General features: G+C 34.8%; 1 protein-coding gene across 1 annotated transcript; it reads left to right on the top strand.

The window, feature by feature from the left end:
• Window positions 1–28,764: 28,764 nt before the first annotated feature.
• Window positions 28,765–29,704, top strand: LOC131054150 (uncharacterized). The gene has a single exon (XM_057988614.2). It carries the CDS (start codon window positions 28,853–28,855, stop codon window positions 29,510–29,512), a length of 660 nt encoding a protein of 219 aa, XP_057844597.2. The 5' UTR covers window positions 28,765–28,852; the 3' UTR covers window positions 29,513–29,704.
• Window positions 29,705–72,089: the final 42,385 nt, after the last annotated feature.

Consider the following 72,089-nt stretch of genomic DNA (forward strand, 5'->3'; position numbering starts at 1 on the left):
TCTCTATCCTTTCCCTGACTTCATTTGAGGCATAAATGGAGAAAAATCCAAATTCAAAATATTTGTATTTCAATTCAAACCAAACCAGTCTATTATAGGGAAAATGTCCCCACTTGATGACAAATTTGCTCCATTTATTACTCAAAAGGATGGCAGTCCCTCCCATCCTTTTACTATGATTGGTAGTGTAATACTTAACATTTCTCCATATGCATTTCAGGCTGATATCTAACCAATAGTCCATAACTTTGAGCTCTTGAAGCAGTAAGATGTCAATACCTTGGTTCATATTAAAAAATCTCTTAACAACATATTTCCTGTCAGGGGATTCAAGACCCTTAACATTCCAAGAAGTGAGATTTACTTCCATAGAAAATTTTTAGGGGGCAGTATCCATAGGCGACCTAAAGTTGTTATAACATTTAGGTAGGGATTTCTTACTAGCCATCCCATTTCCTAGGTCTCCCTATTTTCCTTTTGAATTCAAAGCTTTGTTTTGAACCGAGCAGAGGGGTACTCTTCTTAGCCTTTTTCTTAGGAGTTCTGAAGGCTTTTTTCCTACTTGCCTCACATTAACCAAATTGCTTCATGACCTTGTCTACAATGCCTTCTTCAGGCATCCCATCGAAGGGTACAATGGCCCAAGCAACAACCTTATCCATCTCATCATTTTGGGAGGATCCAACCTCCACATCCATACTCATACTAAGATCACCGTCAGAGGAATGGGCACTACACTCCAAAGAATGCTCTCGGGTTTTGAAGAGGTTCTGCCCTAGCTTGAAAGGGGGGGTACACTAAGGCTTCTCACGAGTCTTACATTCGTGGTAGGTATTTGAAACAGATTCACATCCACTATCCCTCACCAAACCAGAACAAGGGAGGGGTTTATTGCTGCTATTATTATACTCCTTGTCCTTCTTTCCTATCCCAAGCTCTAACATAATATCATCAGGAGTCGGGGGGTTCTTTCAACTGCATTTCCCCTTTCACTGACAATACTATCGAGGGGATTATTTACTTCTAGATTATCAAGGATCTTATTAGGATCATATTTATTTTCACAATTCCTTGCCTTCTAAACCCTAAGTCGAGTGGCATTCAACTTTTTAAATTTCTCTAGGATCAATTGTTGAGCATTCAAGGTTCTATGTTTAGTCCTTGAGTTGAATACATGAGAACATTCAATATCCCCCTTAGAAATGGTGGAGGGCTAAGGGGTACTCAAGGACCGATTCACCTTCTAGATCTCGTTACAAACAACATCAAGCTTCTCACTCAGAGATTGGGTATCAACAACATCATCTCCACCCAAAGCGATTGCTAAAGGGGAGCCGAAGTCCAATGTAGGAGAAACTAGGTAAGAGCCAGGAGAAACATAATCACTCAAGCTATTAGAAAGTGGAGACAGAGACTACTTGGTCAACTCAAAGTCAGCACGAGTAGAGATTAAAGGTAAGGAACAAGGATTAGGAACATGAGTATCACAAGGAATATCAGGTTTGGGTGCAGGTGGGGGGGGGGGAAGTTAAAATTCCTTTTAATGAGAGGAAAATTTCTTCTAGCATACCCTTCTTTCCTACACAGGAAACAAGAGAAAATTCCCCCAAAAAATTCAATAGGGCAACAAAAACCTCATCAGGAAATTTGAATCTGAGTTCATTCAAGACATCTTTGCCAGGGTTTGATGAAACCAATAACCTTGCATCCATGTGCGACAACAAATCTGTAGTATTATCAAATCTAATGATTCTTCCCAATGATTCAACAACTTAAGGGATAACATTCCAAAGAAAAGGCGAAATGTTTTTTAATGGCAATCCATTTGGGGCACGACAAGGCCAAGATTTCTTCTAGTTTAATTTCGGGGTCCCAACCTAAGGCTCTAAAACAAGTCGATCCAATAGTTCAAAACCTTTTTAACTACCTCTTTTTTACTATTAGGGTTATTAAAGAATATGATAAAAATCTCCTTTTCAATCATTCTGCAAAATAAGAAACCCAACCCTAGTTTTTTTCCCCAAACATTTTGTAACCAATTGTTCATGTAATTTCTAGATGGTAACTTATCTATATTCAAAGTTGCTAAAAAAATTGTACTATCTCTTAATCTAGTTTTTTTTCTGAGGCAATAGCTTCGACCATATGGTCATTAGGCATGATAACCAGAGCATAAATAGGGGAATCCTCACATCTTCTTCCTATGTTTGCATGGTCCTCGACCAGCGCCGTAGTAGCAAGAAACTTCGCAGCTTCCAGAACCACCTGCAGCTGCACCGCCTGTTTGGATGTCTTCTCACCACAACTTTGCCCTCCAGATGTTTCTTTGATGCCATTGTCTGGGGGTTTCAAGCCCATAAAACAAAAATGTCCACTCCCGCATTAAATGCAGGGACAAGACCACTTGCCCCCGAAAGGGTCCGACCATCCTTCACCCGCGTGAAGCAAGAGTTCACACACACAAACCAAGTCTCCGGTGGCAAGTTGTAGACGATCAAACTCCCTTTCTCTATTTAATTTTTTTTTTTTTTTTTTAATAATGCATTGATCTATCCGAATAAAATAATGTAGTGTCCACCCTTGACTTGACTTTTATTTCGTGATTGATAGACTTGTCTAGACTATTTATGATGTTTTGGATTATGATTATACATGTGTTTCAATACTCGTTATGATGCTAGACGTTACTTGGACATATGCTATTTTGATGATTTATATGGATGATGACACTATCATTATTGATCATGTGATTTGATGGATCATATATATGTTGATGGATTCTATATGCTTACTATATGATGGATTATTCATAGATCAAATGGATCATAGATTTGATGTTATTATGATTTCACTAACCCTAGTTCATGATCACATATGATGAGTTGATTATACGACATGTTTGATTATTGTATGACTGTCTTCGTGAGAGGGACGATGTCACATCACTCATTGCAAGCAGGATGTGTCATTGTGATTCCCTATCACTTGCCTGCTATGATATATATATATATATATATATATATATATATGTTGTATTATTACTTTGTGATTGTAGGATTTGCAAGTACCAGACACCGACTCCACCTGGCTTCACAAGTCGGAGCATGTCTTTAAATCCCAATGGCATGTGGTCCGGAGATGACATGAGTTCCCTACACATACTCTAGGTCTAAGTTGTTCACTTTGAGTCATCAGCGTCTTGGCATAATTCGCCATGTCAGATAGTGAGTTGTGGCTTTGTGAGTATGCTAGCCTATTATTGATTTATTTGATGTATTTATGTGTGATTTTGTAGATATTAATGTTTAATTTAATTGATTGGATTATTGGCTTTTGAGTATTTAATTATTTAATTATTAATGTTTATTTATGTTGTTTAAGGTTTATTTAATATTTATTGTTTAATCCTTATTGGAGGTTGATCATTTATTTGATATTTATTTATTTATTTGATTATGTTTATTTATTGCTTATAGTTTAATTATTTTATTTAATGTTTGATATTTTATTTTATTCTTTAATTATTTTATGAGCTTTGAGTTATTTATTTATTTATTAATTTCCCATTTGGATTATTTATTTGTGGCTTATGACTTATTTATATAGTTTAACTTTTATTTATATTGGGATGTAAAAATACCTTGGGGTAAATAATAATATTCCCCACTTGGTTTGTATAAACATGCTTTATATTTATTCTACCTACCCTTTACTCTCATTGGATGAATTTGAAATGGGAGGTAAAATTATACTATATGGTGGGTTGGTAAAATATATTCCAAAAAAGACTATTTTGATTGGTTCTCGTGGAGGCTAGGGTTTTAGAGTTTTATTGCTTTTTTATTCTCGAGCCCGCGTATGTTGCCGAGTTAGACTCTTCAAGCTTCTTCTGCAATTTTCATTTTTGGATTTGGTTTTGGCTTTTGGATTGTTGGAGCTTTGCTGGTTGAATTTTGGATTTGGATTGGAAGCTCTTCTTCAACTTCATTCCATCACTTCTGGTTGTAGGTTGGAGATTCTTGTCCTTTGTATTTTAATTTGTATTGTTTATGTGTATGCTCTGTGTTTGCAAATGACTTCTGGGAGCTTGGGTAGTATTCATATTTCATTTTATATGGTTTGATTGAGATTTCAGAAAATATAAATACATATATCGGAGATGGATTTATTTTCTATGATTGATATAGTTTTTTGGAAACATATTTTATATTTTGGGTGTTGCCATTCACGACTATGTAATGTTTTTCTCTTTGTTAATCTTTCTTGCCTTGGTATTATGTTTGGTTGAGAGCGTACTCATGACTTCCCTTTGGTCTGGGATTATATGTGAATGTAATCTTGGTGTTTTAAACTCTCTTTGAGCTTCCAGAAAGAATTTTGTGTCTGCACCCATGAATATGTGTGTTATTATATCTTTCTTTATAGACAATGATTTTATATTTGGTTTATGCCAACCAATTCATTTTGTTAAGGTGTCTCTATTGAGCTCTTATTCGGGTCTTAAGGTGGAGTTTTCAATTTTATTTTTGTGTCATAAGTTTTTTGAGTCGTGCCTTGTTCTAGGAAAATGCGTTGAAATAGTAAATGCGCTAAAACTCTTTGTATTTGTGCTAAAACCTTCTATAAATGCGATGTCTACTCTTGTAAATGTGTTGTCTTTGACGTATGTGCTACTTCTTAGTATATGCATTTCAGATTTTGATGTATACGTCGTTTGAACTAGTAAATGCGCTGCACTGTGGAACAAAGGCGTTGATCTGCCTAGATTTAGTGTTTGATCAATTTTGCTTAGTTTAATTTGGATTTCTTGATTTGATTTTGGTACCAGAGGCTTGTTAATGGACTATTGATGATTTCCAGATTGGTCTCTGATATGATTTGTTGCATTTCATTGGTTTTTATGCTTATATATCTTCCTATGTTGTTGTGATGTATTGATACTCTCTCTCTCCCATGTTGATGAGTCGTGATTGAAGAGGTGATGTCCTTGTTGTTTTGGACCAGCAAGTGAGTAGGCCTTGATATGGGTTTTACTTTCATGTTGACAACAGATTTGATGGTTTTGTTATGGCCTTTGTACTTGTTGGCCAAGAGGCTCATTTTGTTATACTTGTTGTTGTTGTAGCCATGTGTATATTGTAAGGAATATGTATGGATGTATTTGGTTGCATATGAATGTTATGTTTCAGATTTTCATGTTGATTATGAACCTCTTGTTGTGATTTATTGTTTGGTCCATGTTAGGGGGAGTGGGCTTCCTTGTGATGACCGAGGTCATGAGAGATAGGCTTGCATGAGGTTTCTTGTAAGGATGCATGAAGTCTAGAAGCCAGGGCACATTGAAAGTTTTCCATAATTCTAAACAAGTGATAACATAATAATAAGTTAATGGGTTGGGTAAATAATTTACTAATCAAGATAATGAATAGTTGTGAGCCCCGTGACTTGATCCCAGGGACGATGTTTTAGGATAGGCATGGGAAGACCATTGCGATGGCAAGTCAATATCCCTTGATCTCTCATAGGTTGAGATGGCTCCACATGTCTATCAGGATTATGCCTTGTGCTATAGTATTTGTTGTGTGAGAGGATGACATGTGATGACACTCCACTCCTACATGTGTCTCCTTGTTGATTTGTGGATATGCCTTATTGTTATGTATTTATGACTTGTTGATTTGTAAGCCTCTGGGAGTTTCTTCTTTTGATCTCTTGTGGTTGGTTCGTGCTTGAGAGTCCTTGCTTGTTGTCTCTTTGGTTGTTGAGTGTCAGCCTAGATGTAGAGTGTGTGTTGGGACCTTGTGTCATCTCCTAGCACGAGGGGTGGTTCCTTTGGTTCCACATGGTTAGGTGGTTGGTGTTTTTCAACCATTGGGATGTTCTCTTGGATTCTTCATGTGTGGATATGGATTCTTCTCATTGTAGCAGCTTATGGATGCTTCATGTAGCAGATTTATGTAATGTATGTCTTGGAATCATGTAATGTATTATCTTGTAATAGTAGATGAATCATGTATTAGGAAGGAGCAATGCTCATGATGTATCATTTATGCAACTGTAATTGTATTGTAGTTGGTAACTTAGGAATATGACATGATTTGTGATAATGAGACTATTAGATGTATGCTGATGATCTTGTATAATGAATGTAAATGATTTTCATGTTCTTAGATGTTTTAATGGAATTATAATTGAAATATAATGGATTCATGTTATTATCGTATTAGTTTAGATTCCATGGTTATTATCTAGAAGTAGATTCATATGTGAAAAGGCCTTAAGGAAATGAAATGAATATAATGTAGGAGTTGTGGTTGATTTTGAAATCATGTAGATAAGATGTCATTCATGTGATTGTATTGAAAAGTTAGGAAAGTATGCATAGCACATAGGATGGCAATAAGATTCTTGCATTATGCATTTGGAATTCATGTTAAGAAAAAGATCATGCTAGGAATATGGATGCATGTGTAGCATGGATAAAGTAGTCAAGCAAAAATGATTATGTTTATGCATTAAGTAGTGCATTATCCTTATAGATGAATAATGATCACGTAGATAGGATATGGTTAAGGGTTAAAACACATTTGGATTTGGATAATGAACTTGAGAAAGGGGATTATTTTTGCATTGGAAGAAGTAAATACGTCATGTTAGCTAAATGGTAGAATAGTATGCATATCATATTGAGTAAATAACCTAGTAAGTTACATATCTCTTGTAAGGAAATGAATAATTAATGACGTTAAAGTACCATAGGGAGAAGTTAATGATGTATGTTATTTCGCTTGCTTAATTTAGTTAATGTGTTTAAGAATCATGTTCCTTATGTTTAATTGCTATTAGATATAAATTATAAATGGAGTTATGTGTTGCATTAGTTGATATTTAAAAAAAAAATTATATCTTTTGAGTATGTTAGATGCTTAGTTTCTCTAGGGTATTTTGGCGGGCATTACAAATAAGAAGATGAATAAATAAATAAACTAGCTCTGTGTCATTTATTTAGTTTAAATTAGTAAATACTTTTGTCATAGATAATCTATCTTGTTTTTATTTAAATTTTAAAAATATCTAAAACTATCAAATAACTTGTTTTCATAAGAAAAACAAATAATTTACAATTAACTAATTAATATATTATAAACTTAATTATTTATTTCAAAGCGAACATCCCTTATAATGTCTATGTTTATGTTTATGTTTATGTTTATGTTTATGTTTATGTTTATATGCATGTGTGTGTGCACATGCAAAATAAACAAATAAAATATCTATTACTTTAAAGAGAATAATAATATGTTAAAAAAAATTAATGTGCCTAAGTTTTTGGATGGGTTGTGGTTGTTTCTTTTAGAGTGGTAGTATTTCAAGTGTCTACCTAGACACTTGTAGTGAAGTTTGAGCTCTACAAGTTTGGCTCTTGTATATTTTTATGTTTAAAAAATAAATTATAATTTTAAAAAATAAACAAATAATATTTTAAATATTATCAATATAGTTTGAGAGAGAGAGAGAGAGAGAGAGAGAGAGAGTCGAAACATTGTTAGAAGACTTATGTATTTACTTTAAAAGATATTAAAATTGTTATCTTCATCATCAAATTAAAGTGAACTTCACTTATATATATATATATATATATATATATATATTTTTATATATATATATGATATGATTGACTGGAAACCACTTTAAAAAAAAAAACTACTAATGTGTTTAGATAGAATATAAAAATGAAAAAGTGAAATTTAATATATATTTAAATTATATTAAAAAATATATAAATAAATTATATTATCTATAAGACATGATGATTTACTTTTAAAAGTATTTAAATTATTATTTGTTATCACCAATTATATGCAATGATCAATTTAAGTTTTTATTGTAATAATAGTTATCAATTTAAGTTGATTAAATATCTTTAAAAAAATATTGAACATAAATATTTAAGTTTGGCCCATCATCTCCTTTATTTAAAACACTAAAATATTTATTTAAAGAAAAATGTACAACACATACTAGCTCTTCCAAAAAATAAATTTGAAAGAAAATATTAAATAAAAAATTCTACAAAATAAAAAGAGTTCAATAAAAAATTTAAAATTAATACTAAATATTTTTCTAAAATTACATTATCTTCATCATCATAGTTGATAAAGACAAAATATGAAAGCATATCTTTGGCAGCCATCATTATTATTATTTAAGTGCATTCTAGAAATTGAACATGGTTATCCTTTTCTAGGAATATTAAAACTAGCGTTTGCATAAAATTAAAGTGGGTTTTACCTAATTCATAGTGTATATACCATTAAATTTTCATAACGCTAAAATAAAGAAAGTCCCTAATTCATAGTGTATATATCATTAAATTTTCATAAAGCTCTTGATGTCATGGAACAAACACGTTGTTCGGAAATAATATTTAAATAATATTTATTTTTTGTTTCATGATTCAATATTTGTTGGCGCCACTTTTTTTTTATATTGAACAATGCTTTTGAGATTTGAACTTAAGACCTCTCATGCAGGAGGCTTGCAACTAACCACTGCAGTTAGTGAGCGAGTTAATGGAGCTGATAGTTGGTAGCTTTTATCACTCTATCACTTTTGTACAAACTAACATTCTATTTAATGAACAAACAAGAATTGATATGGAGGTTGAGAAAGAAAGCAAGGAGGTTTCAAATTCGAGATTGAACTACTACTCTTTCTTAATCCACAAATCTATATTCAACCAAAAATACAAATGGAAATCATTTTCCCAACAAATTTAATATGCACAAATAACTTTTCTTCCAAAATAGATATTCTCAATAGAATTAAAACTAACCTTTTTATTTCAAAAAGTGAAGGAGGGTACAATATTAATTTTCTAATTTCTAATTAACCTTTCTTTTCAAAATGCATAAACTTAATTAATTCATCATTTAAAAATAACCATTTAATCGAACCTGCTACAACCATGAATTGAGCAATTCTAATTAATGATTAATCACACAAAAGGGGTCCTATTTAATTTAGTCCCTTAATTGCCAATGCGTAAAAGAACACATTAAGTCTAATTAAATACTTGGCATTAAATAATCATTTTTACCACACGCAAAAAATGCAACCCAAGGCAACCAAACAACACACGATTCGCATACCCAACCAAAGGGGAAACTAACGGACGACTGACGACGTTCACTAGAGCACGACTAGGGAAGGACGAGGGTCTTACGACTACCTAATCCAATTCCTTAGGGCCAATAAGGTCAACTCAAACCTGTGAATCCAGGTGGAGACGAACCTCGTGCCCATGTGGTACTGCACCTGAAATCTCTTGCACAATGAATCACATATGCATACATATATATTGAATGAAAGTGTTAGCCCAAGGTTAATGACCCGAATCAAAAAGAACGACTAATCATACATAATAATTGATGCGAAATCAACCTTTACAGGTACACACAATAATCATAATACCTGACTTTAACATTACAACCTGGTAAATCAACCATTCAAGAGTGCCACTTAAAAAGTCAACCAAGGTCAAACCAATTTAAAAATCTGATTAGGGCAGGGGTACTACAAGGAGCTTAGGGAGGAAATCTATTGGAAACAAAGAGCTCATATTGATTGGCTTCAAGCAGGAGATGAGAATACTACGTTCTTTTTCAATTCAATGAAAGCAAGAAGACATGGCAATTCCATCCCTGTTCTGGTTAATGATAGAGGTGAGCAGTGTTTATCCTTGCAGGAGATTTGTAGGGAATCTATGTAGTATTTCCAATCCCTTTTTAGTGAGGATTCTCAGGGGGAATCGGAAGAGGAAAATCAGGTTCTTGCTTGCGTTCCTTCTCTAGTTACTAGGGAGATGAATGAGCAGCTTATGGGACCTATTTTGTTGGACGAACTTGAGAGGATTGTTTTCCATATGAAGAAGGGGAAAGCTCCTGGACCGGATGGGTTTCTGATTGAGTTCTATCAAGAATTCTGGGATATTATCAAATTGGACTTATTGGAGGTGGTCCAAGAGTCCCTAAGGAATAAGCAGATGCTTCGGGATTTGAATGCAACTTTCACTGCGCTCATCCCCAAGTGTGATGGGGCTGACCGGTTAGGCCAGTTTCGCCCTATATCTCTCTGTAATGTGATTTATAAGATTATTTCTAAGCTGATTGCGGAAAGGTTGAAGAATTGGCTTGGGGGTGTCATTTCTGAGGAGCAAAGTGGGTTTGTAGAGGGTTGTCAAATCTTGGATGGAGTGGTCGTTGCTAATTAATGGAGATCATACTAAGTTGTTTGGTGCGTCCAAGGGTCTTCGTCAGGGAGACCCTCTTTCCCCGTATTTATTCATTCTTCTGGTTGAGGGTCTGGGGAGATTGATTAAGTATAATGTGGGATTGGGTAATATTCATGGTTGGAGTTGGGGTAATGACATACCTCCTCAGTCCCATTTGCAGTTTATGGATGATACGGCCCTGATGGGACTAGCTAGGATTAGAGAAGCTATAAATATACATAAAGTCTTGGATGTCTATCTTGTTGCTTCTGGCCAGTTGATCAATGAGGATACATTTTTCATTCTCTTCTTCAACACACCTAGAACTATTCAGTTGAGGTTTGCTCATATCTTGAGATTCCAGGTCGGTTCTCTTCCCTTGACTTACTTGGGTATTCCTATCTCTGCTGGTAATCCTCCCATGGACTCTTGGCAGGGTATTCTGGATAAATTTTGCATGAAGGTTGAACATTGGACACACAAATGGTTATCCTTTGTTGGGCAGGTTCAACTAATCCAGTTGGTGGTTCATGCTCTTCTGATTTATAGGTGTATGCTCCAAGTGGCCCCAAAGCGGTTTGTGAAGGAATTGGATTCTTTGGCAAGGCAATTCTTATGGGCAGAAAACCTTGTCCTCTTATAAATGGAGTCTTGTCAAATGGGACTTGGTGTGCAGCCCAAAATAGTTGGGTGGGCTTGACTTAAGGCAATCTACGTTATTTGGGAAGGCTTTGGCAACAAAATTGTACTGGAGGTGGTGTGTTGAATAGGATCGAGGCTGGGCTAGGATTTTGTCTTACAAGTATATGCAGAGGATCCCGAAAGAGGAAATCCCAAGATATCTGCTTGCGGGAAAAGGCTCTACGATTTGGAGTACTCTCAAGAAAGGGGTTGCACTGATAAAATAAGGACTTTTTTGGATCTGTAAGAGAGGGAAGAGGTGCTTTGTTGGTTTGATTCTTGGGATGGCAACCCCCCCATTATTGATCAGTTTCCTAATTTAGTGAATCTTTGCTAGAGGTTCCTAGAGGCAGGGTGGTCTAGAGTGAGCGACTTTAAGTATGTTTATAGGTGTGGGCAATTGGAGATGGTGCGGTGGAAGGTTCCTAATGAATGGTCGGTTGTTGGTATGGAGGAATAATGCCTTGAGCTTCATGGCATTTTGGCTAGTAGACACTATAGTTCCCTTAAGGATAGGGATAGACTTGCTTAGTCTCTAAATCCTAAGGGTGTTTTTACTGCTGCCAGTGGGTACCAGGAGCTGTTGTCCTATAGATTGGAGGGGAGGGAAGTGCATTGGTGGAAATATGTTTGGAACAAATTCTCTTGGCCGAAGTGTAATTATTTTGCTTGGACTTTGGCTTTGAATAAATGTCTAACCTGGGACAATATTCGCAAGCGTGGGTTCCACGGGCCTTCCATCTGTGTTTTGTGTGGTAATGGGGAGGAGGATTCTTCACACCTGTTCTACAGATGCCCTTTCTCGGTGCATATCTAGCATTATGGTGGGGGGTGTGGAAACACCCTTGTGTTCACGCAGATTCTTTGGTGGAGTTTTGGAGCAGTTTGGGCAGGCCTCCTATTTTGTTCTCTTTTCTCTAGACTGTTTGGCACATTGGTGGAGTTTTGGAGCAGTTTGGGCAGGCCTCCTATTTTGTTCTCTTTTCTCCAGACTGTTTGGCACATTGGGCCCATTTTCATACTTTGGAAGATCTGGCTAGAGAGGAATAGGAGGATCTTTCGGGAAGTCAGATTGTTAGTTCAACAAGTGTGGAATAGAATAATTGAAATGATCCAGGAGATGGTGGAAGCTAAATGTGAGGTGAATTTTCCTCTTGATAGAGGAGAGGTTGATATTGTGAGCAGGTTGGGTTTGCAGGAGATGTCTCTTGCCTCAAGTTGTGTCAGGAGAGGTAGATGTGCTATGAAGAAGGTTGCCCCCTCAGGATGAATCCATTAAGATTAACACCGATGGCTCCTCTTGTGGTAATTTGGGTCTTGCTGGGATTGGAGGTGTTGGTAGGGATCGTATGGGGGATGTGGTTTTCTTCTTTTCAGTGCATAAAGGGCAGCATTCTAATAATTTTATGGAGGGATTAGCAATTTTCTATGCCCTAGTGCGTGCATATGAGTTGGGTGGCATAAGGCTATCTACTAATTGGATTCGCAGATTATTGGTAATTTGTTGATTGAGCAGAAGGTGAGTGAGATTAATTGGCAGCTGGCAAGGATTGTTCACCAGATTTTGCAAATTAGTGCTATGATGGAGAAGGTATCTTTCATCCACATTCCTCGTGAATGAAATAGAGCAGTTGATTGTTTGGCTAAGTGGGCTTCAAAACATGGCAATGATTGGAAAGTTGAGGGTTGGGAGCATCTTTGCTAAGGATATGGATAGTTATGAAGTTGGATGATAACTGGTTGGGTTTGTTGTTCTCTTCTGGAGCTTTGAGGCTCTGGTTTTCTTATGTAATGCTTGTTTCTGATTATTAATAAAGTTTTAACCCCTTTATTCAAAAAATAAAGAATATACAAGATGGAAAAATATCAATTAGAAAAAAAATTGTCAATTATAAAGAATACTATAAGAAACAAGTTGTTAAAAAATACAACAAATTATTTTTTAGTTTTTTAAAACACAAATTAAAATTTTCACATGAAATCTCAAACATCTCTAGTTCACATCATCTCTAAATTCTTAACAATTTATTTGCTATAAGTGACAAAATGTAAAAGCTTGGTTAAAATATCGATTTGAGTGTCACACTTAAGACAAAAAGTAGGATGCATCTTTATACTTCCACCCCTTATTTATTTAATTCTCGATTAAAAACAATGACACTCTTATAAGCTTTACTTTATCATAATGCACTTTATAAGGAAGTCTAAATCTCCCATCAATAATTTGTAATATCGAACTAGCATTACAATATCACATGGTATTCACGTAATATCTCACAAAGTTTCACATAATTTGAACTAATTAACGTATAACACACAATAGCATCTTTCTACTTGAATGATCCATCACTCTTAATTATACCTTTAACTCTTTATAATTAAAGAAAAAAGGAATGTTACACTACCTATCCAAGGTTCAATAAATAATCAATCAATAAGGTGCATTTACCCTCACCTAGAGATTACAATTTATCTTTCACCATAATAGATCATTTAAGAGAGCTTGCAATGGGAAATGAGTATCCAGCTATCATGACACACCATAGCATCCATGATTAGACACTACATAACTAAAGTTTTGACTACTTAGTGATGGGGATCATTTATAGCTTGTTAACTTTATCATTGCCTCAAACAAATAACAATAATCCTCATCGATCAGAAGCCAAGACTTCAGTTTTGTAGCGTCCAATCATTGATACCATAATGCATCGTGATTATTGGATAACCAATTTCCTTACAATTAAGTGGAGATATCTTGAAATGAAAAAATAAAAATTTAAAATTAAAAAAAATAAAATTAATTCTCCTCTCCACCCTTAAAAATAGGAAGCCTAAAATTGTGATTCTTATGGAGGGTGAATTTGACCTCAAGTCAAGGAATTTCCATGAGAGATTTAATGAATGCAAATGTTTTTAACCCTGTATATCATTTTAGTAGTGGGAGCTTTGGTCGCATGAGTGATAATACTAGGTTGGTGTTGTAAAGAGAGAAGCCTTGTTAAAACATACATGTTGGCCCACCATGGTAATCGAGTGTAGGGAGAAGAGCACGTTGCGGGTTCAAACCCCGGAAACTTCAACGATAATGTCGTGGATGACGTCATGGATGACGCTGTGGTTTGACCACTATCAATTCTCAAGGTATTTTTTGATGTGGAGGGGCCATGGTATTTAAGGAAGGATCGTTCATTCCAAATAATGGAGATTATGTCGCGAGGTTTGAGCCTTTTAGAGGGTCTTCAAGTTCATTTTTTTGGGTGATTTTTTATTTATTTAAGGTTTGTGAATTGTTTTAGGTTTTCAAAATAGTTTGAATGTATTATAATAGGTTTATATGTTATATTGTTTGTGATTGTTCTTTCCATAATTATTTAAGGTATTTTCATGGTTTTTTTTTTAATGAAGAGTCATGTTCAGGTTTGAAGGTCAAAGATTTTTTTACAGATTTTTCTTTAAAAAAATTAAATCTTTTATTTTTGATAAAAGGTTTAAGGGAATTATTTAGTTCAAAAATATAAATTGATTTGATATTTGATTAAATTCAAATATATGTAATAATTTTTGTAAACTTGATTCTAAGTATTATAGAGCTCTTCAATTTGTAATAGAAAATTTGTAAAAAAAACTACAATGATTATTTTTTTTGAGTTGTGGATTATTTTATTAATGTTAATATTATGATAATTTTTGTGAACTTGATTCTAAGTATTATAGAGCTCTTCAATTTGTAATAGAAAATTTGTAAAAAAAACTATAATGATTATTTTTTTTGAGTTGTGGATTATTTTATTAATGTTAATATTATCATAATTTAAAATTGATTTGGATACCTTGTTAAAATCATAAATTATCTTTAAACTATGATTATAATTAAGGATATAGTTTAGGCAATTAAATAACAAATAATGTAAAAATAAAATAACAATATAAAATGCATGTGAATTTTTAAGGGGAAATCCTTACTTCTAAAAAAAACTCACAAAAGGAGATCCTCCAGACTTGCTTCCAAAGGCTGCAGGAAGAAGACCCCGGTTATTGAGAATCTGGACTCTGAGGAGGACCCCATTGGGGACAAGAAGGAGGAGGGCCTTAAAACTAAGGGGGGGGGGCGCTGATGGGGATGTTGATAATGTTAATATGACTAGGGACCCCATAGTCCCGACCACTGTTGGTGTTGTTGACATGACTACCCCTAAAAGGAAATCCCAGGAACTCATTGACGATAAAGATACGACCCCAATGAACACGTATATTGAGGGTCTTATGAGTGTGGAAATCCCTGACAACAATGCTCTGGATCCTAGAAATTTGGATAAGGATTTAAACTTGGCCGAACAGGTGATGCATTTTGTCCCTCTGATGGACCTGGTTAAGGATACTGACAACTCCATTGCTGGTGGTGAGCCCAAATAGACTATTGAAACTACTGATGACTTGGCTGCTGAGAACCCCCAAGAGGCCCCTACTCTACAGCAAATGGAAAAGCTGAGCACAGATGTGCTGGACATCACACAGAGAATTGAAAAGCTCGACCTTGTTCTCGATCTAAAGTCTATCAAGGAGGAGGTCAAACAACTCAAGAACAAGATGGAGACTTGGGAAGCCCAAATGGTGGGCCTGAACAAATTCCATTTGTAGGTGTTACACAACTCCGCACTCACCCTCTCTATGTTGAGGGAACGTTGGGTTGACACTGAGGAGGACAAACAGGAGGCTAGGAGCCTCTACAAATTCCTCTACTGAATAAAGTAGTACCATGGAGGCCACTGGGGTGCGCAAGGCACCCCTGTAGTTTGTTTTTTCTACTGTTGTTTTTTATTGTTAAAAAGAATTGGTTCCTTTTTATGGTTGGAGTTGTTAATTGTTGTTATAGTGTTGTTTCTGCGCTATGATTGATAGTTCTGCTATGTAAAGGGTCAGTGCCCTTGTTCTCACTGCTTTTTTAATAAAAAACAAATACAAAATTGTCTAATCAAGTATGTATTAAACCAAGAGATATACTTATCCTTTATTTTCATGATACTTTACTTTTTAATACTATTTTCTGTTTTTTAATTTTCTTTACACAAAATATAGAAAGGAATCCTCCTTTATATATAGACAGAAGAGACGATAAAATACTTGAAAGGCTAGCTAACATACCCTTTGAAGAAACTACTTGTTTAGGAAATAAAGAATTAAGAACTATTCAATAGTTCATTAATTTATTAATTGTTACAAAGAGTAAATGCTTTTATAAAGAATAAAATAAAAATATTTACAAATATTAAAAGGGTTTGGCCCCTGATAATATTATGTTATAACAATACATATATTAAGATGATTTCCTTCCATGTTACTATATTCCTAAGTAAAATCTCTAAAATTTAAGCACAATATATCTAGCAATTTTTATTCTTAATTTTCTAATAGCTTATAACCTATGTTCAAAGGTTTCTCGAGTTGAATCATGATATGTTTGTTATGAGTATGCACTAAAGCCAATATTATAAAATTTTTAATGAAAGTATTCAATGGAAAGTGATGTGGTTGTCACAAATGGAAAGTAGTCATCCCTTGATCAAAAGTTAATGGACTATTGGTAAAATATTTTCCAGAAAGCATAACACAAAGTTTAGATAGGAGAATTTGCGATCCTAGGTTTGATAAATTGAATATTGTTGATTTTGGGACTATTTATCATCTTTGTCATGATCTATTTTCAAGTGTTCTTCGAGTTCCTCAATATTTTGTTTTATCATTACCATTACTTAAGAGGAATTTTTTCTAAGCCATCCTCCTCATTTGAGTCATCCATCCATAAGTTATTTTCTAGTTTTTTGGATGGTTTGATCAAAAGATAATTTTATTTTTTTTAGTGAATCCATTTGTAATTGTCATATATGCAAAGTAGAAATCTATAAAAGCAACCATAGTAGCTAGCCCAAGTATATCAAGGATTAATGGATACCCATTCATGTTAGTCTGAAGTTGGGTTATAATAATATCAAACAAATATTTCCATGATTTAAAAATGAATAAAACATTCTCATCAACTCCTTTTAGGATGGCCACCAATTGGTATTCTATCTATAGAATGGTCCTAGTGGGTCATAATTCAATAAGAGGTAATGTTTTTAAGATTTCTATTGACATAATATTTATGATGACAAGATTGCTTAGATGTCCATATTTGGAAGAGAAGATCTTTCTCAAAATGAGATCAACTATCTTTCCTCGTGTACATATAGCTTACTCAAGGGTTTCTTCTTCCTTCCATGAGTTTTCATACATTGACATTTAACAAGTTGAATTATTTTGGAATCTCTCTTATAGCCTATTCTAGGGAATTCCAATAAACAACTTTCTAATTTCTTGGACTAGGTAATTTCATTTGAGAGTATTTTTTTTTATCAATTGATCTTAATCTTTCATGTAATGGAATAGTCTTTTTTTATAGCAATTCTAGAGTTATGATCTAAAATAGGTTTAAAGGTGAGACAACTATAAAATTTAATTTCATAGGTCTAAAATTTTATGATCTAAAATAGGTATAGAGGTAGGAATTGTATTGGGTAATAATATAGAGTTTAACTTTAAGAGGGTCCTAGTCTTGATTCTAAAGATACATGAGGTCTATTTATACATGATGTGTTTGTTCCTTCTTTTTAGAGTTTTATATATTAAAATATGTAAGAGAATCTAGCAAAAAAATTCTCAACCATAATTGAACAATTTTATAGTCAACAAAATTGGTACAAGTGGTATTATCTTTTGTTGTATAAATAGGCACATTTGGTCTATTATTCTTGGGATTTTATATTGGTTGAGAAAGTAGCAAAATTCAATTTAACTTGTTTTGGTTATGCAAGATTTGGCATGTTTAATATGAAGGTGACAAATCTCAAATTTTTGGTTTGAGAATCATAGAGATCCATACTAGAATTGATTTATGGAAGATTTATATTTCATTAGATTACAAATGATAACCATTTTACTTGTATTTGATTGGACTATAGATTATTAGACCATGGTTAATGTGTCCATTCCCATCATCCCCATGCATAAGTTTTCCATTGTTTCAATATTTATGGATTGATCCTAGGTGAAACCCATGGATTGGATGCCTAATTAATTGGTTGATTCCAGTAGTCTAGTTGGATGCTTGGTTATAGGGGAAAAAAATCAACTTTTCTTTGTCCCATAGGGTTAATTTATTTTTTGTCCTTTTTTTTTTAGATTTATTATTTTTAATAATATTTCAAATTGTTTAATAGGGTGGCCTCCTTCACATATGTAACACACATTGGTTTTATGTAAAGTTCATTCTCTTAAGAGGTGTTTATCATGACACCTAGAAAAATAGATTGACATAAGCTTTATTTATCTATTTTTTTATTTTACTCCATTTATTGTTGAATTCAATTCTAGTAGGATATTAGTTTTGAGGTTAGCAATTTATTTTGTAAATTATCCAATTTCTTTATATCCCTATATGAGTTTTTCTTTTCTAACATCCCCTAGCATGACTATAATTCTTACATTTATGAAGTCTCTTATAAGGTGATCTTAGTGATATCACCATTGCCCACCAATTCAAGAGCCTATTGTGAATCGTCATCCAATCCATCAAAGAATATATTCTTACTTAATTTTTCATCACATAACATTTACACATATTCATGAAACAAAGAGGAATAGATATAAGTAGTTTTGTATAGTTTCATCTTCTTGTTGTTCATTTGAAAGATTTATGGTAGTGTCGTAAATCATAACTCTTTACAATTTCACACTCTTTTTGGGCCCTAGATTTAGTGTGCCTCCTTCTGGGTCATTTTGAGCCTATTTTGGCCTTATCTGATCCAGATTGTTGTCAAATGCTAACGAGGTGACCAGATACTATGTCTTGGGACCTTCTATTCAACAACCACCTTTCTTTTATCTTTTTCTAGGTGGACTAGGGCACCTAACACCGTACTCCTCCTGGACTAGTGCCCAACACCATAGTCCCTCCAAAAGGAGCCCAAATTTGAACATTTGTGAATGTCAATTCTTTCCATTTGTGATCTGATCCCAATATTTTGAAATGATTGTTTGAAGTCAGCCTAAATGTGAAAATACCTTGAGAACCCCATATAAGGTGTAGACGTATAAAAATGACCACTTTCCTAAGTGAATATTTAATATTCATTTTAACCTCATTCCTCTATTTAATTAAATTCTTCACATTCCTCTATTTTAATTAAATGAATTACTTAATTTATTTAATTAAGTTCACCTAAGCCTTTTCTAACCTTTAATTAAATAAATCACTTTATTTAATTAATTTCCCTTTCTCCCCTTTTAATTAAATTGATCCTTGCAAGTAAATAAATCTAATTTATTTATTTTAATTCCCCACTTGTATTTATGCAAGTTGCATCTATTTTTGTTGAAATAAAGTAATTTATTTTAATTAAAATTCCCCTCCATCCATTTGCAAAATCCTAAATCTCCCACTTGCCTCTCTAAACCCCCTTCTCGATTCTTCTAATCACTTCTAAATTAGCCTAATCCATCTCCTAAATATTGTCACGTCCCTAAGCAAAGGGAAGTCACTTCTCAAACCCTCAAAGTCTTTGAAAACCATTAAAGGCTTTATGTCTTCAACGAGTTAACCTTTAAAGTCTTCCTAACCATTAATGGTTAACTCAACCTTCTTACATGATTAGAGACGTTCTCTCTAACTCAACCTTCATCTAATCCAAGGGTCTCATCAAGCATTCATTGCTTTGACCATGGTTATCCCTTTAACCCTTACACAAGAGTTTATCCTTTGGATAAAAGCTTTATCCAATGGATAGCCCTAACCTAACCTCAACCCTTACCTCCTAAGGTAACCATCATGTCTTTTCAAGAATTTAATGCTTCTTACATATCCTCTCAAGCAGTCTTTTGTTGACAATTGTCACCATTCAATTGGTGAGAATTGTAAACATGGATTGTTAACTTTTGATCCTGACCCTTGTTAAGATTATCCAATCTTGACCATCAATTGCCCTATTTTTCCTATAAATGAGCTCTCATTCTCTCATTTTCATATCCAAGTCTTTAGCATCAAACTTATAGACATTTTACTAAGTATCCAAGTTTCATGCATCTAATCCATAATCATTTTTAAATCAAGCATTTAGCCTCTCTTTGAATAGAAATCATCTGAATAAGCATTTAAAGAAACATTTTCATTATCATAGCACTCTCACATTAGACTAGTATATCATGTTAGGATAGGTTTTACTAATCTTTTATCTTATCATTGTATCCATGCTAGTTTAAATCATATTAGATTTAATATCACGCATAACTAAGAATGCATTCATATTAAGTTGATCAAACATCCCTCATTCTTGGAGTTGTCATTCCTGAAGTCACTTTGCTCAGTGATCTGAGAGCAAAGGCATTGACTTGAGGGATCCTATGAGATAGAGAACAATGGAACGTCCCTTGGGGAGTTGAGCTATTCAATATAGCTCCATAACTTGCACCAAGAGTCCCATTGGTGTGTGGACATTTTTGAAACCAAATTTTCCATTTCTTTGCACCACTTTTCCCACACACATAAGGAAATTATTTATCATTCATAAATCCTAATTCACAGGTTATAAGCTACATTTCAAGCATTTTCAATTCCTTGATCAAGAGCATATATGAGTACAAAGATCATCAAGTTGTGACAACTTAAATTCAATTATATTTTCATGATGGATTTTATCACGATTTGGCCTATTATTACATCAAAGCTTGGATGACTTATCTAAAGTGCATTGCATCACCACCATTATCAACCCAAGGTATAATATTTTCAGTTTAGCATATCAATTCTAATTTAGCCTCTACCCTATCAAGGGTAAGCTCTCGTTTTCATAATCAATGTTGTTGTGGAGGTGGAAACACCAAAAAAGGGTTTGACTTAAGTAATCCCCTATACAACACAACTTTTTCCCTCTTCTATGTGTGTAGGTTATAGATATGACAACAAATTGTTATGGATTTGCATAGAGAATATTGAGATGAATAGTTCCAAACTTTGAATAGGCAAAAAGCCCTACACTGTGGTACTTAGCACACTTGAACAACACTTTTAGGCTAAATTTTGGAGGGAAATATCTATGGAGCATCCTAATCTAGAATCCAAAGCCTTAGCTAATATAGACACATCTAGGTCTAGGGCAGCTAGTTCACTAGACAAACACTTTCAACTCAAGATTTTTGTAATAGGTTCTCTGCATCTCAATTGTAGATTTGTACTTCTCATTTTTCTTTTTGTTCTATATCTTTCTAGTTATGTTTAATCTTGTCAAATTCCCATCATTTTACCTAGTCATTCCATATTCACATCAAATCACATCAAATCAAAAAGAGGAAATAATCATACATAGTATCCAACTCACCTTTAGGATTGAAGTTGGATCTTGTTGGCTATATCGTCCAATTAATGATATTGATTTGGATCTTAGTTTTTCTATGGGCTAGGACTATATTTCCATCCACTTTAGTTCCTCTTTTTTATTTTGCACACTATAATAGTCTTGAAATTTATCCAATAGTAGAGTCTATATATATTCCTATAGACACCTAAATTTGATCATTACCAATTGATCAAATTTATCCCTTTATTCCTCTATTCTTTTAAGTGAATTTATGAATTTAATTTACCTACTTCACCTATATCTTTACACATTCATCTATTTTATTAAATGCAGCTCCATATTTATTTAATTAAATCCCCATCTCCCTCTTCCTCCAATTTTAAATTAAAATTAATTCAAATATCCTTTTTTCCCACACCCACTTGCATCCTTAATCCTTATAATTAGTCTAATTACTCTTCATAAGCATGTGCACACCCTTAATCTCTTGGATTAGGGAGAGGTCAACCCATGCCTTAAATGGTTACCCACACATGGGTCTCTTCGAAGGAATTTTAGATTCCTTCATCTCTCATGCCCATGTACTTTGGCAAATAGGGACAAGAATGCCTTTATGGAGAATCCTCTCCACACTCCACTCTCTTACATTCTCAGCCACCTTGATCTCTCACCTTCTCCTAGGTTGACATTTGTCAACCTCTCATGAGAGGTGAGGACCAAATACATATCAAGGCCCTTGATGTTTCTCCAACTCCATCCTATCCCTCCATTTCTCTCTCCTTCATTCATCTCCCTCACTTCAACAATTTTCATCAATCTCTCCATTATGCAACCTTGATTATCTACATGCAATTTAAACTGTGATCACCCTTATGCTGTTGAAATTGTGAGCACACATCAAAACTACTATTGTTGGGAAAATCATTGCATTGAGGAGATTGACATACTCTATTCTTGATGGATTCTACGGTGGTTTGATCTCATTTTTCTCTATCTTGAGTGTTTCTTTGATTTTATGGTTTTGAGCGATTTTGTTGTTGTTTTCATTCCTTTTAAATAACATTTCATTGCACCCATTTTGGAATTGGCCAATGGGGTCCACATCATGGGTTCAAACTAATTATTTTATTTTTTTATCTTTCACGTCTATAGGTCATCAATTGGTGGATTCACTCATGATCTGACAGGTTCATTCGCAATTTGGTGGGTTTATAGGTGTAATGTGGTGAAATGAGGCTCACTAGTATAAACATGCAAACTAGGAATCAAACCCATTCACAACAATATCACATTAAGGAGAATACATCCAATTGGCCCAACTTCAAACCTATTGAAAGAGAGTTGTGCATACTATTGAATTCACTTACTTTTTATTGAATTTTTGCAATTGGATAAAGATGAATTGACTAAATGAAAGAACTAGGGCTAATAATGCAAAATAAAAAGTAATCGACATAAACATAAAGTTTCAGAACAAATATGAAGAATCTAAGCACAGTTATGGAAATAAGAATTAGAAAGGAAACTGTGTCTACAATTTGAGCTCAAAAAAGTTGGACTATGGGTCTAGGCGATCTAGTCCCGAAGCTGTTAGATGTGGATATATAAAATTGTTTCAAGATCAAAATGTCGCTCAGAATATTCTCTTGATATTTTGTCAAAAATGTCTTGAAGACATTTGTCAATCCCTCATCAAGGGCATTCCCTCTCCACCCAAGTGTTCTTGACTCATATATTGTTCAAAACTTTCCAATTTCTTGTCAAGCTCCCCCAATTGTTCAATAGTCACTTAAGTTAAAGGGTCATCCTCATCATGAAAATCATGAAGAGAATGGTTCTCCATAATGTTAGGTATATCTTGTGTCTAAGGAATAGAGGATTCACCCAAGCTCTTGGAGAATTGGTTAGTCAACTCATGCTAAACACCTTAGTGTTTAAACTTTGGGAAGCCATAAGTCTATAGCTTCTTCTCACTGGGATACTAGATTTAGGACAAAAGGTAATGAAATCATACACAAAGGGAGAAAAGCTAATGAAATAAATTTGTACTCACAATGCCTCTTATACAATTGATAATGCAAGCAAAAGAAGTGATTAAACAATTCAATTTACCAATAACAACATCAATTAACCACTTGATTAAGCAAAAAGCACAAATGTAGCCTCTAGATGAGATTACTCTCATCAAACCTCGATCTCTTGACCTTAGATTACTTGGAAACCATGAGAATCCCATTCAACATTTCTCCATCTCCATTTGTTTATTAGCCATTGAAGAATTTGCAACCCAAAGCTCAAATTGAGAAGTCAAAAATTATGAATGCCTTACAAAATGCCAAATTTCTCAATATATGGAATTCTAATTTAGAATCAAATTTGGTGCCCATCCCACTACTCAAAATGGAGGAAACTTGTATGTAAAGGAAATATTCATTTTTGGCAAGCGTCATAAAGAACTACCATAAAACCATTAGATGCCAAAGATGCTAAGGAAAATTTCCAAAAACCAATTCCCGCCATAAGATGACATTAATTTAATTTTTATTTTTTTTGAGAAATATGATTTTCATCAAAACAAAGAAGATATTAAATTAATATTAATTTTCTTCAAATTATCTTGTCATCCCAACTTACTATTTTAGGACCATGGGAACTCACTATTTTTAGCAAGTTTCTTTTTTTTTTTTGGAAAAAGGGGACATGGCAAGGGTTGAACATTTTTTGCTAAAGCTTTGAATAGATGAGGCCACAGAGGGGGGATCTTATCCCTAAAATGGAAACTCAACAATAACACCCCAATAGGGCTTTGAACCCTGGTGACAAGATTACATTATGTCATTATTGTCAATCTTTTATTTATTTATTTCTCTCTCACACACATATTTAACTATTTTTAGTCCTCTTTTTTTTATCTTAAGCTCTTTTATTTGGTTGTTCATAGGTATATCTATATATTATATTCACAATTTTCAATTGATTCATTTACATACCTATACATGCATTTATTTTGTTCTTTTATTTTTGTTATCTCTTTATCTCTTTCTATTTTTTTTCGATGCCTTAAGTTCTTGATGGGCTTTTATGATTTTAGTTCCCTTTGGATCTCTCTATTCATTACATTGGTTATTTGTTGTTGTTGAGTCCCTTTACTTAAGGTTTAGGTCCTCCCACTCTCAATTTTACCTCTTATTAAATGCACAAAGTTTCCATAACTTATGATACATTTAAATTATTTTTTTTGAATTTGATTGTGTGAGATTTTTTCATCAATGTTTCAGATCATGCTCCATCATCCATCGTTAAGGTGAGAACAAGAAAAGAGAAGAGTTCTCATGCTCCATGATCCATCGTTAAGGTGAGAACAAGAAAAGAGAAGAGTTATCATGCTCCATGGATTTGACTCTTCTCATTCCCAGTTCTCATTTTGATGATGAATGATCTGAATCATTGATGAAAAAATCACAAACACAACAGAGTCAAATCCATATATAATCAATTTAAATTTACCTCTTATTATTTTACTTTTTTCTAATTTCATAACATTAATCATCCCCTCTCAACATTTTACGTTTATGTTATCCATCTCCTCTTAATATCATTTTTATTATATTATTTTATTTTTTGATGGACGTTCAAACTTGCATTCGTTCGAGGGCACAAAGCCCATGAGTGCACCAGCCTAACAAGGGCTTTCACAAAGTACTATCGGAATCATATCTCGAACATAATAGATACCCTGAATCTTTGACTCTTAACCGAAGAAATTATAGAGTCATGCTCTCATATTATTTTATTTTTAATTCACTTATTAAAGACAAAATCATCCCAAGAACCAATAAAACATCTCATTCATGCCTCTAAACCCAATTGAGTGGCCAACAAGTCTCAAAAACCAGTCAATTTTGCTGCCATTGGACCCCCCAACACAAGGTGCACGTGACCGCCTTTCTAGATAAAATTCCAAACCCGGGTTATAGATTTCCGGTCCAATACTGCCTACATTATTAAAAAATACAAATCAAACGTCCATTCTACCCACTCTTTTCGCATTGCCGTACGGTGTGCCTCTGAATCCCAAAACCCCAAAACTACATAGTTTGCCTATACTTTTACTATATTCAAACTTAACCGGTCTTCTATTTATAGAAAAATTGCAGATTGAACTGGTATACTTTAAAAATCTTTATTTAATTCTATACTTAATCTTTTTAAAAAATAGTTAATCTTTTTAAATGTTATCGGATCAAACAAATATTTAATTTTTTTCAAGTGTGATTGAATCAGTTTGGATTCTTATGGAATCAATTTAAATTCGTATTTTTTTTATTGATAACCAAATTTAACTAAAAATCATTTCTAATTAAAATACTTCCTCGCTTTACTGTCTTGTCTATCCAATACTCTCGATACCTAACATTTATAATATAATTTTTAAAATTTAAATTAATAAAAAATATAATCACGTTTACATCCAGAATACCGGATAAGCCAGTCATTTCTTTAAATTTTTTATTTCGGTCTCATTATTTTCCAGCACAAACGGGCGGTCGCCGGTGGCGGGTCAGGGCCGTTTTGAAGACACGTCATCTCATCTGCATGTGCATGATGACGTCATCCATTCGGGAATGTTTTCTCGGGCAGGGGCAGGGGCAGGGGCAGGAAGAAAAGTGTGTCAGGTCATTCATTAACTTCCAATCTGGGAATCCCGTTTATAATGCATTTGCATATAATTTCCACAATGAATTTCCCGTGGGAAATGCCTGCTCACTGTACATTTTGTATAATTTCCCACATTTTCACAAAACGGTGCATTGTACATTATTTAGGGGCCTGGATTTTGACCATAGCCAACTTGGTTTTAGATTTTTCATGTTTTTCTATGAAGTGGATGATAGCTATATAAGGTAGAAATGGACTTACTTGGATGCAAAGAAACAACTTTTATTTCCAAAATACTAAATTCATTTTAGCATGTGTTAAATGCATGCAAAAATAGTCTAGATTTAGTATTGATTTATTTTTGATAAAACGTGTTTTACAATTTGTTTGTGTTTTAGTATTTAGAAATGTGTTTGATGATCGTCTCATAGGTAAAAAGTTTATTATGTGATATTTTTATTCATTTCCACCTCTTTAATTTTGAATTTTGTGTATAGACTCAAAAATTCTTCTATGAGTTATATTTGGTAGTTGTCTTGGTATCTGGTTTTGCAATAAAGACTAGTGGTATTTACAAGAGCGCTTATAAAACAAACTAGTGATGTTTGTAAAGACTTTTGGGAGCTTCTTAGACAAGAATCTTCTCCTTATAATAATCTACTAGAACAAACTAGTGATGTTGATTAACACTTTGGGAGCATCTTAGGTGAGAATCTTTTCCTTATAAAAATCTACTAGAATTTGGTTTAACAATTTTGATAGTATTTGGAAGACAACACACCAAATGACACCATAGTGGTAGGGGTGACATAGAACTCAAAAAAAATTGTAAAGAGTGAAGCAATGACCTATTGTGAAACTAATTAGGGTTTTAAAGCTTGTTGAAAAAGAGGCGATGCAATCAAAACATGTTGGTGCAAATTAGTGTTATGACAAGGGCAAATGTGATTCTAAGAGGCACATGAGGCTAGTGGGGAATGAATAATAGATGATATGTGATAATACATGATGAATACTGACTAGGGAGTGATGTCCTTTTATAAATAACTAGACATATCGTGTCGTGCAAATCTAACTTTTTGATTTGCAATAGCTTGTTGCTTTGTAGTATATTAGCCTGGCTACAATCTTAAATGAAATGGTTGTAAGGGTTGTAATGGGACATGTAAGAGATAAAAGTAAAGCTTAGAAGCCATTAGTCTCAAATTCTTGGCTACAGGTAGTTCTTGAATACAAAATATGAATCTCTAACTTGGAAAATAAATAATATATAAGAAATTATGGTTCAAGGTTTGTTCTTAAGATAGAACCATAAAATTTAAACATAATTATCTTAAGGTTGGTGTTAAATTAGAGTTCTAAGATTTCTTTAAAACAAGAAGAAACTTGTGTATGCAAGAAATCATGCATTCAATTCTAAACTAGGCCTTCAAATCTTTTAATAGATTTTTGTTAGTTGAAGTGGATGGAATTTTGTTAGGAAAAGTAATAGTTTGCTAAGGCAATTAATTTAAGTTAAGTGAATCCCTTATTTGAAATAGAAATCATTTTTTTTTAATTCAAAAGATGTTCTAGATGGTTTACAAGTGAGTTAGGTTGATCGATTATATTTCTCTATGTAGTAGTGAGTGAAAGGTCAATTTCATTGGCTGCATTCTAGTAGGGTCGTGAGTTAGGTAATCATATCATCATTGGATTCGTTACGTGTCATTGTTTTTTGTAAGCACTTAAAGAATCCACTTGGGATGAGAAAGAACAAAAAAAAAATTAAGTTGATGGTCAAATTTGACTTGTAAAACTAAAATCAATCGATTTCTCCCCACAAATATTTGATTTGAGGATAAAAATTGATAGTCTAAGAGTTATAACATGTTTCAGAAGTTAAGATTTATTTTTTTATGGTAAAATGAGGTTTTAGGTTAGTGGGAACACCAAATCAAATAAGATCATGTGCTAGGATTGTGTATTCAAAATATCCATACTTTTAAATGATAAAAAGTACAAGGTATGCACTTTTCACACTTGTATTCTCCCTCCACTTTGATATGGATGTGAGTACATATAATGAAAGATACCAAAATAAAAAATAAAAAATAAATAGAAAAAGACGAAAAATATTTAGAAGAGAATATTCAAAACAATTATTTAGAATCTACTTATAAATTACATATAAACTTTAAGAATGATTAGAAGTGTGATAATTGTATATTCTTCTTTATACAAAATATAGAAACTCGTTCATTGAAAAAAAATATGATATTATATTCTTCTTTATACAAAATATAGAGACTTATTCATTGAAAAATCCTATACCTAATTTTCTATACATGCCCAAAGGTATTAACTAATATTGCTTGATCCTATGAATCATAGAGTTTCCCTCCCCAACAACCAACCTTTTTTTAATAACAAAGCAAAAGCAAAAATTAAAAAAAATTAGAAAAATCCATTTGAATGGCCGAAATTTCCATTTAAAGTTCAAAATTCCATAACATTCCACTTCAAGTGGAAGGTCAAAGAGCGCCGTCAAAGTAATACTAAAAAAATTGGCCTCCACATAAGCCAAAGAAAAGGACAAATGGCCTCCCAGTCCCTCCACATTTTGGTCAAGAAAAACCTGCAGTTGACTTGAAGGAGTCATGCAAGATGTCTGCTCGTGGACGCCTCTTCATAACATGCAACCGGTCTGTTGACTCATTCAATCTCTTGAACAGAGCCCCATCCACTCGTGTGCTCATATATCCTTCATATACACCTAATAGAGGTGTCTTTCCTTGCAGCTTCTAGGTGGGTTTCCTTGAAACTTCTAATAGAGCATATCTGGTTCAGGTGTATTTCCTTAAAAAGTATGGGAAATCATACTTCATGTGTGGTTCCTAATCCTAATCCTAAGCATACCTCCATTCAATTACTTCATTCAGATGGGAGTATGGAGATTCTTAACAGACCAATACTTGCAAGTGTAATCATGGAGGATTTGCCTGAGCATGTAGTCTGTCATTCAGATTCTTTTTACATAGGGCAAAAAATACCAGCTCTTTCTCCCAAGGAAGAACTCAAGATGGGTCACAAGTATTTCCTTTTGCCCAAACAGTCCTTTCAGTCTGTTCTGTCTCTGGTTTCATTGGCTTCATTTATTTCTCCCCCTAAAACTGTTATTCCTTCTCATGGGGCTTCAAACTTCAGTTTTAATACAGTCAGGGCACCCATCTTGAAGAACCCATTTGAAATAGAAAAGAGTGATGGAGGCCTTCGGATCAAAGTCTGTTCAGAGTTTATTTCAAAGCTTATTGAAGATGGGAGATTCAGCAATAAGGAACGTGAGATTAGTGCAGAATCAGATCAGGGTTTGTGCAATACTCCTCAGTTGCAGAAAGATTATGCCCAGTTGGTCACATCAAGAAACCAGGTTTGGAAGCCAAAGCTTGATACTATTCAGGAAAAGGAGAAACTAGTTAGTAGATTTAAAATCAACAGGAGCCATAAGGCCTGTCTGTCAAGTCGTTGATTAATGGACTTGATGAAGATGTAGTTTTTTATATTGATTAGTGCTCTTATAGATTGGTTTCAGCATTAGATCTTGAATGAGATTTTGGGCATGCTGAAAAAAAAATTATCTGGTCTTGGAGATTGACCATTTGTTGTAAAGTATTTAGATCCATTGGCCGTTGTAAATATGAAAGGTATGAGAATCGCTGCATATTGTTCTTGGTTTCTTTCTCTTTTTTCTTTTATTTGGACACTCAATGATTTATTGAGTGATCTGAAACATGAATTGAAAAATATATATATCTAATCAAAATCGAAAGCAATTATACAATCAATTATAAGAATTACAACAAGGATAACTGTATTAAATTGTTCAATCTCGTTCTTGGTATCTTCTGTTTTCTATTTTATTTACAGATTTAGATGAATAGTAGGTCTGATAGATCATTGAGCCGGATTTGAAACATCGAGTGAAAAATATACCCAATCAAAATCAAAAGCCATTTACAAGAATTACAAGAAAGGATAACTGTACTAAATTACTGGATCTCGTTCTTAGTCTCTTCTGTTTTCTATTTTATTTACAGAATTGCAAAAATAGTTGGTCTGATAGATCATTGAGTGTGATCTGAAATATCGACTGAAAAATATACGCAGTCAAAACCAAAAGTGATTATTTACAAGAATTACAAGAAAGGATAACTATACTAAATTATTGGATCTCATTCTTGATGTCTTCTGTTTTTCATTTTATTCACAAAATAGAGAATAGTTTGCATGATAGATCACTGAGTGTGATCTGAATCATCATTAAAAAATATACCCAATTAATATTGAAAGTTATCATACAATGGGTTATAAGAATTAAAAAAAGGATAACTCCATTAAATTGTTGAAATTGATCTTGGTATCTTCATTTTGTTATTTTATTTACAGAAATACAAAAATAGACAACATAACAGATTACTGAATATGATCTGAGATGTCAATAAAAAAATATACACAATCAAAACGAAAAATTATCATACAATCAACTAGAAGAATTACAAGAAAAGATAACCGAGATAACTATACTGATTGACGGGATAGCTGTTATATAATTCAAGGAGTTCGATTTCATTAAGTTGTTGCTTTTCCCCATAAAGTTTATTGTTCATTTTATTACAGGAAATTGTTGTGGATATACATTTTCAGAAGTATCACAGCTGTTATACCTATGTAGTAATTACTTATACGCTTAGAACTTGAACAAATCTCATCGTCAAATTGATGTATATTGAAAAATCTATGTTTATTCACGTGGTGGAAGAGCCATTCCCGTCCTCCCTCGTGAATACCGCACTAACACGCCAAGGGCAGCATGAATCGTGCAACACAACTGCTTACATTATTGCTATATTATTCAAGCAAAAGTGGTGCACTTTATGAGAGTATAAATCACATTAGTATTTTTATTGTGGCCACTTTACTTTTAGTGCATTTACAAGGTGGATTTGATGGAAAATGATTTCAAAATGAAAGGCACATAAAATCATATAAAAATTTTAATTTGTATAGCATGATTGTTTTTCGTTCGATTTTTTGGGTTTAACAGTATTGCAGAGACGGATTATGAGGATTGGAATGGTAAAATTGGTTTAAAAATGCATTGCGTTTAGCAAAATGTGATTTTCGTGTAGACAATGTTTTTATCTCGAGATTAGGCACTTCTTATGTTAAAATTACAATTTTGAGATATTGTCAAGAAAAAAAATAGCATCGTTATATAGTATTAAACAAATAGATGGATTCAAAAATGAATTTATGTGTTCAAATAAGTCATTTGAAGTTGAAAATATGGAAATTATGGAGGGTGACATATGAGTTTTTGAGAAATTCATACACCAAAATTTTAAATTGATGACATTATAAATATGGACCTCTAAAGTTTAAGTGTCAAAAAAGAAAATAATGAGAGAGAGTGTGTCTTGAAAGCAATGAAAATAATAAGCTAACATGCATGAAATCAAACACAAAATACAAGCTCATACCTGTTAAGTTTTATGTAGTTCGGAAGGTGTGGTTCTGGAAGTTGATTAAGTATAGCTTGTGTTGAATGTTTGGCAAGAGAATGTTTTCTATTTTGTAATTAGAATATTTCCTAGAGTTGTGAGGTTAACACCAAGAGCAGTTTTATGTATGAGATAGTCTGAATTGTGTGAGACAAGTTTCCTTTTCTCTTGCGTCATGTAAGGAAAGTTCTAGTTTGCATCATGTAAAGAAAGCTCCTTTCTTGAGTCATGTAAGGAATGCTTCTCTTAGGGTGTGTCGTGTGAGGAAAGTTTCACTTCTCTTGCATAATTGATGTTTCAATTAAAAAGGCTATATACGTAAGATTGTTGAAGCAACTAGGATGGTATTCGGAAAAAAAGTTTGCTCTTGAAGATGAATAGAAGATTCAACATTTGTAGGTTTTTCCCCGCATTGGGGTTTCCTGGGTATATCGGTGTTATTGTGATTGGCTTGTTGTTTTTGATTCTGTTGTTATTAGTTGTGAATTAATCTAGTGTATTAATTGTTACAAATCAGATAGTTTCTTTTCTGTGATATTTATTGAGAAATTAATTTGTTGTTGGGTTATAGAAATTAACATGGTATCAGAGTTCTAAACTTTGAATACAAAGCCAAGATTTTGTATCACAGATTTCAGTCTTCAATTTCTTCGAGGGTTTTATTTCGCAATGGCAACCAATGTTAATTATGAAAAAATATTCATCCACTAGATATAAGTGTGACAAATATATATTTTAAAAATTAGAATTTCCTTTGTGCTATAAAAAAATGTTATGCATTATAGAATAAATATCACTTCTAGAAAATGTTGATTACTATAAATATTAAGTTATTAAAAGTTACAATACTGCATATGCATAACTAGAGAATGGCTCTGCAATTTTTCGATCATGCAAATGATTGAGCTATCGATGGTGGGAGGAGATGCTCGGGGGTTGCCTTAACATCCAGTAGGGTTCCCCCTCTGCAGGAGAAACCTTGGGAGACTGTGAAGAGAAAGCACACCATTAGGGCAGAGAGGAGATGGGCTGCTAGGGTGGTAGTAGACTCTGCATATCGCTATCCTGATGACCATCGCCCATACCAGGGCAAAAACTTTGAAATGGCTGGCAAACCTCCATATGGCAGGAAAGTATCTGCACATAACCACTCGTGGCAAGTGGTAGTGGCAAGAAAGTAGCTAGGGCAGAGAAGAGGGAAACTAGGGCGGCAGAACAAATAAAAATGTGGGTGATTCCCATCACCTCTCAAATCCCCGGCTGTGCCACCAAAGAAAACAAGATACCGCTAGGTTTTCGAGAAAATTACTCAGGCCTTGGACAACCCTTCCGAAAGCCACAACAAAATACACGTCCACTTACCAACAGAGCGGAGGGTTATGTTAGACCTGCTAAGGATGGAGGAAGGGCACTGCCATTTCATGGCTCTAAATTCGCAAAACCACTTCCGGTCTCGAAGCTGGGAAACCCGCCACATCATGTGAAAAGAGGATGCCTAGCAGTGACAAAATCCGACCCAGAGCCCATCAAAATCATGAACCCTAGAGAAGCAAAGCATTTAAGTAATTATTGCAGAGGACACTGACTCTTTGCAAAATGGGGAGGGAACAACCATCCACTCGACGAAATTGTGGAATGGTGGAAAACAAAATTCCATGACCAGGTAAGTATAACAACCCTAACAAATAACTTTCTATACATTGAATGCCATGATAAATCTCTGAAGGTTAAACTATTGCATGAAGATTATGTTTTTTAAAAAGGCACAATTTTTAATTTCATTGATTGGCAACCGAATTTGATGCTAATGGATATGAATTTGAAATGGAATCAAAATGGATAGAAATCCACAATGTTTCTGTAGAATTAATGCATGATAAAATCTTTATAGAAATTGGGGAGTCTGGGCAAATTCATAGTTGTAGAAAAAAATTGGTCGGATCACTCAAACATAAAAATGCTAATAGAAATAAACAAAGGCAAGGAAGTCCTAAAAAATATAATGTTAGAAACAATATATGGCATATATAGTCTAAAACTGGTATGGTATAATGGACCAATAGCAGAAGATTTAGCTTTCTGCAAGAGGTCAAGTCCTAATTTGCAGAAGCCGCAAGTGATAGTATTGGATAAAAATGAAGCTTCAAATGAGAAAATAAACATACAATTTAATGATGACAGGGGTGGCTTCATTATAAACACTGATCAGCAAGAGATTGATACTACCCCAACTCCACCTCCTATCCTGGTCTTGGGTAATAGTCTAGATAAAACCTTAGAAACTCAAGCTAATAATAATGAGGAACAAATCCAAGCAAAACTGAACAATGTTATAGATAAGCTAATGGGGAAAATAGCTGAAGAATTTGTTGAACAAATACACATTGATACTCTGACAAATTGGGTAGAGAATGTTAACATCCCCATATAGAATAGGTTCACTCCCCCCCCCAAAAAACAAAAAACAAAAAAAACACCCCTACTAATCACCAACCCGACTAAGGTAGTTGATGAGTTGAGACATTAGCATATTTTTATCCCCATAACTCTTAAGTTTTTCTCATATTTTGATTTACATGATAGTAATGATGTATCAAAAGTTGACTATATGTATTTCAGATGTTAGCCTGAACCTATTAAAACATGTTTTGCCTTTTCCAGTTTATTCCTGCAGCCATGTTATTCATTCTTGTTGCCATGCGGATTGTCTTAGGCAATATAATGTGTGAAATTAATAGACGTTTTGATTAATTAAAATAGATGTGTATGTTCTTGTATGTTCTTTCTTTTGAATTGCAAGAATAAATTGATATTGTTGAGAAGGCTCTCCTGTCACGCCAATTGCAGAAAGAGATATTCAAGGAGGTGACTGAAAGATCAAATCAGTAGAAATGTTGATGAGCGTAAGGAACGGCAAAGGAAAAGTAATCATGCAATGCTTACTGATGTCTTACTCAAGTGGACATTTGTGTTGTAAATACCACCACGATATGTTATGACTGTGGTTTGGTTTAGATCCACATTATTAGTGACTTAACTTCGGCTGTTTCCAATCTTGATTAGTTATCCGCCTCTTCTTATCGACGTGATCTATGTTGTAGAAAGTAGTTGTTTTCTTTTAAATAAGGGTCTTTATCTCTTTTTGTAGGTTAGATAGAAAAGAGAAGAACCAAAGCAGAGGATTTTAAAAATAAAGTTACAAGTGTTTTGAGTTTCTTTTGATTCTGAATCATGTAATGACTTTCGAAGAATAATGAATAAAGATATATTATTATGAGCACTTAGAGTTGTTTTTGGGAAGCCTGGAAGCACTCATCCAAGGGGTCCACTTGGTGAGTTTTCTTGTGTCTTTGTTAAAATTAGTTTTCTTCTTTAGCTACAGTAGACGTCCTTGCATTGACTATTCCTGCAGACATTGGAAACAAATCCATTGACTGTTCTTGCAGCCAAACCAAAACAGAGTTATTCCTGTTTGGCAACATTGAACTTAGCCAGTATTGCTTGAATGAATTTATGTTAATGCAAAATTTTTCTTGTAGCCTTTCAATAGTTTCAATTCTTCCTTACCTTTTTCGTATAGATGTTAGTTGTTGCAGTAATGCAGAGTAGCTATTGCAAGAACTTAGTGCATATATAATGCAGACCCATTTCAAGTATTACGTCTTTGGGTTGACAATCAAATGAACACTAGCTATGGAAATAGTGACTTCATAAAGTGAATGTCCAAACTTCAGGTTGAGACTTCAACTAGAGTTATTATTCTTATTGTTGGGTTGAACTTTTTTGGCACCGTTGCCGGGGATGGTGTCAAACTAAGAACCTGTTATGGTTATTACCTCTTCAGTTTTCAGTTAATTTTTTTTTTTTTTTTGACATACCTGATTGTTCGAAGAGATTTTATGAACCTGCATGCATAGGCGAAGAAGAGATGTTCTAGGTAGATTTCTACCCAGTCATCCTAATCATGCAGAAATTGATTCCCCAGATATAAATCCTTTTGCTGAACTTTATCAAATCCCAGAGAACTTGAACCACCCTGAATCTAAATTCCTGAAGGTAGCCTTCATTTCCTTTTTGGACCACTAGAAGAAGAATTTCATTTAGTAACTCCCCCCACAAGTCCAATGCAAGGAAACCCACCTCCTGGTGGGAATAATCCACGCCCACCTTTGGACCCAACATTGAGTTTCCCATCTTTGATCAGCATGATAATGCTAATCTCAAGAACATTCTGGTTTCTTCCCTCCCTAAATTCTATGGATTAGTGACAGAGGATCCAGACACATTTCTGTTTGAGTTTGATGTTCTCTGTAGGAGTTTTGATTATACTACAGATTCCCATAGACTCAAAATATTTCCTACCACTTTGAAAAAATTATCTTTAAGATGGTTTATGAGCTTGGGTAGTAGCACAATCAATACATAGGACGAGATGAAATGATTGTTTCTTGCAAAGTATAAAGATTATTGTAGAGGCACTGATCGCCATGGGGATGATATTTTTAGAATGACACAGAAAGAAGATGATAGTCTTGAGGATTACCTAGAAAGGTTTTTATTTAGTGTCAAAAAGTCCAAGCATAGCACTCTAAATGAAGATTCCCTCAAGCTGGTATTTTTAAGGGGAATCAATGATGAATACACTGATGCTTTGTATCTTATGAGAGGAGGTGACATTACACAATCTACATGGAATGAAATAGGACAAATTTTTAAGAAGTATTCTAGATCATCTTCTAAAAAAAATAGGCGTTTCAAGCTAGGAGTTCCTTCATCAACATCTAGTACTAGAGTTTATAGAATGGAACTTAGCCATTTGTTGAAGGAATTTAAGGAGGATATTATAAACAATATCGCTACTCAGTTGGATACACTCTCAACTAAGAAGAAGCATGAAGAAGCTGATGCATTTCTTGCAGAATTTTGCCCTTATTGTAGACATAGGAAAAAAGACTGCAGATGTAAAATGGTTGCAAATCTTGAGGTTCACAACTTCAAGCCAATACAAGGTGATGATGAACAAGTTTTCTATGTTGCTCAAAGAAGGCCAAATTTCCAAAGACAAGTTATGCCTTCGAATCCACTTTCTTTTTCTGGTTATAGTGGAAATTCTTATGTACCAAATAATCAATGGCAATCACCATATGCTCAAAATTTTGGTAGTTATCCAAAATGGTATGGTCCTCAAGGCCAAGGGAAACATTTTTCTAGTCAAATTCCACAGTGGTAGCAGCCACAAGGAAATTGGTCTCCACCTCAAGCACAAGGGCACCAGTTTCAAGGGAATTTGCAACCTACTCCTCAATAGAGGGGGAGTCAACCATGGACTAATCAATCTTCTGGATATCAATAGCCTAGTCAACAACCATAACCGCTTGCAATAATGCCTCCCCCTACAGCCACTGTTGTTCCACCTAAACCTACACAGTTGCCCACTCAGCCAATGCCAAATCCTAATATTAAATCTCAGCAACGATAACAAGTTTATTCAGTTGATCCTAATCAATACCCAGCCTATTCTTTATCTATAAGTGATATTCACCTCAGATCTGAGACAACTCTACCTAATCCATCTCCTCCAGTTATAACTGAAATGCCCGAAGAACAAGAAATCTTTATCCCAACAACCACAATACCTTAGAAATAAAGACTACCCCCATTTCCCCAGAGATTGCAAGAAAAAGAAGTTCTTATAGAACATGAGCAAGGTTTCGATATTATAGATCAAATGAAACATGTATATATATTAAAATCCCATTGTTACAAGCAATAAAAGATGTTCCTATATACAGTAAGGCACTTAGGGAAGCATGTCTTAAAAAGCCTGGCAAGAAGAAGAAAGATCCACAAACAGTGCATGTAATGGGTCAACTGGAAGATATTATGCTAGGAGAATTTTCAATTCCTAGGTATTCTAATCCTGGTAGTCCTGTTGTGAATATAGTCATTAATGGTACTCAGATAAAGAATGTTTTGGTTGATTTAGGGGCAACCATTAATGTGATGACAAGAGAAGTAATGCAGCGACTTGAAATCAATAGTCTCAGACCTACACCTACAGTCCTATAGCTTGTTGACAGCTCAATAGTTCGACCTAATGGTATGATTGAAGATGTGGTTGTTACTTTGGATTCCTGGGAATACCCTATAGACTTTATGATCCTGTCTCCAAAGGCAACATTAGGAGGATATCCGGTGATTTTGGGAAGACCTTGGCTTGCCACGGTTGATGCATATATTGGATGTAGATCAAGGGATATGACTATTTCAAATGGGAACTCTACAAAAACATTAGCTTTGTATTCTCCTGATCACCCCCAGTTTGATCAACAACAAGTCGTTTGGCCTAATTTGGAAGAATAATCTGTAGGAGTTGACTCTATTTATCACCTTATGATGATTAATAGAGGACCATTCATTCAATTCCATGATGAAGACTCAATTCTTGATAAAATTCTAACAAATGAGTTAAAATAAGAACAACAATTGCAGGAGTTAGTACCAAATATTACAGACTTAGACTTTCTTGCAACCACTGATATATTGCATACTCTATTGCCGTGGGAAGTCTGTACTTCTCATTTTTCTGATATATCCTAGATTGATCTTACTATCAAAATAGAAGTTGATTTGAATAAATATTTGAATATCAACAGTGATCTTGTAGAAACTCAAAAAGTGGCACTTATGGACTTGCTCAAATGTCATAAACATGCCTTTGCATGGGATTACAAGGATATGCATGGAATCGATCCAACAGTGTGTACCCATCCTATCTACACAAAAGAAGACTGCAGCCCACTTAGACAACCACAAAGAAGAATCAATCCTACATTAAAAGAAATAGTTAAAGAGGAATTGCAGAAGTTGTTAAAAGTTGGGTTTATCTATCCTATCTCTGATAGTCAATGGGTATCACCTTTTGTAATAGTTCCTAAGAAAGGAAGAAAATGGAAAGTATGTGTTGATTACAGAGCTTAGAACTTAGCAATAAGAAAAGATCATTTTCCATTTCCATTTGTGGATGAGGTATTAGACTCTTTGGTTGGGTAGAGATACTTCTCATTTCTTGATGGATTCAGTGGCTATAACCAGATTCAAATTGCCCCAAAGGATCAAGAGAAGACTACATTTACTTGTCCTTGGGGAACATATGCATATTTTGTTCTTCCTTTTGGATTATGTAATGCTCCAGCCACTTTTCAAAGAGTAGTGATGAGCATATTTTCAGATATTTCCCAAGACATCATGAAAATTTATATGGATGACTTTACAACTTATGGTTCTGAATTTGAAGAAGCATTAGAGAACCTGAAGAAAGTTTTGCAACGGTGTGAAGACTATAGTTTGTCATTAAATAGTGAGAAGTGCTTCATTATGATGCAGGAAGGTATAGTCTTTGGTCATCATATCTCTATAAAAGGTATACAGGTTGACCCAGCAAAAATTAAAGTTATTCAAAATATCTATGCACTGGTAAAGCAAAAAGATGTTAGAAGTTTTCTTGGTCATGCTGGATATTATAGAAGGTTTATCAAAGATTTTAGCAAAATTGCAAGTCCCTTATATTCTCTACTTACCAAGGATATGGAATTTAAATGGACTTCTTCATACAATGAAGCTTTCTTAAAGCTCAAGCAAGTTTTGACCCAAGCACCAGTTCTTAAAGGTCTGAAATGGTCTTTACCATTTCAAATTCATACAGATGCATCTGATTATGCAATAGGAGTAGTCTTAGGATAGAAGGCTGATAACTTGGAGAGTGCAATATATTATATTATCAAGAACTTGCAGGGGCCTGAGTTAAATTACACAGTCACTGAAAAAGAAATGTTAGCAGTTATATATGCACTCAAAAAATTCAGGCACTATATAACAAGATATCCCATATTTGTGCATATTGATCATACTACAATAAGATATCTCATGAATAAGCCTTCAATTACTGGTAGCTTAGCTCACTGGTTACTATTGATGCAGGAATTTAATATCACAGTTAATGATAAACTAGGAAAGTCCAATGTGGTTGCAGATTATCTTTCAAGGCTTCAGTTGCAGGAAGATCCTACAGCCATAGATGATGTTGTTCCGGATGAACATATATTCCTTATACAAGCCCAAACTCCCTGGTATGTTGATATTGCCAATTATTTAGCTGCTGCTAAAATGCCAATTCATTTCTCTCGAAAAGAAAGAAGGTTTCTAGTTGAGAAAAGCTTTAACTTCTCATGGATTGCTGATTGTTTATTTTATACTGGACTTGACCAAGTCATGAGAAGATGTGTAAGAGAAGATAAAACATATGATATCTTGCATGCATGTCATGATGGGCTATGTGGAGGACATTTTGCTACTAAGAGAACAACACTCAAAATACTGAACACAGGATATTATTGGCCAACATTATATAAGGATGCAACACAGTAGACAAGGAAATGTGACAAATGCCAACGCATGGGGAGACCTACTAAATCTGATGAGATGCCATTGTATCCACAAATATTGGTTGCACCATTTGATAAATGGGGATTAGATTTTGTTGGCCCAATTGATCCCCCTTCTAATGGAAAATCTTACATTTTGGTATGTACTGATTATGTAACCAAATGGGTGGAAGCTCGCGCCATGACACATGCAAGAGATAATAAGGTGGTTGAGTTCCTTTATGAGGAGATATTTACAAGATATGGAGTACCAAGGGAAATTGTATCGGACCAAGGATCACAATTTACTTCTACATTAATTGCAGCCTTGGTCAATGAATACAATATAAGGCATAGAAAATCTACCCCATATCATTCACAGGCTAATGGATAGATAGAAGTCACAAATAGAGAGCTAGAGGCTATTCTTACCAAGACAGTGGCTATTCATAAAAAAGACTGGTCTCACAAACTTTCAGAAGCAATTTGGGCATATAGAACAACTTGGAAGGCACCAATTGGTTTTATACCTTTTGAGATGGTGTATGGAAAAGCAACAATGATGCCTATTGAGTTTGAGCATAAAAATCTAAGGACAACTTTGCAATTAAATATGACACTTTCTGAAGCAAAAAGAGATTGTATTCAACAATTGAATGCTTTGGATGAATGGAGAAAATTGGTTGTCCAACAGACAGAACTGATTCAAAATCAGGAGCTAAGTGGTATGACAAATACATCAAGGAGAAAAAGTTCAAAGCAGGTGACTGGGCACTGTTGTATGACTTGAGATATAAAGATACTATGGGAAAGCTGCAAACCAGATGGTTAGGTCCATATGAGATAGAGGAAGTTTTCAATAATGGAGTTGTTCGTTTGACCACAATTGACCCAGTTCGGTTCAGGTTTTTAGTAAATGGTCACAGATTGTCTCTTTATAATAAGCCTGCCACCAAAGAGGAGTTCTTGTAGCAATTCACCAAGAAGGATCAAACATAGGTTCCTGCAACCTCTCCAGTGAACATACTTGGCACTTCATAATTCTCCAAGCGTCATTTCATAACAATATTTCCATGTCTAATGGAAATATTATTCTCCATAAATAAATTTTTGCATCCACGTCATCCCATCTCATTTCTTTATTTGTCATTTCATTCATGTCAAATCATTTCATTTCGCCATTTTTTTTGCACGACTGCAGGTATGTACATATTTTATTTATTTTTAATTAGGCATTTATGATTTCATTATGATTATTGCCTTTGCTAAATCTGTGTACACTCCCTAAATCCTTTCAACATGTGTGGATACGTGCCAAAATAAGTTGGGGGGGGGGTGTTTTATGGTCCAATTTCCAAAATTAGTAATTACTCGTCCTTTTCAGTACCTTGATTTTATTGCTTGCCATCATTCTTTTAATGAGATATTCTTTGGCATAAGAAAGTAATGAATTCAACCGCCAAATTTGGAAATATGTAAGGAAGTTTCAATTTTGAGCCTGTAGAGTATTTTGGTTCTTCGTTTCTCAGCTACAGAGACTGCTACATTAACAGATTAAGAAATGGGTGGAGATCCTATCCACCATGAACCAATAATCCATGATGCGTTGCTACAGGATGCTCTTTGTGAGCATTATTTCTGGCTGCATGGTTGGATTGTCTACTTTCTGAAAATAACAGATTATAATGAAGAAATCGCATCTAAGTTTATGTATTCATTTAACGAAGGGGAAGCTACTGTTAAAGGATTAAGGGTCATTGCTACAGAGCAGCGGATAGCTGAGGTTACGGGGTTGCTGCAGGAAGGAGAGTTGTTTCTTGAATCAAAGGATGCTAGAAGCGCCAGAGCAGAATTTAGACGCCCCATAGATGGACCTCTAATAGTGGACAAGCAAGGAACTAGAAGGGTATCCCTTCCAGCAGAATGGCCCCAGGTGGCCTTGTATGTAATGAAGTACATTACTTGCAAAGGGAAGTATTCAAATTTACATTCACCCCATTTCAATTTGCTTAGTCATTTACGGCATGGCCGGAGAGTGAATGTTCAAACTTTTTATATCACCTCATTTCCACAAGTGCCAAAGAAACACAGAAGAATGGAAATCGTTCTATTAGCCATCATAGTTTGATAAAATTGCTGGTAGAACATTCTCTTAGGGATGTTTCACAGATGGAATGGGGGGTATTTGAAGACATATTGCAGTTTAGGGTTGAAGATTCTCATGTTGCAGATGAGTTAGCAGTTGAAAGGGAGGAAATGGGAGAACCCTCTTCTCCTATAATTTATGCAAAGAATGAATCTTTCATCACCGAAGGAGCTGTGACTATTACGGAGGAAGAGATGGTTGAGACAAACATTGAGCAACCCTTCACTTCTTTTCAAAGAGAAGCGGCATCTTCTAAAAGAAAAGGGAAGGAATTAGAAGTAATTAATGCAGATGATGAACCTATGGTTCAGCCGCAGGGAACTCAAGTTTCCCCTACAGCCAAGAGGCGTAGACCGAAGAGAAATACTCCTGCAGCAAAGCCATAGGTAGAAACCATTTCTACAGCCACTCCAAGGGTTTATGCAAGATGAACTCGGAGTAGTACCCAAAAAGTCTGTCCAACAGGTGATGCAACAAAGGTTATTTCAGTGCAAGCATCAGAAGAAGAGAGCCCAGTTTAGGTTGAAATTCAGAAGGAGGGTGATATTGACAGACTTTCAAGTCTGGAATATGTGGCAGAACAGCTTGAGGAACTTGTTAAAGAAATTCCATGTCCTAAGGTAACAGCTATTAGACCTCCATCATCCCTCAACAGTTTATCTATTGCATTAACATTTTATAGGCAGTGGAAGATAGAGAGGGCTAGATTATAGGGGATTATTGACAAACAACATAAGGAAATTGAAAAAAGGGATCACAAAATTGAAGAATTAGAAGCCAAAGTTGATACAATCACTAGTATGGTCCCCGAGTTAATGCAATGTAGGGCACCACCAAGAGTTTATGCTCTGCATTTGAAAGAGCGGTATTTAAATTTTAAATTAAACCGCATTGTCAGGGACCTTAGCCCTTCTTTAGAAACCCTTGAGGAATTTTATGATGACATTCAGACTTCCCCAACAGCTGTGAAAAATTTATTGTGTGAACTTTACTTGCATAACTAAGTTGTAACCTCTGACAGTGAGTGGAATCCCTTGCTATACATTGGTGATATCCACATAAAAGCCTTAATGTCATGGATTCAGAATGAGATCAACATGGGAGCACAAACCATAACACATAGGGATATTGAATTTGATTGTCCATTGCCAATGAGGAAGGAAGAAAAAGAGCCAAGAGTTCTCTATTATGAATGGCAGAAGCTATTGGTAAGGCAAGATGTGAAGAATCAAGTGTTGCCAATGAGGGAAGAAATATTCCAAGCATATGAGCATTTAATTCAAAATGAAAGTGTAGCTGCAATTGAAAGCCTAACTCAACACTGGAATAATTTGCCAAAATAATTGAAACAAGGGGAACCTCATTCACTGCCAAATTTTCATGTAGCTATGCAAAGAGCCCCTAAATATATCCAACTGGGCAGGATGAAAACCAATAGTTGGTTACCTTTGATCTTTCAGCCCCCTATACTTATGTGGCCATTGTTGGGATGTAAGGTAACAAATTAGCCCTATGAAGCAGTCACAGAGGAGGCCAGATGGTCCAGACTAGAAAAGATGAAGGGGTTTTATTGGAATTTAGCTTCAAGAGGAACAAATCAAGGAATCATTGGTGACTTAAGAGTTAGTGCCAGAATCAAGAATTTTCCTCTTGCTGGAGGATCAGCAAGACCTTAAGTTGGGAGGCATGATGAGTTGAGACATTAGCATATTTTTATCCCCAAAACTCTTAAGTTTTTCTCATATTTTGATTTACATGATAGTAATGATGTATCAAAAGTTGACTATATGTATTTCAGATATTAGCCTGAACCTAAAACATGTTTTGCCTTTGTCAGTTTGTTCCTGCAGCCATGTTATTCATTCTTGTTGCCATGCGGATTGTCTTAGGCAATATCATGTGTGAAATTAATAGATGTTTTGATTAATTAAAATAGATGTGTATGCTCTTGTATGTTCTTTCTTTTGAATTAAAGGAATAAATTGATGCTGCTGAGAAGGCTCTCTTGTCACACCAATTGCAGAAAGAGATATTCAAGGAGGTGATTGAAATATCGAATCAGCAGAAATGTTGATGAGCATAAGGAACGACAGAGGAAAAGTAATCGTGCAATGCTTACTGATGTCTTACTCAAGTGGACATTAGTGTTGTAAATATCGCCACGATATCTTATGATTGTGGTTTGGTTTAGATCCACATTATCAGTGACTTAACTCCGACTATTTCCTTTCTTGATTAGTTATCTACCTCTTCTTATCGACGTGATCTGTGTTGTAGGAAGTAGTTGTTTTCTTTTAAATAAGGGTCTTTATCTCTTTTCGTAGGTTAGATAGAAAAGAGAAGAAGTAGAGAAGAGGATTTTGGAAATAAAGTTACAAGTGTTTTGAGTTCCTTTTGATTCTGAATCATGTAATGACTTCCGAAGAACAATGAATAAAGATATGTTATTCTGAGCACTTAGATTTGTTTTTGGGAAGCTTGGAAGCACTCATCCAAGGGGGCCCACTTGGTGAGTGTTCTTGTGCCTTTGTTAAAATTAGTTTTCTTCTTTAGCTATAGTAGACGTTCTTGCATTGAGTGTTCATGCAGCCATTGGAAATAGATCCATTGACTATTCCTGCAGCCAAACCAAAACACAATCATTCCTATTTGGCAGCATTGAACTTAGCCAGTATTGCTTGAATGAATTTATGTTAATGCAGAAGTTTTCCTATGGCCTTTCAATAGTTTCAATTCTTGCTTACCTTTTCTGCATAGATGTTAGTTGTTGCAGTAATGCAGGGTAGCTATTGCAGAAACTTAAGTGCATATATAGTGCAGACCCATTTCAAGTATTGCGTCCCTGGGTTGACAATCAAATGAACACTAGCTATGGAAATAGTGACTTCATAAAGTGAATGTCCAAACTTCGGGTTGAGACTTCAACTAGAGTTATTATTCTTATTGTTGGGTTGAACAGTGGTCCAAGAAGATACAATCACAACCTATACCACTATGGAGGAATCCCTTGTTGTGAAAGGGTTGAATGCAAATGAGGAAAGAGATTTCATTATCAAGGAACTGATCAATATACAGGTAACTAAAAATAACACAATATTAGACAACAGCTCTACCGATCCACAAAACAAAGGTATCCTCGTCACAGGAGGTGAGAAATCAACTCCTGACTGTGGTAAATCTATGAACAACAAAAGAGGTAGGAAGTCTTTTTTAGACGAAAGGAAGATGGATGAGGATGCGGAGGGGCGGGCCAAAATTACAACACTCTTGGGGCAAGGAAATTCTCCCCATCCCCCTCGAAGAGGTATAAACAAACTTACTTGGAATGTTAGGGGTTGGGGAGATCACAAACAAAGACATTAAAAGAATCATACTAAAATCTGCTATGGATATAGTTATGATATAAGAAACAAAACTAGGCAAGACTGATATAAATAGTTTTAACAGAAAATTCACCCAATGGAAGATGGAAGCTATGGAGTCTACAGGGAGATTGGGGGGACTAGGTATAATGTGGAGAAAAAATTCAGTTGCATTCACATGTCAAACTAAAATGCAAAATTGGATGGCTGGCAAAGTTAGAGCCCTTAATCTAAATCTTGAGTTTATAATCATTAATGTTTATGGCCCAATTCCAACAGACAAAAATAAATTAGTGTGACGGGAAATAAAAAACTACTTAAATACTCAGGATGAAAAACACATCATCATAGGTGGTGACTTCAACACCATCTTATACTCATCTAATAAAAGTGGTGGTATAACAACCATTAAACAATCACAAAGAGACATCGTAAACTAGATAAATAACAATAACTTACTTGATATCAGAACAAAGATAGGTTTTCACACATGGAATAACAGAAGAAAAGATTTTTCCAACATTGCAGAAACACTTGATAGATTCTTCTTTAAAGGAGATCTAACCGATCTCCATACAGAACTAAAAACTACAGTATTACCCTGGTCAGGCTCTGATCACTACCCAATACACTTAGAACTTGTGGGGGAAATAAAGCAAATGAGGTATCCCTTCATGTTCGAAAGAATGTGGTTTACACATGAAGACTTCCTCCCCAACATACAAAAATGGTGGAAGGATAGTATCTTTGTAGGATAAAAAATGTATTGTCTGGTCTCTAAGCTGAAAGATATCAAGCACAAGCTATTAGATTGGAACAAAGAGAAATTTAAAAACATCTTAGAGGAAAAGTCAAGAATTGAGAATGAGATGGAGATGATAAACACTGATGTGATGCAAAACGGGATGACCTTTGAAACATATGAAGCTGAGAAAATGCTTTTATGTGAATATGAAGCCATTCTGGCTAGAGAAGAGATATACTGGAAACAGAAATCTCAAGAGACATGGTTAGAAGATGGTGATCGAAACACCAATTTTTTTCACAACAGTGTCAAAATTAAAAGGGTAGCAAACAAAATTACCCAAATCATCAATGACAGTGATCAGATCATAATGGATCAAGATCTGATTGCAAAAGATGCAATTAAGTATTTTAAAAATATCCTTAACAACTAGGAACACTCAGACCTCCCTAACAATAGAAGCTTAACAAATAACATACCCAGACTGATAACAAAGGATGATAATAAAATGTTAAACTCTAAAATCACTCACGAAGAAGTTAAAACGACTTTGGCACAATTTCACGAAGACAAAGCCCTTGGACCAGATGGCTTCCCTACTAGTTTTTTTCAAAAATGTTGGCACGTCTTAGAGGATGAGGTTACTAATGCCTTGGAATCCGCCCGCAATGCAGGGAGATTCCTAAAAGAAATTAATAACACCTTTTTGGCCTTAATTCCAAAGAAGGAGAACCCCTCAAAATGGGATGAGTTCAGACCCATTTCTCTATGTAACATGATCTATAAGCTACTAGCTAAAGTCATGACGAATAGATTAAAAAAATTACTGCTTGCCATAATATCAGAAGAACAAATAGGCTTTGCACCCAATAGATCAATTTTAGATGGAATTATTATTGTCCAAGAAGCCATCCACTCCTATCAGATCTAAGGACAACTTAATATGCTGCTAAAATTAGACATCAAAAAGGCTTATGACAAAGTGGATTGGTATTCCTCTGCAAATGCATGAAGGCCTTTGGCTTTAACAAACAATGGATAAATTGGGTTTACTTCTGCATATCAAACCCTAGGTTCTCTATCTTACTAAATGGGAAACCGAAAGGCTTCTTTGAAGTTTCCAGAGGAATCAGATAGGGGGATCCTTTATCCCCATTCTTATTTATAATTATGTCTGAAGCCTTAGGTAGAAGCCTGGATGCATCGCGGAGGTCCCGCAGACTGACGGGAATTCAGATCACAGGTGGAGTAGAACCATGCACCCATCAACAGTTTGTTGACGACACAATAATTTTGGGAAAAGGACAATTAAAGGAAGCTAAGGAAATTAAGAACATATTACAGTCTTATGGGTTGGCCTCAGGAGAGAAAGTAAACAAAGAGAAATAAAAAATATGCTTCTTTAAAACGGAAGCACAGGAGGAATATAGGATAGCTTCGTATCTAGGGTATAAAATAGGGCATCTACCAATCACGTATTTAGGGATGCCTCTAGACAAAGGTATCAGAATGAATAAAATTTGGGATCGCCTGATTGAAAAAGTGAGGAAGAAGTTGTCATCCTGGAAAGCCTTATGGCTGACAGGGGCAGGAAGATTAACCCTCATAAAAATAGTATTAGTAGTAATGCCTATCTATCTTCTATCTTGTATACCACTTCCAAAAGGGACCTATAAAAAACTATCTCAAATAATGAGAGACTTCTATTGGAATGGTGCAGAAGATAAAAACAAAATGAAACTGATATCATGGGAAAATATATGTCGAGAAAAGAGTGATGGAGGAACGGGAATAAAAAAATTGCTATGGAAAAATATGGCTTTAGGGGCAAAGTTGGCATGGAGAATATATACATCCTCAAAAGCAAAATGGGCTAGAATCCTTAGGAGCAAATACATAACACAAAACCAAAAGTATTTAGGGAATCAAACCCACCCAAGGGATCTAGAATCTAGAACTTTATAAGAGAAAGTTGATCACTCATATTGAACCACCTATCCTGGTATATTCACGATGGTAGAACAACCTTGTTCTGGGAGGATTCCTGTGGTGGTTACCCCTTGTGAGAATTTGCCAAGATCTAGAGGCAATGGAAAGCACAAATAAGAGAGACAAAATAGATGATATGAATAAATTGTATTCTATCAAGATGAAAATATGATCAAATGGATCATTACAAGGTGTTGATTGATTGCCCGCACTTGAAAAGGAGCCCATATGAGCCCGAACGAAGCCTCCAAAGTTGTAAAAATTGAGATTTCACAGTTTCAGAAAAACTTGTATCCGAAAATTAAATCTTGCACCACTGTATAGATCACGAAATTCTACCCCAAAACAAAAAAAATTGCTTGAAAAAAGGAGTCTGGATGAGTGAGATATCACTATTTGAAAACTGTCTGCAAAATTATAATTTCTGGAAAATTTTCGTCGCAGCTTCAAACTTCAAATGCCTCTAGATTTAGCCTCCGAAGTCCGATTTGGATGAAACAAAAGGAAAAATTGAATTTCTTGGACCTCTTCAATCCAATGGTGACCTCATATTTGACCCATCAAGCTTCAATAATAACCTGCAATTGAAAGCTCCAAAATGCAAACCCTAAATAGCATCAAATTTCTCTCAATTAGCAAACCAATGACACTCTAGTGGCTCTGATACCATGTGAGACATGGACTAGATCTGATACCATGTGAGAATTTTCCAAGATCTAGAGGCAATGGAAAGCACAAATAAGAGAGACAAAATAGATGATAGGAATAAATTGTATCCTATCAAGATGCAAAATATGATCAACTAGATCATTACAAGATGTTGATTGATTGCTCGTACAAACAATGTAGATGAGCCTGCTTATATAGGTAAGGCTATGGATATGTGAGCACACAAACATGACTTGTGGCTCAATAAGAAACAAGGGTAGGTAGGAAATAGGTGTGGTAGGTAGGAGAAACAATAAAATATTTCACATGAGGTGGATCACCCACTGAATGTGGAATGTAACAACAAGATAAGTCCACAAAAGGTGGAAATTCTCCTACACACACTATCCCAATATGACACAAACACCCAAGTGTCTCATACCCAGACTACTATTAAATGCATGTACCTAATTAAACTTAAGTAAAGTGTAATAATATCCAAGATGAATAATTATTTACACCAACACCCCTCAATAGACAGTCTAATGAACACAACCAACATTAAAAACCAAATGAAATATTTATGGGGGAACCATGTAAAGGATTATATATTGGCACCCGAATCGACAATGGGATGAAAATGGAAAAACATGCTCCCATTCTTAGTGGACAACAAAGACCAAGAATTGCTGCAAATTTTTTAGGGTAGAATAATAACACTTAGACCTGGGTCAGATGAGCTTATATGGTCAAAGTCAAAGGATGGTCAATACAACTGCAAAGATGGTTTTAGAACCATATATGATGAGGCAAACATTATCAAAGACTACACCACTAACACAATTTGTTGGGAAAAATTCGGTCTCCCAAAAGCTGGCTTCTTTGCTTGGGCGGCATTTTAGGGAAGGTCCTAACTGCGGAGCAATTTAAACTTAGAGGTTTTGAAGGACCCTCAATTTGTGTCTTATGCAAAAAAGATGAGGAAACAAATGACCACATATTCACAACCTGTAACTACACACAGAGATGTTGGTACTGGCTGATGGCACAATTAGGCTGGTTAGGTGCCATCATCCCTTACCTAAAGGATTGGCTAAGAAATTAGCCAATCATCAAAAGGAATAGCATCTTTCACAATCTATGGATATCTAGTCCAACAATAGTAATCTAGGAGGTTTGGAAGGAGAGGAATAGGTGAATCTTTCAGGAAACAGAAATAAAGGTAGAAAACTTGATAGAAAATATAGAAGCCTCCATCACAAAAACCTCCAATAATAGGAATATGACCATTCCACAACATGATAAGATATTTACAGAGTGGGATAACTATATCAGAAAACAGTGGAAGGGGATCAAAATCCCTCCTTTATTTGGGAAGGGGAACAAAGATAAGATCAAGGATAGAAAAGCATGCAAATGGGTGCCCGCAGAGACTGGATGGTGCAAACTCAATTTTGATGGAGCATCTAGAGACAATCCAGGGGAGGCAGGGGCAGGATGTATAATTCACTCACATGAAGGGATATGTATTGGATCGAGTTCACAGTATCTAGGGCATTGCACTAACAATAAGGCAAAACTGTTGAGCCTAATAGAAGGTTTAAACCTATGCAAACAATTAAAAATATCCAAATTAGAAATAGAATGGGACTTGACCATTATTGTTAATGCAATAAGGACCAGAACAATGCTGAATTGGGAGCTTAGAAGCTTATTGGATAGAGCCCTCTCACTAATAAGAAGCTTCTCAAATTACACAATCAATCACATCTATAGGGAAGCTAACACATTGACAGATAAGCTAGCCAATTTAGGGGCAGATGGAACAAATAGAACTATTTCATCAACACACAAGCATTTCAAACTAGATACTCATACGCAAATAGAAAATGAGACATAATCCTAGAAACAGTATATTCACAGCACATTCACATGTATATTGGAAGGTATACATAAGTACATGCGCAGATAGAGATATATATGTACGTATACAGTTGTATTTATATAATTATATATGTACGCATGCATATATATGATAGCAGAGACATATATAGATGCACATATACATATATAACTATGTATACAGGTATATACAAACATATATATAGTTATAAGCGCATGTAAACACATATATACCTATCAATAATATCCTGAGAGCAAAGACTACTCCCTTCTATAGATGCAAACAAATACAATACATACATAGACAGATACAGACAGGGTTAATTACAGACAAGAATATGACAAAACTGCATACAATACATACACAGACAGATACACATCCACACTCACATAGAGATATACATAAATTCATATATATATAGACATATATAGACTCAGAGGCCAAAATATGCAAAACACGGCTTGAACTCTTAGCAAACTGGAGACATTGGGATATAAGACAAACAGAGAATAAATGATAGAGCGATCAACAATCTCAAATTGATATGACATGACAGAATTGGGATGGCACCTCCGCAGATGTGACAGATACACACATGCTCATCTAGACACATACAACAAGATTAAATATCCAAAGCTATATTTACTTACATATGTATGCATATATATATAGATATATAAGTATGTATATAGATATATATGCGTATAAGCACATATATGTATATGCATATGTGTATATTTATAGATATATGCATATGAGTATATATATGTATACATAAATCTACATATATGCATAAAGGCATATACATATATGCAGACACGTACATGGACAAAATTTAATAGAGCAAATATATACCTACATAGAAATATAGATATATATGCCCACACACACACACACACACACACACACACACACACACACACACACATATTAGCACATAAACTAATATATTATATATATGTATGTATTAATGTAGTATATAACAATGATTAAACATCATCAGCCAGAAATCATCATGAAGATACTACTCGATTGCTTGAGTAATCATGCATGGATAAGGCAAGGGAGTAAGGTGAACCAACAATCATGAAAAAAGTAATCATTACTCCCGTAGTCATATAGCAATACATTTTGGGAAGGGAAATATGTCACAATTGTCAACAAGCAATCATATTACATACTGAAAGGCAGATAGGTAAGCATCATGAGACTAGCCTCGCACAATCGGGGTCACAATTTGTAAAACCGAAACTACCGGTTGACATAACTAGTATATCTTCGCATAGGCATACATCACTTCATTCTGCCTAAAAATGGATTTTGGCATTTGTCTCTGCCCTGAGAAGCGTGAAATATCCTTCACTGGAGAAATCTCTAACAAACGATGGTCGGTTATCCTGAAAATGGAAGATGATTTGGTCATACATGCAACCAAAAGGATTCTGGGTGATGAGATTATCCTCTCAAAACATAGGAAGAGAGTTAACAGCAGCATCCCAGTAGGGTTTGCAGCAATATTACTCACAATGGGAGAAGGAAAAGCAGTCACAAACACATTATTCAGGTTGATCTTCAAAGAAGAATACTTGGGCAACCTGGAAATGACAATAAAATGTGTGGATGATAATCTCCAAATTCCCTACCCGGAAGACTACTCCAAAGTGGTGAAAGCTATAGATAAGGATGAGGTGCTCAATGTAGAGTTCAAAAGGCCCATTCTAAGTAATAAAGATCAGAAACTCTGCCATCAAAGATAAACAAAGATTGTAAGAAGCATTACATTTCTTAAGCAATGGCTTGGAGTGGTAAAAGAACTAAAAGGGGAATGGTGGGTGAGCTATATGGTAGAAAAGGGATGGACCCCATTCCAGGCTGATAACCCCACCAAATCATAGGCCTCCTGATATGGAAGCTGCAAATGACAAGGAAGAAGATTAAGCTTCAATTACATAGTTTTTGTTTGCTATTACTATTATAACGAATCTTATACATAGAGATACAGGAACTGCAATTAGAACATGGTACATAGTGAACTGTTTATTTCCTTTGACATAGCATATGTAGCCAAGGGCAAGATACTCATTGTATGACAATATCAAAACATATAGTTATACTAATTAAGTGAAGTTTAGAATGAGGATATTTTATGAAGTAGCCATAAACTAAAGTAAAATAATAGGGAGTAGTTTAAAGGTTCTGGCATATTAGTTTACTTCAACATTTATACTTAAATAGATATAAATCTTGAATATCACAGTAAAAATCTAAAAGTATAGGCTAGATAGGTTGTGTTAGTATCAATCCTTTGCTGGCCAGTGTTTACACTTCTGATATTATTGTAGACTAGGTAATCTTTCAAAATATAGACAACAATTTCTGATGACTTCATTTGAAAAAAACCTAGTCTATAATAACAACAGGGGTGAGTATACAGAAATAATATTGGCTTTTATTCTTCTCTTGGCACTAACAATTAACAAAGTGGTTTTGTAGAAGAATGTCTTGAAAATCTGTTTTGCAGAATAAGTAGAAGGTGACAAATATGGCAACAATGAACTTGGAAAGTTTGGCAGAAATACAATATCCCATGTAAATCAAAGAGGCTACCTATGAAGGGATTTTTGATAAGCCAGAATTCATAACATGTAAAAGGTCATATGTAAATTAAATTTTATAAGACTGACTGGACCTATGGTCCCGGGCAAGGCTGGAGGTTTTCTCCTCTCCACTCTTTCCTACCGGTGCCCGCACTGAGTGGAGATTGTAACACTTTTTATTAATAAAATACGGCTTAGGCCTTTTTACCGAGTAAAAAAAAAGGTATTAAAAGCTACATAACAATATGGACAATTCATTTCTAATTATTAAAAAAATAAAAAATATTTAGAATCTATATTAAATATCTCACAAATCACTAGTTTACTTCATTTTCAAATTCTTAATGGTTTAGCTGCTATAAGTGATAGAAAATAAAGATTTGGTCCAAAATGTTGATTTCAATGTCAAGTTTGGCCAAAAAATGTAACCCGGTATGATAGGATCACCCTATTGTGAATGATAATATCATGTCCATGAAAAGTTGTATCGAAGCTCTTAACTTTTCTAGTCTCCCTAATACCGTTGAAAATACCATTCCTCTCCCAACATCATTGCCTAATGTGCCTACTTATACGCCACCTAACATGGCCACATCTACGCAAAATGTCAAGCCTATACACATATTATTCTTGGAGGAATTCCTATCATACCTCATGTGAGTGTTCCATGTGTGTTGTTAAAAATATTGTCAATTAGTAATAACCAACACATAAATGAGACAACAAATGAAATTAAGAAGTAAATGGAAAACTAAATAAAATCAAACCAATGGCTTCATTGAAGATGTCCCATCCTTCTCTATTTTTGAGGATCTTGAAGGTGGTATGTAGGTGGCTCTCAACAAGCAAAGACCTCCAAAGTGCCAACTCAAAAGTTGAGTATCTATGTGACCATGATTATGTAAATGTTCAAGACTATGATGATTTGATGCAAGATTATGCTAAAATGAGTATGATAAATGCTTGAAATAGAAACTATATTATCATGATGAAAACTATGTTAAACATGCTATAATTGCTCTAATTATCAACTATGCTAAAATGCTCAAAAGGATGCAATTGACTATAATAACTATGCAAAAATATAGAATGCAAGGGATCTTATTGCTCCAAAATGAGGGGTATTTATAGGAATTTATAGGCCAAGGCTGAGGTGGTAGGAATCGACGGTCAGGATTTGATCTGGAGATATCAACAGTCAAGATTGGAGAAGTTGGAGAAGAAGTTGGAGGGAGGGACACATGTCATCCCTGTGGTAACAAGTGTCAAGGAATCCTACTCATGAGAGGGCAAGTGTCCAAGGGGAGAGGACATGTGGCCAAAGTGCCATGTGTCCTAAATAGGGAATATCCAACCCACAGGAGGTTAGGATGTGCATGAAGGGATAGGGTTAATTAGACCCTATGTTAGCTTGGATGGGTTAGATTAGGGGTTGGTTAGGCTAGGTGGTTAAAGTTAGGACACGTGCCCATTTGAATTTAGAAATTCAAATAATTAGGAAAATATTAATTAAACTCAACAAATCGTGAATTTGTTAATTTAATCATGGGATTAGAAGAATTGAATTAAATGGGGGGAATTAATTAGTATGTTTGGATTAAATAATCAAAGGGGGGATATGATAATTTCCACATAACCCAATTGAGATATTAATCAAAACAACACATAGAATCCACATGCAAAGAATAGACAACATACCCATGTAAAAATTTGACACAAGATATACCCTGGGAAAACCCTCACGAGGGAAAAACCCAGCCTCCAAAAGCATCATCCACCATGTATTATTCAGCAATGTGTCCATTGCAATATAAATATGGAAAACCTTTGAAAACCCAGCCATAACCAAGCACTCCATGTGACAAATCATGAATCCACACATCCCATGCCATGCTTCCTCCTTCACAAATGTGAACCTGGCTAACTGACCAACCCAAACAGCTACCCTTCTGGTGCTTTTATAAACAGAAGCAACCACAAAACCACCAAGTGGTTTTACATCAAAACCCTGTGCCCAAAACCATGTGACTATAATATATAATATTTTTCCTACCTACCCTTGACCCACATTTAAAAATTGGGTACTTCATCACAATTACATTCCCCAATATTAAATAAATATAATATAATAATACCAATGTATCGATACAACTCATCAAGTGGTTACAAGAATATTCCAATGAATATCTACATGTTGCACGTCCATCTACGTGCTCCTAGGTGCAACAATACAATATGATATTACAATATAATTCCATGTACACCTTACACAATAATAAAATAATACAATAATGAAACATTATTATGCAAGGTGTACAACACTATTTTCCCAACATTCTCACACTTGTATATATTGCATAAGGACCAAGAAGTACATCTGTCACACGAATAAGAGATTGATCTCTCCATGTACATATACCATCATGGAATCCAAGTGCTCCATATGCTCCATCAAGATACCCGCAAGAAGAAACAAAGTAACCACAATCTCAAACATGAATGCTCCCACCCTCCATCATGCCATTGCCACTAGACATGAAAAGGCCATCCAAAGAGAAAGCCACACAATCTATCGCAACAAATGATAAGTCCTTAACCAACTGATATTCGAACACAAACACTAATCCAAATATATCCAATGCAAAGGTAGTTGTTTACATAGCTGAAATAACACCCACAACAAGTGCTAACACATCAACTATACATGCCTCAAAGGCATACAAACCAAGTGAATACCATCTCATCAACATATGCAACCTGTAACATGCAACCATAAGCCCCAAGTGCAATAACTGCCACGTCTATACACCAAGGAACTCCCACTGCATAGGTAATGTCAATATCAGAAATAAATCCACTAAAAACATATCAAAGAAGTGTAACCATGTAGTATAGAGAACATCCACATCAATATGAACATCATGTAAACTGATAACTTGAAAGTACCACTCTCACACTATGTCTCCAACATTTTTCCATGTTCTCCACACCAACAAAAGAAAGAGATAAAGGAACCTCCATGTCATCTCCCACATGACAACACATGAACACAAAACTAGAGAACGCATAGCTCCAAACAACCTCCAACCAGTGCAATGTGAATATAAACATCTAGGAAGATAATGAAACAAAGAGAGAAATGTTGTAAATCAAATTGTGTAGCATGTCCTCCTACACACACCTCTAAATGCTAACCGTGTCAAGTATGATCTCCTCCATAAAACCCCACATGAAAAGCATAACAACACCCAAACACCATTCAATCCCTTGTACCAAACAAACATATATAACATGTAATTAACGTGGATGTAAACCTCTCATAACCAAGAAGATCAAACTAAATTTCCATTCCCAAACCTAGGGAATACACCCAATAAACCATCTCCCAAACTAATATCAATGGTTACCACCATCATAATAATAACTCAAATGCACAAGGAGATAACCAATGCCATACATCTCTCAACTGAATCCTCCAAAACTAACAAATTCCATGTAGCTTAAGATCCATATCAATGAAAGATAAGCATAACATAATGCACCTGAAAGGAAACAATAGACAATACTCAAGTAGTAAACCGCCGAGTAGACCAAGAGTGGTAAATGACAATGCTCATCCAAGACATCCAAGTCATCATGACTCATATAGGAACAATCTCCTCTCAAGTCCATACTAGGTGAATGCTCCTTGGACTTCCTGCTGAAACCATCAATCATTCCAACACATATCTTTAATCACAAGAGAATATCAACATCACCTATGTCTCCAAGTATCCATGAGTACCTATAACCAAATCAATCCATGCCAAACTCCAAATGCAACATAGCATCACCATGAAGTGATCAAGCCAATGATCATTTACCCAATACAAAGAGAACTACCAAGATCAATGTGAAATCTCCAACCGTAATATTATGAACATAAACACAACAACATGATATATCCATCTCAACCAAAGAGATAACATGCTCCACATGAACATATCAAATAACCACACCATGCCAAAACTCAAAACTAGTATCAAGAGTGCACCATGACATAATATCAACCATCTTATCAATCAAGGATAACATGTCAAATGAAAGCATAAACCACACCTCAACCAACAACTCCTTGAGCCCTCAAGATGTAAACATCCTCAAATATCATGAAGACCACTATCTCCTACAAGTGTACTTGCAAATGTGAAAGACCCTTTTGTAGCAATAGGATCTAAGGCATCCTCCAAACATCTGCACACTAAGAAGATCATCCACCATCCAATGGTGACTGCACATCACTACTACAAGATTTCACTGGACCGTGATACCAAGCTCTCCATAGCATTGTGATAACCATCTCCTAAATGAAGATCATCCAGGTCTACACACATAAAATTGAAATGTCAACAATATCAAGTAAACCATGAACTCCATCTCAAGAATATACAAAACCACCAACAAACAATCAGGATCAAATCCTACACACCCACATCATCACTGTCAAAAGATCCCATTGAAAGTGTATACAAGCTATCCATGACATCATGATAAAACCATCCTCTAACATGAGAATCAACCAAAGCCATCTAACAATCAAATATCTTAAAGCATGCATCATGAGCTCCCAAAAGTCAAAGTAACCACGATCCTCAACACAAGAAGATACACCGCCATAACCAATCAGGAATCCAAATCAAATCATCATCAATAAAAGCACCTACAAATCCAACCATGTCATACCAAAGTCCCTAAACACAAGGAACATCCATAGCACCATGATCACGTCCATGAAACAAGCATCTAACTCAATGTGTCCATCATGTCAGCATCACATAGTCAACCATGTAGGTCCCCCATCATGACTGTACCTAGTAACAACATGTCTCCTCCTCAACATGAAAACAAAATCAACAAAATAGTAACTAAGCCAAGCCATCAAATCTGAATATGCATCAACAATGAAAGATCTATGGGCATAGACAACCCATATCCAAGTCATAGCTGCACACCTGTAAGTAAAGATAACTCACAAAACTGAACAACTTGTAGATGGGCAACAATGCAACATATATACTCAAACCAAAACAGATATCCATTTCAACATGAGAGCAATCCAGATACAATACTGAGTGTACAATGACATCAAATCAAAATCTCCAATATGTAATATGCCATAAACTCATAATGTTGACATAGTCAAAAGGAACCATAATCAGCCTAGATCAAAATATCAACATATAAATAATCTTAAATCTGCTCTAAATCTAAACCAATGTGTAGTGCTCTCCAAGAACTTTTTGTCGACTATTTGAAGTCCAAAATCTGACTTCGTATGCTCAAGTTATGACCTCTCGAAGCCATCAAGGTACTTGTCACTTCCAGCTGACATTTCACTGCCCAAACAAAAAAATCTAGAAAAACTAATCATGTAACCATGAAGTATGTTGAATCACTTTTCCAATGACTATAAGAAGTCAAAAAACCGACATCATATGCCCAAGATATGCTCCGTGAAAGAAAAACAACCATTTAGGCTATAAATGCAAGCATAGACTCCAATTTTTTTTGCCAATATGCCATAAAGATTATTTCCCAAATTTTTTCAATACGCCAACAAAAATAATTTTCAATTTTTCCATTTGAGTGGGGCCCATCGATCGGGCCCACCAAAATGGCATATAAAATAAAATCATTCCCAAATTTTTTTATTTAAAAAAACTTTATAAAAACAAATTTAATTTTTTTCATTTTTGATGTGGCAGATTTTTTTTTTTGTTTGTTAAAATTTCAATACCCACCCTGTGAAGGGGCTAGGCCACACCCCACGTGGGGTCTGCAGGCTGCCCTCACAGAGTTGCGGGAGTACACCGCAGTGTGCGGTGATGCTTCTGCAGTATTGCAGAAATAAATTTTTAATCCGACGAGATTTTTTTTTTTTTTTAATAATTTTCTGCAGACTGCGACCAAATATTTGACGGTCGTCAGGGTCGTCCAAACAATTTTTTTTTGCCTTTTTTAAATTGTCACCGAAATAGGTTGAATTATATATTATTTTTCGTCTCCCGGCCAACCTAAATTCATCCATGAGGTTTGTTTTGTCCCATGGGGCTATTTATGAAATCTCACTCCCAAAACCCTCATTCAAAGCATTTTTCAATGATGTCCTAGATTGACCAAAATTCTTCCAACCCCAAATCTGCAAACAACCCATCATAACAACAAACCCAAAAAACATAGATCTGCAATAACAACCTGAAAAACCATATATCTTACCTTGTCTTTTCACTCTTTCATGCATTCATGGATTCTAACTAGGGTTATAAACACCACTAAACCAATAACTCTTATACCACTTGAAAGGAAACTTGAAACCAATTATATGACAATTTCCATATTACCCATTGATATCTTAATCAATCAACACATAGAATCCACACACAAAGAATAGACAACATACCCATGAAAATATGACACAAGATATACCCTAGGAAAACACTCACGAGGGAAAAACTCAGCCTCCAAAAGCATCATCCACCATGTATTATCAACAATGCGTCAATTACAATACAAATATGAAAAGCCTTCGAAAACCCAGCCATAACCAAGCACTCCATGTGACCAAGCATGAATCCACACATCCCATGCCATGCTTCTTCCTTCACAAATGCTAACATGGCTAACTAACCAACTCAAACAACTATCCTTGTGGTGCTTTTATAAACACAAGCAACCACAAAACCACCAAGTGTTATTACATCACAACCATGTGCCTAGAACCATGTGACTATAAAATATAATATTTTTCCTACCTACCTTTGACCCACATTTAATATTGGGTACTTCATCACAATTACATTCCCCAATATTAAATAAATACAATATAATAATACTAATGTGTCAGTACAACTCATCAAGTGTTTACAAGGATATTCCAAGTGAATCTCTACATGTTGCACGTCCATCTAGGTGCTCCTAGGTGCAACAATACAATATGATATTACAATATAATTCCATGTCCATCTCACACAATAATAAAATAATACAATAATTAAACATTATTATGCAAGGTGTATAACACCATTTGCCCAACATGTTCTATGCCTCCTTATTCCATTGATTATTTTTAAAAATTGGCTAATGCTTTCATTCAACAATTTCAAAATATTATTGGTCCTCAAATTTCTTTGACTGATTTGATTCATTGTAAACAAGGTGTTAAGGAAAAGTGACTGTTTTTTTTGGTAGATTTAAATATTTACATGGTCAAATATCTTATCTTATGTCTGATATGGGTGTTCAAAGAATTTTTGTTTCTAATTCACAAAAAGATATTAGAGTTATGTTATTGTATTTTGGTTTTATTTCTTTTAACCAGTTGTGTGTAGTGCTTCATGTGTCGACTTGAATTTCATCATCAGAATACTACCTGCAACATATTAGTTCACAAAATACAAAGGAAATTGCTACAGGAAATCCAAACTCAACCAATGAAACTACTTGAAATTGATATTAAAATAAAAACACTATTTTTTACCTTCATGATGTAAGTCTCATTGTGTCCTAACTCCACTGTTCTTGGTTGCAGATGGTGTGCTCTTAGACAAGCACTGATAGCTTCCAAGACGACATATGAAGAATGGACTGATAACTAGTAGTTAACTGATACTATGATATGCATTACTAAATGATTATGCTAAATGAGAAATGCTAAATGATTATGCTAAATTGCTTCAAGATTAAAACTCACGGATGCATAAGTTTTCACAAATGATTAACTTGCAAATTCACTTGAAGACTAACTATTTCTCAACTCAAACTCTTGATTTTATAGACTTTGAGAGGATAAGATGATGTGGTCTGGATCAACGGTCATCATCAAATCTGCAGATTTGGATGGTTGTGAGCAAAGGTGAAGGTTGAGAGAAAGGGGGAAGGAGAAGACAAGTTTCACTCATCTCACCTTGATTGGGTTGCTGACTGAGGGAATCTAGTGATGGTTGGAGAAGATTTAGGTATGAGAGGACAAGTGGACTCAAGTCCTTCCTAAGATGTAGGGATGTTGGAGAGAATATAGAAGAAGGTTAAGAAATATGTGTATGTATATAATATTTCATTAAATTTGGAAGTTGGAGATAAATAATGAATTAATATTTAAGAAATATTAATATCTTTAGCCACATGATTGATGAGTTGGCAAAGGGAAGATGAAGTGGAGATGGAAGAATGAGTTGGAAAAGAGATTAAATAATTAATGATTATTTAATATTTGAGACTATAGGATAGAAGAATAACCATTAAATATTAGATATTTAAATGATTGGAGGAATAAATAGATATTAAATATTTAATTAACTGATTAGAAGAATAATTAAATATTTAGATATTTAATTAGTTAGAGGAATAATATAGATGAATTAATTAATAAAATATTTCAATTAAATTAATTATAGAAAGACACAAAATGAATTAAATAAATTAATCTTTTCAAATTAACTATTTAATAGAAGAATAAATATCAAATAAATATAAAATATTTATTTAATTGCTCATAGCCATTTTCTATGTGTATACACTTCAAAAATATCAACTTCAAGTGAGCCAATTTGAGTCAACCACTCCAATGGCTCCAGTTGATAAGAATGATGCCACTCAACAAGATTTCTACAAGTTTCAAAAACCAAAAAAATTATTCATTAAGATCAATAATTCCTCAAACAATGTTGATATGCAAGTTGTAGCTGCAACACTAGGTGTGGCTCCTTTGTTGTCCATTTTTAAACCAACTCATAATTTTACACCTCTTTCAGAATCTTTGCATAATGTTATGTTGCAAGTTATTAATGCTAATGTTTTGAAACTTTATCCTATCAAACCACATTACCCTTCCAAATCATTTCCAGTTCCCATGATTCCAAAGCCTTTTGCCATAATCACTTTTAGCCTGACCATGATACTGAAGTGTTATAAGTTAAAACATCTTGTCCAAGATCTCATTGATTTTGTAGTGTCGTAAATTGTACACCCTTCCTAGGGTGGTACAATTCCACACTTAGTTTAGCACCCGCCTTAGTGTGTTTGCATCTTGCATTGTAATTTCTCTTTAAGCATTTAATTAATTAATTAAGCTAAATCTAAAGTCCTATTTCATCACTTCATACATCATAAAATTGGGCCCTTTACCCTAAGTGTGCCCCTTTTTATTTTATTCCTCCAATAAATCATTAAATTATAAACCCTAATTATGTCCTATTTCGACCTTTAAGGCCTGATTTTGCATATCAAAACACCTCGAAATCATATGTAACTTTCGGTTTCGCTCTAATATCGTCATATCTAACGACCCCAAAAATTTGGTGAAAATTTGGTTGGACCATGTTGAAAGTGCACATGGTCCTTGACTTTTTTCCCAAAATTTTGGGAGCACAATTTTATGATATTATAATGCTTAACCCCAAAAGATTGGTGGGAAATTCAATCTCTAAGTCAGCCTAAAGATGAAATTAATATCTAGGGTTTCATACATAAGAGTTATCTTTCTTCATTTGAAGGCAAATAAGATCAGATCTAAGAATCTAAGAGCAGGTTTTTGGAGCACAAGGAGCCTTCTATGTAGTGAAAGAGAAGCCTATGTGGAGTCTTCAACAACATTCAACAACATTTCATCAAGCATTCATCATCAATTAGGAGCCTTGAAGACATTGAATAATAATAGGAGATCATCGGCTGACGATTGGCTTGTACCCCTACCTTAGGGGTTGGGTATGGTTTCATGTTATTTTCATGTCTTTACATGAGCTTCATTACATCAATTTACATATTTACGTCCATGCTTTAGATCACTTTGCATCATTGATTTAGAGCATTTACTTTGCCAATCATAAGCAATTAGGGTTTACTCTTTAGGGTTGCTCTAGATTGTTTGCTTTCATTTTAGGGTCTTCCACACACACATGATTCCTGCACACACTATTTTACTATAAAAATCGACTATTTGTGGAGGTGGAAATCACCAACACAAGGGTTTGACTAAGGTAAAACCCTATATAGTCACCCAAACCCTCCCTTTTTAGTGCAGGTGCAAAAACTGGTACCCCGAAGGACTTTCAGCTTAGGAAAAGACACATGCACTGCCCAGAAGTCTCAAAATTTCTCAAAAATGTCAAGGATAGGGGCGTGGCACCTTGGTACCCCTCAAAAGAAGTGAATTTTGGTAGGTTACAAGCTCAGGGTCTCAGAATTGCATCCTCTTAGTTGCAACTTTCTGTCAAGTTCCTAGGGACAGTGGCGTGGCACCCTGGTCCTGGTCAATTTGGCTCATCTTTTAGCATCAGGTGCACATTCAAATTCTTCTCATCACATACAAAAAGAGAAATAGAAACCCTAAGAGATAATCCTTGGCTCTCTCTTTCTCACAAGAAGTAGAAAAGGTGAGATATCTCCCTAGGCTCTTTCATATTCCCAATGTGTTGGCTAAATTGGGATTAGGTCCTAGTCACCCGGTCTCGCTTTTTCCCCTCTACAGATTCCAATACCATGATTGTTGCGGGTGTTAATGACAAAGGAAACAAATTAGTTGCACCCTCTAACCAAAACTTGTAAATCTATACCAATATTTTTCCTTCTCATTCCATTAACTCTGTTGAGCCTACCAACTTATTATCTTCCTTTTCCATCAATTTTGTTGTGCCTAGCTACCCTAATGTCATGAATAGTGATAATACTTGTGTTGAGGCCAACAATATTGTCAATCTTATTGACCAACTCAAACCAAAATCAAAATCTAATCTTGAACCTTGCATTACCTTTGATCCCAAGGAGATTATTAAGGCACCTGATGAACCCTTATATATTTAAGCAAAGATTAATGATAAATTCTCTTAGGGAGTGCTTGTTGACCCTATGTGTATGGTGAATGTTATAATTGAAGAACATCTCTTTAAAAGACAATTTCATCAAGAATCTTATGACAAATCTTATGTGATGATTAAGAGTTATGATGGTTTTTCTTTCCCTACCCATGGTTCTATTACTCTTCCATTGAAGTTGGTAAGATGTGTTTAGATGTCAACTTTGTTGTTATCCAAATCTCTAACCAATTTGAAATAATATTAGGACTTCCTTTTCTTACTTCCATGAAAGATATTACTTCTCCTATCCATAAGTGTTTGAAGTTTCCTCACAATGGATAAATTATCATGATCCATCATAGTCTCTATAAGCCTTTTGAACCCAAACTCATTCCCACACCTTCCATTCCTCCTATTTATATGCTTCGGTTCCACCTCATATATCATACAAACATCCAACATCCTTTATCTCTCAACCTAGTGAGGTTTCCTTTTGTTCCTCCTTCTACACATGAAGAAAAGGAGCCAATGTTGATTGACCCCAATTCATCTCAAATTCCAAGACGAACCAAAATAAATTGGAGTGCATGAAACTGACACCAAAAACATCATGCTAAGGCCCATGATCCTACTTCCCAAACCATTTCCTCCCCTAAAACACCTCCTAATGATTTGATCCCATTTGTCCAAACTATGACTAGTCCAAAGGAGGAAGAAAATATTAAGGAAATTAAAATGTCTAAGAATGATTATTGTTCTTTTCACATAAGAGTTCCTATTGTGATTAATTTAGATGATGATATGGATGATAATGTTAATTTTAATGATGATAATGATATGTGCGAGGTTATTGAAATCAATCATCAGTTATATTCAAGATTTTCCAAAGTGTTAACCCTAGCTCCTAGTGACAAACAAAGTGATCCATCATTAGAGCATGATCCTTGTTTGGAACTCACAAAAGCTCCATCTACCATGCTTGATGTTGCCACTCTTGCATCTTGTCCACCATCCTTAAATTATGTTCAGAAAGATTGGGGGGAAAATAATTTATTTGACTAGCTCCATTCATGTCGTGGATTCTCTTTTGTATGTTTTATTGTTCGTAATGTGCTTCCTCTGTGATGTGTTGCTTGACATGTCTTTGCGTTATGTTAGGTTCTCTTTGGATGAACCTTGTTACTCCATTAGTGCAAGGTGATAGAGGGACTAGTCCATTGTGACATTCATCTATTTTTATCTTAATTGTTCTATATGTTGTATCAATGTTGTGTCGCACATGTGCTATTGTTCATAAATGTGCCTTTGTGTTGTCTACTTCATAAAGATATTGAGATCTCTTTTTGGTCTCTTCCATGTTGACCCAAAATGCATTTGTTTTTTATCTTACGTGATCCTCTTCCATTGTGCTTGTGGTTACACTACCTTTGGTGGATGAGGTTGAATCAATGCAATTATACTTGATATACATGAGTTATCATATGCACATATTGACCCCAAAGTTAGTGGTCCCCTTATGTGCCCTTTTTTGTCATGTTCTCTATTTGCCTTGATTTTTTCCTTATCTGGGGGCATATCATAGCAGAAACATGCTTGTCTTTTGGATGCATGTCTACTACCTTAAATTTATTGCTCCCGATAAGGCATACATAATTTCTTTAATGTGGGGGCATACACTTCGCTCTATGTTACACTTTATGCACACACCACCGATCAAGTTTTGTAGCCTTTTTTTTAAGTTACTTAACAAACTATGCCTTGTTATTTGTAGTCTTCCCTTTTAGTGTATTTCCTTGGATACAATTATTTCCTTGGTTTTCCTTTGCACCATTCCTTTGGCAGATTTCTAAGTGTACAACTTCACTTGGTTATCCTTGGGGTGAATTGACTAGCTTAACACAACCTTCTAGACTATTTCAATTCTCATTTGCACCACTTTACATGACTCGTAGTATGTTTAACCTTACTAAGCTAGTGTAGTAATGCTCTCTCTCTCTCTCTCTCTCTCTCTCTCTCTCTCTCTCTCTCTCTCTCTCTCTCTCTCTCTCTCTCCATGTTTTTCTCCTTTTGTCTTGGTTTTAGATTGAGGAGATCCTAATTCACTTTAGGGATTGGTGATCCTTGTCTCTTTTAACTTGATGAAAGTTTTCTATTATTTGATCTACATTACCATGAGTATGAATGCAAATTCATACTCCCATTAAAGTGGGGGATAAATGTAGCATCATAAATTGCATCCCTATGCAACGGATTTCTTATCTAGGCCTTATTTAATGTTTCTAGCCTTCTATGCTCGACATTCTTGATCCAACACAATTTAACATCTTATTCTGAATTTTCCTTCTCATTTTGGACCTCGGGTCCACATTTGGGGCCACATTGGAGGGAGAAAGGTACCTAGGGTGACTCACTCTCAGGATTAGGCCAATCAGGGCACCACGCTCCCTTATGTTTGGCCCTAAACTTGAACCACTTAATGGTCAACAAAGTTAAGAGGGAAATATTTTCCTGTGTTGGCCTGTTTTGAATTTGCACCCCAAAATGTGTGGGAGAAATATATAAGAAGGGTATCCTACCTTATTTTGAGTAAGCTTGATGATATAGATGCAAAAAGAGACAACAAAAGACAATTTAATTCAAGAGAAAGAGATAAAGCGTCAAGGTATTGAATAGTATGTTTAATTTGTAGATTTATGTGCTTGTGATGGCATCCATGATCTTCCATTCCTAAATTCAACATCAACATCTTCATGAGAATTTCAACATCAAGAAGGTTTATGAAGGTATAGACATTCCATTTTCAGTTCTAGCCTCTGATACCTAACATCACACTTTCAACTCAAGTTTAATTCAGTTCAATTTCATGATTAATTCCTAAAATTGTTGTTTGGATTAGGCAAACCCATTTCTACCCAACATTTTCTCTTTTCTATGTGTAGGAACAGGTGACGAACGCACAAAAATAGGTACAAAGCAAGCAAGTGGATATCTACAGTCTATAATTCATCGGAGCTGAAATTGTCGAGAGCGGGTCAAGCAGATCGACATAGTCCAAGGAGCAGGCCGAGCAAATCTCCTTGCTCCCTCCATTTCTACTTGAAATTCTGACTGCAAGTTAGTCATAGTTTTCTCTATTGGACCCTTTTCTGGAATTGGTCTGTTGATTCCATTTCTTCCTTTGCATGCTTAAAATTATCATTTAAACCTATTTGATCCTATTTCTTGCATGCTTCAAATACAATTTTCATAGTTATATTCCATCCACAATGAAGGACCATTTCACCCACTTTGTACTTATGTCATCTTGAACATAGTGGACCATTCTCCTTCCAATGTAACAGGTGGGCGTAAAATAGATTCCTTGTTTGCATGCATAGACTTGTGAATCCTATTTCACCAACCTTACAAACACATGTTTATAAAATACATGTAGTGCCTTGGTGGTGAAAATATAATGCATTAGTGGAGACCAAAATGAGTTTGAAGGATCAATGGAGATGGAGGTTATTGAATGTGATCTAGAATGACTTGGGTAAGGTTAAATGCAACAATTAAGGTAGTTATCATGGGTGGCCCCTTCAAACTCTTGCAATAGATGAATAAGGTGTAGATGTCAGGGTTGACAAGGCCTTTAACAAAGAAGTTAGAGGCAAACTTATTTTTTTGAAAATTTTAGAAGTTTAAGGGGAAAAAATAATAGTATGAGAATGGCTAAGCATAAGATATGATGTTTTCTAAAAGTCCACTTGTCTCTTCAATAATGTGAATGAGGAAGATAGATGGTTCTTTCCATATTTTCATTGATTATATAGGATTGAATAAGAGAAGGAGGCTTACTGATCTATGTGAACCACTTGGACAAAGACACTTAATGGTGAAAGGTACTTTATGATACTTGATGATTTTTCTCGAATGACATGGGTTATTTTTTTAAAGGAGAAATCAAAATCTTTAGATAGATTTAAGGTTTTCAAATCTATGGTTGAAAATAAAATGGATTCCATGGTCAATTGCCTAAGGTCTAATAGAGGAGGTCAAATTAGTGCAAATGAGTTTGAAAGATTTTGTGAAGAGAATGGAATTAGAAGACCCATGTCTGCTCCTAGGACACCACAACAAAATGAGATTGTTGAAAAAAAAAGGATTGTTCAAGAGATGGGTAGAACAGTGTTGAAGGATGCTAATCTAGAAAATGTTTATTGGAAGGAAGCTATGCATACTATAATATATATTCTTAAAAGAGTGAATGTGAGGGTTAATCATTCAAAGACCCCTTATGAGTTTTGGTATTAAAAACCTACTACTGCCATGTACTTCAAAATATTTGGAAGAAAGTGTTATATTAGAAGAGATGAAGATGATCTTGGAAAGTTTGATTCAACAAAAGAATCTAGAAGATAGTTGATAGTGTAAATGTTAGAGTATATGAAGTATGGAATCAAATTACACACCTACCTGAGGATTGTGGACCTGACATTGTTCCTTGCACTAAAGAGGAAGAAAAAGAGAAGGAAAAAGAGGAAAAGAAAACAAAAGAAAAAGAATAAAAAAAGACCCCAAAGAGTCTAATAAGATATGTTCAAAAGAATTACTCTGAAGATCATATCATTGGTGAAAAAAATGAAGGTGTACTAACATAGAGGAGAATATTCAAGAAAATTGGAAAGGTAAATATTTGTGTTCTATTAGAAGTTGAGCCTTAAAATTTTTAGATGCATGTAAGGAGGAAGGATGGATGAAATCTATGAAAGAATAACTTCATTAGATTGAGAAGAATTAGACATGGGAACTTGTTCCCAGACCTGCTGACAAGAATGTAATTAGAACCAAGTGGGTGTTTCTAAACAAATTGAATGAAGAAGGGAAAATGACAAGGAATAAGGATGGATTGGTGTGTAAGGGATATTCTTAAGTTGAAGGCATTGATTTTGAGGGGACATTTGTTTTTGTGGCTAGAGTGTGTTAGGACCCGGAGGCAACTGAGAGGGGTGGGGGGGGGAGGGTGGATCAGTTGTCTATTTATTTCAACCCAAATATAACTTAATCAAACTTGATACATAATACTCGTAAACCAAACTTAATACTGGTTAACAGATTAACAGCTAATATCAATACGGGTGAAACTTAATGCATGTAACAGAAAGAGAAACAACATCCACAACACATAACACATAGATTTGTACGTGGAAACCTTGTAAGGGGAAAAATCACGGTGGGAAACCTTACCCATAATCAAATGATACTACAAGAGATAGTATGTGTATACAAATGGGGTCTGCACATGCAGAAAGGCCAACCGCCTAGAGCTCATTGCTCAATCACAAAATAGGAGTCACACTGACTACAATTTGATGATTAAATCCAATGATAATGAACTCCTCAAAGTAGCATCTCCAATGTTGGATTCAATATCGGTTAAGCTCTAATAATCTCCTTCTCTATGCTCTTCTCATATGATCTTCAATATTCTCACATACCATGTTACAATACCATAACCATATACCTTTTCTTCCTTCTACCTTCTTGATTCTTTCTTTTTCTTTCATTATCTCACAAATGAGATCTTACATATATACCAAAACCTAAGACCAAATGTGTAGGTCGGCTAATTAAGAATATTACAATAAAATCAATTACAAAAAGTCAAGATGCAATGTGTTATGTTGACTCAACAACAATACCAATTGATTAAATCATCTTCATAACGTGTCATGCTTATCTAGAATAGATAACGCATGTCGGTCCATAACCTAGGCCAATTTGTCGGTAACAATAAATATGTCAACTCGATTAGACCAACCAAATCACCAAAACTAAGTGTCCAAACCATGTCTTAGACATAACCAAGTGTTCTCTAGATGATAACAAGTCATCCTCAGTGTCGGTGAACAATATAACCTGTCGGTGAACCAAATACCAGTGATTGTGCATAAGTCACTGAACTTGCCGGTGAACATAACCAAAAGGATAAGTGTTGATAAGTGTTGACATCAATTACAAAACTAATGCAACTTATCCATAATACCAACAATCTCCCCCTTTGGCACTGATGGCAACACAAGATGGAAAAACCATCTAAGTGCCAAAGCAGAAATGTCAAAAACCAAAAACCAACAATCTCTCGAATGGATCAATACCAGAAATCAAAATACAAATGCAGAGAGTAAAAAAAATCTCCCCCAATGAATAATCTCTCCCCAAAGGATAATGTTTTTCCACTGATATATCTCCCCCTTTGACATCAAATGCCAAAGCAATATAAATACCAGATACAACCAGTTCATATAACCAATTACAAATACCAACTGTTATAACCAACTACTCCAACTAATCCCCATGAGAAGTAGCTCTCCTCCATCAAAGGCAGAAAAAGGTTTCTCTGTAAATTCTGTCGGTTTGATGCCAAGCATCAACTGTCTTAGTCTTTACGGGTGAGGGTATAACCCCGAGCTGCTCTCTGAGATATTCAAAAGTTTCCTTAGACAAAGGCTTAGTAAAGATATCTGCAATCTACTCTTTAGTATTCACATAAACCAATCTCACTTCTTTTGCTTCAACATTCTCTTTCAGAAAATTGTATTTGATAGAAACATGTTTAGTTTTAGAGTGAAATACCGGATTCTTAGATATATCAATTGTTGCTGAATTATCACAATAGATGATTATAGGTTCTTTTCATTTTACCTTTATGTCCTTCAACATTTGCTTAATCCATAATACCTGAGTACAATTAGTTGCTACTGCAAAATATTCTGATTTGCTGTTGATAATGATGTACAACTCCGTTTCTTGCTCAACCATTAAATCAATTTGCTACCAAGAAAGAATGCCCCGCCGATGGTGCTCTTTCTGTTATCTACATCTCCTGCCCAATTTGCATCGGTGTATGCACATAAATCAAAATTTTCATCTTTAGGATACCATAAACCAAGATTTGTTGTGCATTGTAGATACCGGAAAATCCTTTTCACTATTGATTCGTGATTTTCTCTAGGATTACTCTGAAATCTTGAAACAATACACACTGCATTCATTATATCAGGTCTTGTTTGTGTCAAATATAGTAAACCTCCAATCATAGATTTGTATCTTGTCAGATTAACAGGAGCCGAATCATCCTTCAATGATAGTTAATCAGTTGTAGTCATAGGAGTACTTACCGGTTTAGAGTTTTCCATAGAAAATTTCTTCAATAGTTCCTTCAAGTACTTTGTTTAACATATGAATATACCTTTATCAGTCTGTGAAATCTGCAATCCTAAAAAGAATTTTATCTCCCCAATCATAGACATTTCAAATTCTTCCTGCATCTTATTAGAAAAGTCTTTAAATAATCCATCTTCTCCTCCAAAAATGATGTCATCGACAAAAAATTCAATAACCAAGATATCTTCATTAGTCACTTTGAAATATAAGTTGTTGTCAGCATTACCTTTAGTGTAACCAAGCTTCAAAATATATTTGTCCAATCTAGCATACCAAGCTTTAGGAGCTTGCTTCAATCCATATAAAGCTTTCCTTAACCTGCAAACCATATCTTTATCATTTGTCAATGAAAATCCATCAGGTTGTTCAATGTAAACTTCTTCTTCAAGATGACCATTCAGAAATGCACATTTTACATCCATTTGATATACTTTATAGTTCTTGTGTGCTGCAAATGCAAGAAATAATCTGACTGCCTCAATTCTAGCTACCAGTGCAAAGGTTTCATTGTAATCAATTCCCTCTTTTTGTGAATATCCTTTACACACTAGTCTTGCTTTGTTTCTGATTATCTTACCATCTTCATTAAGTTTATTTCTGAATACCCATTTAGTTCCAATTACATTTTTATTTTTAGGTTGGGGAACCAATGTCCATGTATTGTTCTTTTCAATTTGTTCCAATTCATCTTCCATAG

The sequence above is a fragment of the Cryptomeria japonica genome, chromosome 9 (assembly GCF_030272615.1).
Source record: "Cryptomeria japonica chromosome 9, Sugi_1.0, whole genome shotgun sequence".
NCBI lineage: Eukaryota > Viridiplantae > Streptophyta > Pinopsida > Cupressales > Cupressaceae > Cryptomeria > Cryptomeria japonica.

Coding starts and splice junctions, on each gene's coding strand:
- LOC131054150 (XM_057988614.2), top strand. CDS start 28,853: ATGGGAAATCATACTTCATGTGTGGTTCCTAATCCTAATCCTAAGCAT.